This window comes from Corylus avellana, chromosome 4, assembly GCF_965113065.1.
Source record: "Corylus avellana chromosome 4, dhCorAvel1.hap1.2, whole genome shotgun sequence".
NCBI classification, from domain to species: domain Eukaryota; kingdom Viridiplantae; phylum Streptophyta; class Magnoliopsida; order Fagales; family Betulaceae; genus Corylus; species Corylus avellana.
Window position 1 is genome coordinate 20,014,426 of NC_142493.1, and position 72,089 is coordinate 20,086,514.

Below are 72,089 nucleotides of genomic sequence, written 5' to 3' on the forward strand. Positions count from 1 at the left end.
TATGCATGTTATAATTTTAACAATAAAATAATCTCATACAATCAATGGAATAGCATAATCCATCTTCGGTTGGCACGGACCGTCTACCTAAATTACACTAAACTAAGGTGTAGTACGATCCGTCTTCCCTAGGTATGGTCTATCTAACCCTATTGATTGCATGCCAATTAAATACCATTGTATAACCATCATTCTTATGATCATAGAAAATAAGAATGATTTGAGTTCAATAATAGTAAAATAATTTCTAAGACAAGATAAGAATTTTACTAATATTGATTTGGAATTTAAAGAACAACTGCATTTAATATGAAGAACAGAAATCAACTGTAGCAATCCTCAGGGTTATACAAACAACATGCATAAATTGAAAGACTAGAAATGAAATACAATCAAACCATTGTGCTTGGAAAGGGCTACATCAATACCCCACAATTTGGGTTTAGCTGCTCATGATATCCTAAGCTCCACAGACTATTTTACTGAATTTTGCTCTAAAAGCGGTGTGTCAGTTTACAATGTTTAGAGCCCTATTTATAGGGATTAGAAGAACCCTAAAGACCCTAAAATCCCTGAGAAAACCGGAGAGCAGTCTCCCAGTCCAATTGGGAGACAAAAATCCAAGTCCACGCTGGAGAGGAGTTCTTGCCGTGCACTGTACGCTCGAGTGCGCTCGATCCAAGACTTGGTGTGCTTGAGTGCAGTGCGCTCGAGCTTAGCTGGTATGTGCGCGAGCGCAGGTATGCGCTCGACCCTTGATCGCAGACGCTCGAGCGCAGTGCGCTCGATCCCATGAATGCTGCGCTCGATCCTAGTTCCAGAATGCTCAACTTTTGGATCTTTTAACCCCAATTTCCAATGGTTTGTCAAATAAGACCTGAAACATAAAAACAAAACAAAATCAAACAAATAACAATGCTAAGGAATTAACAAATGTAAATTAAGGGGCTTGAATGTGCAACATTCGGCGCTTATCAGCAGCTTCCTGCGACTCGCTGTCGGTGAGGCCATGGGGCGATCTCGACCCAGAAGAAGCACCCCTCCTTCCTCTTGACTTCCCCCAAGTACTCATATCAACCTGCGAAATACAGCACACACCCAATTAGTTATGTGTATAGTGTAAGAAATATTCACCGCGTATATGACGAAAAATTGACAATCAATGCACAAATAACTAACAACAAAACCAATAAATGTAAAATATTTCATTCATATGGAATGACATATGCCTTGATTAGTGCGAAGCCGAGTCGGACATATTCGATGTCATCATGCGGATCGTACAGCTGATTATTGTTTAAAGTGAGTGGCTCACTCTCGTGATAGTTGGCATGATCATCATCAGGCGTTTGACCCTGACCAACGTCATATACATTTCTAGGTTTCGTCCTCACCGCGCAAGCTCAATCTGAGTTCCTTTCATCTTTGATGTAAAAAACTTGTTCCACTTGGAAAACGAGTACATACGGCTCATCATTAATCAGCTCCCCCTTATGGACAAGGTTTTTGAAGTTGACAAGCGTTATGCCATACTTGTCCACCTTGTATCCCTTGTCCCTTGTGGTGTCCGCCCAATTACACTTGAACATAACATACTTTGTCTTGTCGTAATACTCCACCTCAAGTATTTGAGTTACCTTCCCGTAGTATGTTTCGCCATCAACAGTCGGCACGCACACACCACTATTCTGAGATCTCTTTCCCACATCATGTGCGACAGCTCCAAAGAACTTGTCGTTTACCACATATTTGTTATATTGGACTGCTGAGACCATCGGCCCTCTATAATGTATTACTAGTTTGGCACCCATATCCTCCCTGCGTCGATCGTCCGAACAATCGACCTACGAGCCATACATAATGACGAAGTTTTGTTAGTGCAATGAGAAAACATTATGAAATTTACAAGGCGTGACATTAGTCTTACGTAGTCACGGTACCAATCGCAGAATTGCTCAAAATGTTGGGGTTCCAAATGATCGTCCGTGATCGTTCACCCCCTGTTTGCAGTTTGTCTAATCGAATCCTTGTGCAGCATACATTTTGAAATAAAATCAATTCAATTTAATTCACAACTAACGATGTTGCAGGATATGAGCATGCATATCTTCATTACACAATACTCACGTCCGCAATTGGAGGAAGTCATCTGAGTTAAACAGAATGTAACGGTGAATCTGTGTCAACGTGAGTCGGTCAAGGATGACTCAGGTTCCAACCCCTTTAGGCCCATCCGGGTTTTGTTGCGGCCTATTGTGGAATGTCGGTGCGTTCTCTAAATAGATCGAACAGAACGTCACCAACTCGGTTGCTATGTAGCCCTCAGCAATGCAGCCCTCAGGAGCCGCTTTATTACGCACACTTCATTTGAACCCCTCGAGGCTCCTACATATCAAAACTAGTCAATGATTACATCTAATAATTGTTTTTAAATAAATAAATGGCAACAAAATTTTAGTTTTAATTTTTTACAGGAAATGTTACCTCTTTGCCGAATACATCCACCTATACTGTACCGGTCCACCGAGTCGGCATTTACGAACAAGATGTACCACAACATGCACCATGCTGGTGAAAAAGCTGGGGGAAAATATCTGTTCCATCTCGCACAAAGTGATATAGATGCCAGCCTCAAGTCGGGCCATATCCTCTTGGGTCAACGTCATTGAACATATGCCTCAAAAGAATGCAGACATCTCAACTAGTGGTCTAACCACGTTATCGGGCAGTGATCCACGCAATGCAATCGGGAGAAGCTGTTGCATCAATACGTGACTATCATGACTCTTCAAACCCGATATCGTCCGGTCCTTAAGTTTTACACATCGGGAAATGTTCGAGGCATATCTGTCTGGCACTCGTATATTTCGAAGCACTTTTAGGAAACTAATTTTATTCTCTTTCGACATCGTGTGGCAAGCATGAGGCAAATAGATTCTCCCGTCATCACCTGTGAAAGGATGAAGTGCTAGTCTCAAACCCATTTCTTGCAAGTCTTTACGGGCTGGAAGGTTGTCCTTCGTTTTTCCCTTAATGTCGAGTATTGTGCCAATTATATTGTCCATCACATTTTTCCCGTAATGAATTATCCTTCCAGTACAATAACCGAAAGAAAATACTTTTCTTCTTCCACAATACATTATCAGTCTTCTTCCTCTTTGCATGTGAATTATCAATGTTAATTGACTTACCAGCACTCTCATCCCCGAATACCATCCCTTCTAACTGTTTTAGGATTTCATCTCCATCTGGCACATTGGGGGCACATTCTAGTTCTTGGTTACCATCAAATGTACTTTTATTCCGCCTCCACGCATGATCCATGGGCAAGTATCGCCTATGCCCCATAAAGCAAAACTTACTTCTGTGTTTTAACCGTCTAGATCTTGTTGCATGCATACAGCGAGGGCATGCCTTTCCACCCCTTGTAGGCCACCCAAACAAGTCCGCGTATACCGAAAAGTCATTAATTGTCCACATTAACTGCGCTCGGAGCATGAAATTCCTTTTTAGGGAGACATCAAATGTTCGTACCCCCACATTCCATAGTTGCTGCAATTCCTCAATTAATGGTTGCATGTAGACATCTATATCCATTCCAGGTGAACTTGAGCCTGGAATAATCAAGGATAATATGAAAGACATTTGTTTCATGCACATCCAATGAGGCAAGTTGTACGGTACAAGCATTACAGGCCAAGTACTGTGAGATGTGCTCATGTTCCCAAAAGGATTAAATCCATCCGAGATTAGGCCAAGTCTTAAATTACTACTGTCCGCTGAAAATTCTGGATATAAATTGTCGAATGACTTCCATGCTTCGCCGTTGGTTGGATGCCTCAATACGCCGTCCTTAGTGCGGCCTTCTGCATGCCACCTCATATAATATGCAGTATGCTCTAACATAAAAAGCCTCTATAACCGTGGTATGATGAGAAACCACCGCAAAACCTTGACCGGACGTCTCTTACTCGACGATATGGGGTGCCCATCATCGTCCAAATGAATTTCATCATTCCACTTAGATTTTCCATATTTAACACATGAATCTAAGTCCTTATTGCCCTTCCAAAACAACATACAATAATTGCGACAAGCCGGAATCTTCTCATACCCGAGTCCCATGCCCCTTAGAAACTGTTTGGCCTCATACATATTAACTGGCAGAGCTCCATCATTTGCAGGCAACAACTGATTGATTAGCTCGAGAAAACACGAGAATATCGTGTTACTAACTCCACCCACACACTTCAAATTGTATAGATGTACAGTAGCACTTAGCTTGCTATATTTGGTCTTATCATGTAGTGGTTTGTCTGCCATTTTAAGCAATTCCTCGTACTTTCGTACGTCACCTCCATCAACTTCATCATGCACAATGTCTTCTTCCTCTCCATGCACCTCAACCTGAGGCTCACTATTGTCATCTTTAACTTCATGGATGTAGAATGCATCACGCAACATGGCGTGCATATTTTCACCCTGTTCAGTGCTTGCACCCGCAGCTGTGGCCAGACGTGATGAATTTTAGCCTTCAACGGGAGCTTTAACAGGCCTCTCGCCATGATAAATCCAGTATGTGTATTGGAGCTACATTCCTTTCCCCCTGTTAAGTGGTCATATATCAAACCTGGGGGGTGTCTTCTATTACAGCGACACGTCTTACAGAGTCACACAATAAGTTTGTCTGGAGTGTCATAGTTCCTAACTGCGAAGTCCACAAACGCTATACATCTGTCTCTGTATTCATTTGTACCCCTAGACTTCTTCATCCAACTCTTGTCCATAGTGTTACTACGTACATCAGAAACATAAATATATAAGAATTACGCTAAACTTAAACATAAATGCATTATTATGGCCCATTGAGAGCCTTTTATTTTAATTTTCTGCTTAAAATTTACATGAAGTAAATTGGCAAGTAACCCAAACAGAAAATTGAAGCCCAAAACTTAAATGCATTTGTTATGTATATATTTGGACCCTAAATAAAATAAATATAGGTTTGTTATTTGTTTTCCTATTTTATATCGCCTTTGTTAGAGGGATCCTAAATAAAATATTTCTAGGTTAATTGTATTTTTTTTTTAAGACATTTTTTTATTATCTTTATCTATTTTATGTAATTTACGAAATCTAAATTTCCAAACCTTAAACCACATTATAGTAAAAAATTAAAACCATTTTTCTTAAAGTACGGTACAAACCGTACTTTAAAAATATATATATACGTTCGTTATTTTATTAATAACATGTTCTCGATCTAATATAAATTTGCAAAACCTAAACCAAATTACATTAAACAAATTGAAAAGCATAATTTGTTAGGGGGACCTAAATAAAATAAAGTTAAGTTATGTTTTTGTCACAATTTTTTTTAAAAAAATAAAGTTATATAATTTAAACTTCATATGGGGACCCTAAATAAAATTCATCTTATTAACCACCTATGTAGGTTTTTTTCATTTTAATTTTTTTTTTTTTAGCATTCTGTATTTTTAATTATTGTTTTTGTAATCATTTATATAACTGATTACAAATATAAATCTATTTTCTATTTTTTTTTTTTACTATATAAATGATCATTTATATAATAGAGGTTTGTAAAACCTACACAAAATAAAAACATTTACCTAATTTCAAACTACTTACTTAAAAATGTAGATAGAAATATTTTGCATGCATGCACATATTGAACAATCCTACATTCCTACGTACGTACCTATCATACAAATATGCATGGACCCTAAAAATATTATATTTCAACCAAACTAATCTGTTAATTAGCTAACAAAAAAATTACATCATATATATATACAATGTAAAGAAAAAACTATAAATATATTCTATATATATATAGGTGATGACAAGGAGATGGCCGGAAAATGAGTGAGTGGTGCGTTGCCAGTGAGTTGCCAGCCAGAGATGACGTCGCCAGAGGAGAGAGCAGACGGTGGTGTGGCTGGCAAGCCACAAAATCCGAGTGGAAAATACTAATGCGGTGGGGGCTTTATGAGAAGAAGAGGAAAATACTAAAGTTGCAGATTCAAGCTAGCAGAAAGAGTGCTGCGCACGAGGGAGAAGAAGAAAAGAGGGGGAAAAAAAAAAGAAAAGGAGAGGAAGAAGAAGCTGTGTGCGCAGGGCCTACTGGGTGCGAGTTCCCAAGACTTGTAGTAACATGCCACATAGGTATGTTACTACAAGAGTAACGTGCCCCACGTGGCGCGTTACTCTTGTTGTAACGTGCCACCATGTGGCACGTTACCTTTTTGTAACATGGCACGTTACTCTTGTTGTAACGTGCCATGTGGCACGTTACCTGGTTGTAACGTGCCATGCATGGCATGTTAGTTTTAATATATATATATATATATATATATATATATATATATATATATATATATATATATATTATTAATATTAATTAATTAATTGTTATTAATATATATACTTATAATTATACTTATAAGTATATTTTTTTTTTTTTTTTTTTTAGATAAATTGGTGAACTTTATTGATAAAAAGTGTACGTGGAGGATAAAAACTCCAACAAACAATTATCGAGATAGAGCCAATTGCTCCATCAAAATAATATCACTAATACAATTAGGAGTGGTATCCCTCCAAATTCTATCACTAATATCAGTTGTAGCCGCTTTCGCCAACCTGTGAGCCGCCTCATTTGATTCACGAGGAACGAAGACACAATTCCATCTTGATGGAGTGAGTAGTATCCGTCTTGTGTCTTCTATTAGATGCCCATATCGACTCTATGTGCCTGTTTCATGTTGGATAGCCTCTACAATTTGCTTGGCATCTCCCTCCAGAATTAATATATGTATACATATACTTAATATATATATATACACTTAATATATATATTTAATACAAAGCTTAAGCTTTAAAGCTTTAAAGCTTTGTATTAATATATATATACTTGCAAATTATTAAGCTTAATAGTACTTGATATATTTTAAATATGTATACTTGCAATTATTTTGCTTTATATATCTTAAGCTTAGTAATTGATTGATAAGTTGATATATATATATATATATATATATATATATATATATAATACAATTAAAGCTTAAGCTTTATATTAATTGATATAAAGCTATATATATATATATATATATAATACAATTAAAGCTTAAGCTTTATAATTGATATAAAGCTTTATATCAATTAATATAAAGCTTAAGCTTTAATAATTTATTAGGACTAATACACTTAGATATTCGGTCCAAAAAAGTCTCCACTAGGGTTTCTCTAAGGAACAGCTAGGTCTGGAGGGTTCGTCTTCTACCGGTTATCCGGGAGAGAAGGTTAGGGTTGGACAGAGTCGTAGCAGAGGAGATATCACACAGGAGCACGATTTTACGATGTCCGGGGAAATAGAAAGGCTTTGTGGGAAGATGACATTGACAGAGGGTGAGAAGGCTGGCTTGCTAATCTGCGAAGGGGACATTGCGGAGGGCCGGGTTAAAAGGGAAAGGTGCTTGGTGGGAAAGGTTGGTGGGGATCGCAGAGTCAATAAGGAGGCTTTTAAAACCGTATTATCCAGAATATGGCGGTTGTCAGGCCAAGTGGTATTCAAGGAGATTCAAGACACTGTATGGCGGTTTGAGTTTGAAGAAATCACAGATAAGCAACGGGTCTTAGATGGCAGACCCTGGTCATTTGATCGGCAGATTCTAGTCCTTCAAGAATTTGATGGGAGTGTTCCTCCCTCCCAAATGGATTTTTCTCATTCACCGTTTTGGGTTCAGGCTCATGAGATGCCTTTACTGTGCATGAATAAGACGGTGGGTACCAAAATTGGTGAGTCAATTGGTGAAGTAGAAGACGTGGACGTTGCTGGAGATGGAGTGGGTTGGGGTAGGTGTCTACGTATCTGAGTCAACATTAATCTTCATGCACCTTTGGAGAGAGGAAGGGCGCTGCAATTGGGGGGAAAATCACACTGGGTGATTATCAAATACGAGAAACTCCCCATGCTCTGTTTTGACTGTGGTAGGATTTTACATGACAAAAAAGGATGCCCGGTTCAGAAGTCCTCAAGAAGGATCACAGACAGCAGTATCAAGGAATGGGGGGTTTGGCTGCGGGCTGATGATTCCTGGCGGACAAGTGGTGGCGATAGGGGCGGTGGTTTTGGGTTCACAGGGACAAAGGAGAAAGGCGGCAGTTCTATGTTCACGGGGTGCGAAAATAAGGAAAGCTCATCGAAATATGGAAACCCTAGCAGGTCCAATGGCGGTGACGAGGAGGTGAGTAGTTACGGGTTCGAAGCTTGCCAAAAAGGGGCTGCAAAATCTGGGGGGGGGAAATGTATCAGCAGATACGCAGGGGACCGTGAATCACTCTGTTTTTCCTTCTTTGGGGGAACAAGGCAGCTCACGACATATGGGTTCCCATGCAAAATTAGGAGCTGACGTGGAGGGGGTCCTAGCAAAAAAGGCTGATGTAGCAGAATTGGGGGAAAAGCCCATTGGGGAAGAGCATACTGATGGGCCTTTTTTGATGGGCAGTATGAAGGGTGGGACTAGGCGGGGTGAAACTGAACACTTTGGGACTCAAGAAAATTTGGAAGGGGTTAGGAACGAGCTCTCGGACTGGGGTGCTCATGAAGACCATATAGCGATGGAGATTTTACCTCACCCAAATCCAGTGATGGAGGAAAAGGAAAAAGGAAATTTGAGACACTGGAAGAGAAGAGCAAGAGAAGCACAAGAGGGTAGGGTGAGTGCTCCCTCCTCTTTAAGGACTGGCCAAAAACGAAAGGCTCTCAATAAAGAGGTTGGGACAGCACAAGAGGGAATAGAAAAGAAAAAACATAGAGGTGTCTTGGTGGAGGTCAGCAAAGGAAAGGAATTGGCGGAGGCTGCTTTGCAGTCCCGCCAGTCCCAATGAGTCTCATAAGTTGGAACTGCCGAGGGTTTGGGAACCCTCAGACAGTTCGAGACCTTAATCACATGGTTAAGGAAAAGAAACCCAATTTTTTGTTTCAAATGGAAATCACTAGTAACAAAAAGCGGATGGAGCAGTTAAGAGTGAAACTTGGGTATGAAGGATTATTTGTGGTGGAGCGGGTGGGGAGGAGTGGGGGCTGGCTTTATTATGGCGGGAGGCGAATGAACTAGAAATCCAAAATTATTCACGGCGCCACATTAATCCAATTGTGAGGTTAGGGGACGAAGAGTTTCAGTGGAAGCTTACCGGGTTTTACGGGCATCCTGATCCCACAAAACGGGGTGAATCATGGTCTCTTCTCTCACACTTAAGAGGTTTTTCCTTGGTCCCATGGTTCTGTGTAGGAGACTTCAATGAAATAACCCACCAATCCGAGAAATTGGGGGCCAGCAGGCGCAGGAAGAGTCAAATGGAGGCATTCCGGATAGTCCTTGAGGAGTGTTACTTGGGGGATTTGGGATTCTCAGGTCTGAAATACACTTGGTCAAACAAGCGTCAAGATGACACTTTTACTCAAGAAAGATTGGACCGAGCCGTGGGAAATAGCAGCTGGTGTGCTAAATACAAATCGGTTGAGGTCCATGTCATGGCAGCCAGGGCATCGGACCACAATCCGGTATTTGTCTCTTTTCATAATCAGCAACTCAGGGGTAGGAAGGGGAGAAGGAATTTCAAATTTGAGGCTAGTTGGCTCCCGGATGAAGAATGTGATGCCATTATAAAAAATGCTTGGGAGGGTGATAATGATGGAGGGGGAGCCATGGCGAAAGTACAGAGTAGTTTGGAACGGTGCCAATCTCGGTTGAAATGGTGGAGTAAGGAGAAATTCTGACAAAATGAAAATTCAATAAAAGAGAAGACCGAACTATTGACTAAGATGGAAAGCTTGGAGGGCCCTGACCAACATACAGCTACCCTATGCCTTCAAAAGGAGATAGATACTTTGCTGGATTTTGAAGACACAAGGTGGAAACAACGGGCAAAACAAAGTTGGTACCGTGACGGGGATCGAAATACGCCCTTCTTCCATGCTTTGGCAAGTCATAGAAGAAGAATCAACACGATCAAGCGGGTTGTTGACGTAGAGGGAAGGTAATGGTCCAAGCTGGAGGACATTAGTCATGCCTTCGTGTCTTATTACCAGAATTTATTTACATCAGAAGGGACTGAGGGTAAGGAGTCGTTTCTAGAAGGCTTGCAAGCCACGGTAATGAACGGTATGAATAGCAGGTTGCTTAATAAATTTGAGGCAACTGAGGTGGACCAAGCTTTGGCGCAGATGCACCCGCTTAAATCGCCGGGCCCGGACGGTTTTTCAGCCTATTTTTATCAGCATTCTTGGAGTACGGTACGTAATGATGTCTGTAATGCTGTTCTTGAATTTTTGAATGATGGGAAATTTGTTGAAACTATTAATGTGACCCATATAGCCCTTATTCCCAAAATCAAAAACCCCTCTAAAATTACTGAATTTCGCTCAATAAGTCTTTGTAATGTTGTGTATAAGTTGATTGCAAAGGTGCTGGCAAACCGACTGAAGTGGGTTTTGGGGGAGATTATTTCCCCAAACCAAAGTGCTTTTATCCCTGGGCAACTCATAACGGATAATATCCTCATAGCTTTTGAAGCCCTACATACAATGGATACCCATTTGACCGGAAGGGAAGGATATATGGCTTTGAAGTTAGATATGAGCAAGGCAAGGCGTATGATCGGGTTGAATGAGATTTCTTAGAGCTTGTCATGTACAGGATGGGGTTTGCTGCTCGCTGGATTCACTTGGTAATGACATGTGTCCGCACAGTCAAATATTCGGTCCTTATAAATGGGCAAGCCTATGGGGAAATAATTCCAACCCGGGGGCTTAGGCAAGGTGACCCACTCTCGCCTTATTTTTTCATTTTGTGTGCGGAGGGGCTTAGTTCCACTCTGCAGAAAAGGGAGGGAGATGGGGGATTCACAGGTTTGCCTATCACTCGTGGGGGCACACGGCTACATCATCTCTTTTTTTGCGGATGATAGCTTATTATTCTGTAAAGCAACGGACTCGGAATTGAGGTGCTTGCAGCAAATTCTTGGGGAGTATGAGAAAGCCTCTGGCCAGAAGCTAAACAAAGAGAAGACCTCCATTTATTTCAGTCGCAATACTTGGGCAGACATTAAAGGACAGTTATCACAAACAGTTGGTGTGCCTGTGACTCAGAGATATGAATCATACTTGGGTTTGCCAGCACTAGTCGAAAGATCTCGCACCAGCTCCTTCGAAGGGATAAAAGGGCGAATTTGGGACAAAATGCATGGCTGGAAGGAGAAGTTTTTGTCACAAGCTGGAAAGGAGGTACTTCTTAAAGCGGTGATTCAGGCAATCCCAACTTATACCATGAGTGTCTTTCAATTACCGAAGACCTTATGTCGCGATATTAATTCGATGATGTCCAAGTTTTGGTGGGGGCATAAGGAGAATAAGAATAAAATCGCTTGGATGAGTTGGCAGAAATTGGGGAGATCCAAAGAATCGGGGGGTTTGGGCTATCGTGACTTGGAGTGTTTTAATATGGCTTTATTAGCCAAGCAAGGCTGGTGGTTGATCCAAAACCCGGACTCATTGTCGGCAAAAATTTTTAAGAAGTATTTCCCCAATAATACGTTTCTAGACACTCCGATGGGGAGGAAACCCTCATATGCCTGGCAAAGTATATGGGATGCAAAGGCGTTACTCCGGGAGGGATTGGTGTGGCGGGTGGGGGATGGGCATTCTATTTCCATATGGGGCGATCGTTGGCTACCTACTAGAACCACACATGTGGTTCAATCACCCATCCGACACCTCGATGGGAATGCTAAGGTCAAGGAACTTATTGATCATAATACATGTTGGTGGAATATTCCATTGGTGGAATCAATCTTCCTTCCGGAGGAGGCTAGTATTATATGCGGCATCCCAATCAGCCCAAGGTCTCACCCAGACCAAATGATATGGGGGCCAAACAAGAATGGACAATTCACTGTTCGAAGTGCCTATCATGTGGCAATGGAGGTGGGGGCTCGGAATTTGGGAGGTTGTTCATTGAACAGGAGGTACAGTATTTTTTGGAAATGGCTATGGCATACAGGGGGCCCGAGAGTAGTGAAGATGTTCATGTGGCAAGCTTGCAACAATGTCCTGTCGACGAATGCAAATCTACACAAACGGAAGGTTCTGAACGACCCTGCATGCCCTATTTGTGGACGCGAGCCAGAGACGGTTGAACATGTGCTGTGGAGGTGTCCTGCGATGCAAGATGTTTGGCATGCAAGCTCGAGGAAAATCCAAAAAAGTGCCACTGCTGAAGGGAGTTTTATGGAAATCGTTGAAGGCTTACTGAAACGCCTTGAACCTTTGAAGTTTGATTTATTTGCCTGCACGGCAAGACAAGTCTGGTTAAGGAGAAACAAATGGGTATTCGAAGGGGGATTTTCTTCTCCAGCGCAGCTGTCACAGTGGGCCATGGACTAGGTGGAAGCAGCAAAGATGGCGAACCGTGATATGTACCAAGGAGATCCACAGGCTCGACAACAATCCACTGCAAAATGGAGCAGGCCGGAAGGGAACTTTCTGAAATGTAATTGGGACGCAGCTATTGACTTGGCTGGGAAGAGAATGGGCTTGGGCGTCATGCTACGACTCTGTCGGTGAGGTGGTGGCGGCTAAGTGTTTAACAAAGCAGTACATTACCGACCCCTTGTATGCTGAAATGGTTGTGGCTTGGTCAGCAGCTCAGCTTATCCGGCAGCTTAACATTGAACAGATTATCCTTGAAGGAGATTCCCTCGGGGTGGTCAGGTGTCTAACAGATGAAGGCAATACTGGGGGTCTCATGGGTCCATTGGTAGACGATATTAAAACATATCTTAGTTAGTGCCGAGAGTGGCAAATTCGCCATGTTCGCAGGGGGGCCAACTCGGCAGCAAACAGATTAGCCAAGCATGCCTTGCAACTGAAGGAAGAACACTAGTGGCGATACTCTACTCCTTTATGTATTCACGATATTGTATTGACTGAGAAACTCCTTTTAGATGAATGAAATGATCGAATTCCACTTCAAAAAAATAAAAATAAATAAAGCTTATTAAGCTTAATAGTTGATATATTTTAAATATGTATACTTGCAATTAATTAGCTTTATATATATATTAATTAAGGTTAGTAATTGATAAGTTGATATATATATATATATATATATATATATATATATATATATATATATATATATATATATATATATCATACTAACATGGCAACGTGTTAGTGGGACATGTTACCATAAGATGACGTGTTTATTTAACACGTCATCTTATGGTAACGTGACACTTTTCACACGTCACCAAATGGTGACCTGTGAAAAGTGCAACATTAGAAATAAATATGGTAACGTGTCGTATTTTCACACGTTATCATATAGTGACGTGGCAACAAATGATGAACAATTGCCACGTCACTAAACCTATATTTTTTTGTAGTGTAATGACCAAATTTCTTGTAATGAAATGACTATAAGGGAGGGTCCTTATCATTCTTGATCAGGATGGAAGAGAAAATGAGAGAACCTATGGGAATGCTACCTAACACAAGGTGAGTAGCGGCCCATTTAGCTAATACATGTGCACAAAAATTAGCACATCTTGACACTTTCAAATCATTCGAATGGGAGAGAGATCAACACTAATGTCAGAAATTAAAGGAGCAAAATGCCAAGGAGCAAAAAGAGATAAGATGGCTGGCATGGTTAGACAGAATAATATAAACAAGCAAACAGCAGGAAGGTTAGTTAAGGTGGGGCATGATAAGATGGCATAGAACATTAAAACTATCACAAACAATATCCCCATCAAAAAATCTAAGTCACCACACATGGAAATTAAGATCATATTGCATGTGAATCCAACCACACCCAGTTTCATCTTTGAAGCTGACTAAATGGCACTACAAGAAACTCAGGTGTTAGGGACGCCTAGTATGGGGTCATTTTAACAAACTAACCTCATTGGCTAGACGTTATTTTAATAGTAAAATGACCTATATCAGATGATTTGTTTTACTATTAAAACGTGTCATCCAATTGAACGACTTTGTTTCAATAATAAACACACGTCACTCAAAAAATCATGTGTCACTATTTTGCCTAATTTTTGTAGCGTGGGATAGCTGGTTGCATATGTATGGTCTAAAGCATGCACCCACCCTTGACGATCCATGTTATCAAAACGTGTCGCTGAGACACGAATTGATGTCACAATTAAATGCGCCTGAAAACTTGCAGTTTGCGATCGGACAAACCAAAAAACAAAAAATAAAAATGTAGACAGACTCAATTATTGAGCATAATAATGGAGTTAATTTACGTGTGGCTGGCTGGGACATGAATTGATGCCACAAATGCAGTATCCTTTGTGGGATTTAACAAATCAGAGATTTGACAAAACGATTATTTTTTTTTGCTTTTTTGACATGTTCTAACAAGGGAAACGAGAAGGAGAGATTTAAACTAATGACAAAATGATTATATCAAAAGGTGTAGTCCACAACCAATTGAACTACCCCTTTAAACTCAAAACCATTAATTTATGAGATATCTACATTTCTAATGGTGCACACACCAATGCACCATTAGAAATGTAAATATCTCATACTTATTAATATATAATTAAAGATAGTAGCTACAACTATTCAAGTGCACCATATTCTATATTATTATAATAATAATAATAATAAAAGTAGCCATTATTGGAACTATTATTATCAATAATGTTTCAGGATCGATATTGTAAGTAAACCAGACAAGTAATTTCGGTATAAAATATTTTTTAGGGTTAAATGTAATTTTGGTATCTGTAGTTAGGCTCAAAATCAAATAGACCTATCGGTTTCAAAAAGTGTCCCAAGTGACACCTGTGAATATTGAAAAGACACACTTAGTACTTCTGTCCATTATATGTCTAAATATTTAACAAATCTCTACGTCAGCACTTGTAAGATGGTGACACGTGTCCCTAATGCCACATATTGGTGTCAAATCAAAAGAATAGATGATGTGGCATTATATCATAGGCGGTACATATGCTTTTGATGCCACATATATTGACAATTTACTATAACAAAAAAAGAAAACAATAATAATAACCCCAATTAACAAACTTTTAAAAAAATAATAATAATCTAGAGGGTTGGGGTGGCTAGCCACCCGATTTTGGCCATAGGCGATGGCTGGCCACTCCCATTTTTCCTAGCCACCCTCAATGGCCAGCCAGGGAGTGGCCGAACCAACCCCATGGCCTATGGGGTTGGTTTGGCCACCCCCAACTTGCAAAATGGGGGTGGCCGAACCACCCCCAATAGCCTTGAGCCACCCCCGTTTGGCCCCGGCCACCCCATGACCCTTGTTATAAGCATATGTGATAAAAATAATGAAAAAATAATCCCAATTTTTTCCATTATTATTATTATTATTTAAGCATATGTGGTATCCAAAGCATAGGTACCACCTATGATATAATGCCATGTTAGCCAATCTGTTGATTTGGCTTTAATATGTGGCATCCGGGACAGGTGTCACCATTTTAAGTGTGTTGAGGTGTAGTTCTATTAAATTTTTGGACGGATCATGGACGGAAGTACTAAGAGTCTGTTTGGGATTACGTTTGAGAGGCTTAACTGTGCTTTTAATACTCAAAAAGTCAATTTGAAGAAAAAAATACTCGTTTGGTAAAAAAATTAAAAGCGCTTTTAAAGATCCAAAAAGCCTAAAAATTGTCAAAACGCACTTTTGTTAAAAGCTTAAAAATGAAGTTTTTGCCCAAAAACTTTTTTTGACTTAAAAGCTCTATTTTTCAAATGCAATCTCAAACAGGCTCTAAGTGTATCTTTTCAATATTCACAGATACCACTTGAAACACTTTTGAAATCAAGAGGTTTGTTTGATTTTGGGCCTAATTAACCACATGTACTAAAATTGCATTTAACCCTATTTTTTAATACAATATCTTTTGAGCCGAAAAGTTTTATAGTGAAAACTATTTGATTTTCCAGTGTTTAGTTATTGATCATAATTTAACCGTTTGTGGGGTTCGGTGCCAGCGGGAGAGCCTGTGAGGAAATAGTGTGCGCCTTATGGGGATGTACTGTGACTTGGGTGTTCGCCAAGTGGGGGTATTTAAACCATTTTTCAAAATATGATGATGACACCTTGATGTAACATATATATATATATATATATATATATATATATATATTTTGAGAGACTATCTTAAACTAAAAGTTAAAATTTATAGATTTAGATTCAACAATGTTATATATATTCATCGTCAAATATTGTTGTTATTACTTGAAATAAATTACATATCTAACGTGATCATTCTTGTAATAATCAACCAAGTACATGTGCTTTATAGAAACTAATAATTAACAATCTAAAGAGATTGAAAAAAGAAATGAAAGACAACTATGACATATGGACTTGGCTTACCTGCCGTAGCTTGGTCTACGGCCTGGATTTCTTCTAGGCTAACGTAAATTAAAACAAAAAAAAAAAAAAAAACCAGTAAAACTAATGCAGAAAATTTAGGGAAATTGAAAACGGGCTGTTGTGATGGGTTGGCGCTATGAAGCTTACTAGAACCTCTAGCTATGATTCTATGAAGACTCTCACTAGGTTTCGAGAGGCAGGGTTGCTCTGTTCTTTTTCTTGTAGGAGGCCCAGCGGAAGTGACATGCATTTGTCGAAGGAGGAAGAGGAAAAGCTGGAGGCAAATCGGCAGATATGAGGAAGAGGCAAAGCTGGAGGCAAAGATAACAGAGTAGTACTTCGATCAAATTGCTCCCACGCGATACACGAAGTTGGCGGAGGAAGAGGGAATTTTTTGACGGTTTTCTTTTCTTTTTTTTTTTTTTTTCATTCACATTAACTTTCTAAGGGTTAAAAAACCGTAGTTTGGCCTATCGCAGGTAAACCCAGTCCATGACATATACCCTTTTTTTTTTTTGGTCATTCACGTTAACCTTCTAAGGGCTAAAAAACCGTAGTTTGGCCAACTGTAGGTAAACCCAGTCCATGACATATACCCACAAGTAAAAATTTTATAGGTTACATCTTTCTTTATATTTTATTTCAATATAAGTCTTTCAAATACAAATATATTCCTTAAATTATATAGGGTTAACAAATATAATCTAAATCTCTTAATTTAAAAAATACAAATCAACATTTATTACAAATCTTTTATATCCTTAACATCCTTCCATAGCTGCAACAACTATCCTCTTTTTCTCATCTACTTCTCTTAATAAATCTCAGCTACCCTTCAGTTGTTTTAGAAGAAAATAGGTTATTCTTATATACATGTGATGTATATGATCTATGAAACAAAAAATAGCAGCAAAATTAAGATAGAAAAGAGATCGAAGAAGATAAAATAAAAATTATTCCAAATAAAGATCAAGAACTTTCTTCATAGAGTTTTCCACACCATAGAAACAGATTACAAATACTAATTTGAAGACATAATGAGCAATAAAACCACATGCTCTTCACTTATTTAATACAGACACGTACGATAAGAACTCCAGTAGAGAGATCTGCTCCCAAAACATTAATACACAAGCAAAAATACACAGAGCTTGCTTTTTATGATTACATAATTAATAGGAGTAGATCAGGACACATCCCTTTTATCATGCCTTCACAAGATGTGCATCAACATCCTTAGCGATATTAAGCATCATGGTGAAGTACTTGTTTGGCGGAGGAACATCAGCTCTCAGTTTCTCATATTCAATACTCAATGTCGCCAAGCTGCCACCACCCTTGGGAGTAACCTTAAAGATGGGCTTAAAGGTCTTGTAACTCTTCATAACATCTCCTTCAACACCAACAAGAGTTACTGTCTTGCTTGCATCATCAAACTCAACCTTCTCTTTGAAAACCTCGGCATTCCCCTCTATGGTTTTCACAAGGAAACAATTAATGTATATGAGCATTAAATTCAGTTTCACAAGAATATACATAAATATATATATATATATATATATATATATATATGAACATCTAATAATAGGTACGAAATTAATATGCTTTTAGTTTTCTTTAAGAGTAATGTTATTTTGTAGACCCTTATACGACTCATACTACTTAAATGACGCGATAGTGAAAATCAACTTCCTGATCAACAAGGACTTGTAGCTGACTTTCATTGTCACGTCATCTAAATCGTTAACCCTACCCTTGTGCCTTAGTTTAGTGTTGAAACCATTTAATATACTCTAACAAAATTTAAAGAAAAAGAACTGGGAATATTGCAGTGAAGACCAAGTTAGTAGGGTGGTGTGATTGGCTTACCAACAGTGTATTTCCAGAGCTTGATGGAGCCATGTGTCTCCCAATCACCTTCATGCACCTCAACTGCCTGTATATGGTCAGGAGTGGCGTTGGGAACTTGGTGGGCTTGTTTCTTAAAGATTTCGTAGAACTTCTGAGGATCTGCCTTAATCTCTATTTCAGTCTCCAACTTACCCTTTAGAGAGGCCATATTTTCCTAGCTAGTGAAAGTTATACCCAGAAACGAAGTAGCTTATAATCAACTGAAAGCTTTGCACAGATTGATGAAGATGATTTGGCTTCCCCTACCTAGCTAGTCTATATATATAGATGTGTATAGTGATGCCAAGGATTTGAGTATGGGATATCACTCAACAACCGACAGGTCAAATAGAGAATATGCTTGACAAATCCAGTAGAGGGGTAATGCGCTTAACAAATACAACGCTTAAGTAGGGGCAATATACTTAACAAGCGACTTGGATTAATCATATGCAAAGATATAGTTATTATTAGCAACGACTATTGCGGTTGCCAATGTTATATTCTTATAGCTAATACCTTCCCGCTACACACCGCGGACAGGGAAAAATTCCCACCATGTTATTAGCAACAACATATCAGCTACGACATACGTGTGGTCGCTAATAAAAAAAATTTTCTGAAATAGCAACGACTTTCAGCGGCGACAAAATTGTTGTCGCTAAAATTACTTACAAGCAACGGCTCTCAAAAGTCATTGCTAATGAGTAGTTGCTAAAAATGTGGTTGCTAAGGACAAAATTTCATGTAATGAAGTGACTATAAAGGAGGGTCCTTATCACTCTTGATCAGGATGGAAGAGAGAATGAGAGAACCTTAGGGAATGCTACCTAACACAAGGTGAGTAGCAGCCATTTAGCAAATAAATGTGCACGAAAATTAGCACATCTTGACACTTTCGAAGCATTCGAATGGGAGAGAGATCAACACTAATGTCAAAAATTAAAGAAGAAAAATGCTAAGAAGCAAAAAGAGATAAAATGATCGGGATGGTTAGACAGAATAATATAAACAAGCAAACAGCATGAAGGTTAGTTAAGGCTGGGCATGATGAGATGGCATAAAACATTAAAACTGTCACAAACAATATCCTCATTAGAAAATCCAAGTCACCGCACATGAAAATTAATATCATATTGCATGTGAATCCAACCACACCCAGTTTCATCTTTGAAGTTACTAAATGGCACTACAAGAAACTTGGGACGCTTGGCATGGGGTCATTTTAACGAATCAACCTCATTAGGCATTATTTTAATAGTAAAATGCCCTCTCATAGATGATTTGTTTTACTATTGATACGATGTTTTCAACAACGTCGTTTCAATAATAAACGCAAGTCACTCAAAAAACCACGTGTCACTATTTTGCCTAATTTTTGTAGTGTGGGCTAGCTGGCTACATATGTGTGGGTTAAAGCATGCATCCATGCACCCACCCAAGACGATCCATGTTATCAAAACGTGTCGCTGAGACATGAATTGATGTCACAATTAAATGCACCGGAAAACTAGCAGTGTGGGATCGGACAAACCAAAAAACAAAAAAAAAACAAAAAAATGTAGACAGACTCCATTATTGATGCCACAAATGCAGTATCTTTTGTGGGATTTAACAAATCAGAGATATTTCAAAAAAAAAAAAAAAAAATCAGAGATATGTCAAAACGATTAATTTATAAAAGGAAAGAAGGCATCTTATATGCGATGCACGCACCAACGCACCATTAGAAATGTAGATATCTCATACGTATTAATATCTAAAGATAACAGCTACAGCTATTCGAGTGCACCATTTTCTATATAAAAATGAATAATAATAACAACAATAATAATAATAATAGCCATTATTGGAACTGTTTTTTTTATTACTTTTTGAAATCGTTTCGCTTCTCCTTTATTAAACAGAAAGCTGATCAGCCAATACATATGGTTGAATACACGGGTGATAATCTTCCACCCACAAATGCTCTCCCTGTAAGGATAAGCCTAGCTTGGCAAGTCTGTGCGCCACCTCGTTTGCATTTTGGGAAATATGCTCCACCTTCCAGTCCAAAAAACCATCTAGATGTTAGATGTTGGAGGCAATATGCCTCACCGTAGGATCCCACCAGCTCCCCTCATTTCTCAAATGTTGGATGACTTCAAGCGCATCTCCTTCTAGTATTATTTTTGGCCACCCCATCTTAATACCCAATTCCACTGCTTGCCACATACCTAGTGCCTCCGCTGAAGCAGGGTCTCGTATATAAGGTGTGTTTGCACAGAAAGTGGCCATCACCCTCCCATCGTGGTTCCTTGCTACCAGCCCCATGCTACTCCCCTTTGAGTCAAGAGATGCGTCCCAATTTATCTTCACATAACCATCAGGGGGTCTCTTCCAGTGTTTGGTGTTCGTAAACGAGCGGGATGCTCTGCTTTCTTGCCTCTGTACAGATAACACGTTCTCTTGCTCAAATAAGTGCTCCTTCGCCTTCTAAATTACTGCTGTGGGTGATGTCAACTTGCCCCTAAACACAAATGTATTCCGACGAAACCATATATGCCGTGCTACAGACACAAAAAACTGCATCTCCTCCTCATCTAATTTCCCCAAGAGTTCCCTAAAAAGATGAAGAAAATCAACCTTAGTGCTTGAGAATTTCTATAGCTTTCGATTGCACTCTAGCCAGACATCTTGAGCTGAGGGGCAACTCCAAAGAGCGTGCCCTGGGGTCTCCTCCATCCTTTCGCATAAGGGACATAGAGGGTCAAGAGTTATATGTTTGTGGTAGAGATTTCCTTTTGTGGGTAATAGATTTTGGCATACTTTCCAAATGAACATCTGGACGACCCGAGGCCCTTTCACTGCCCATATCTTGTTCCAGATCTCTCCACATGGACCCCTCGCCGAACTCGTACCCTTTTCCTATTCCCCCAAAAATTGTGCTAGGTGGTATGCACTACGGACCGAGAAAATCCCGTTCTTGGTTCCCGCTCAAACCATCCTATCTTGTTGTCAACTTGGTTTGATAACCAAGCTACATATAGCCTCTGCCTCCTCCTTCATGAATAATTCTTCAATTAGTGGAATATTCCACCCTTGATTCTCTTCATCCATCAGCTGCTGGACTTTGGCATCGATCACCCCATACATGAATGGACTAACCACTTCCAACCCTCCATAATAAACTTGCTTGTAATAATTTCTTCACATTCCATATACTCCACCATGTAAAGGAGGACTTGTTTTCTAGAGTTGATTCCAAAAAAGTGCCATTGGGAAAATACTTCTCCCGCAAAACTTCTGCAACAAGGGAGTTTGGATGTTGAACTAACCTCCAACCTTGTTTTGCGAGGAGTGCTTAATTAAAATTCTCTAAATCTTGATAACCCAAACCTCCTTGGGCCTTACTCATCCCCATTTTGTTCCAACTCATCCAAGCCACCCTAGACAGGTTATCTTTGTGCCCCCACCAAAATCTTAACATCATCGAATTGATTCGCTTACATAACAATTTTGGAAGTTTGAAAACACTCATCGTATATGTAGGTATCGCTTGGATGACAGACTTCAACAACACTTCTTTCCCGGCATGAGTGAGGAATTTCTCCTCCCATCCATTTAGTCGGTCCCATATATGCCCTTGTATTTTTTGAAAAGAACGTAAATGAGACTTACCAATAAGGGCTGGGAGACCCAAGTAATTTTCATATCTTTGAGTCGAAATTACTCCTACTAAAGACTTTATATGTGCCCGAACTTCCGTCTTGGTATTTTTACTAAAAAATAGAGAGGTTATCTCCCTATTTAATCTCTGTCCAGAGCTCTTTTCATACATCTCTAGAATCTCCTGCATTTTATTCCATTCATCCAGGTTGGCTCTGCAAAATAGTAAGCTGTCATCTGCAAAAAAAAAAGGTGATTAAGCCTTACACCTCCTCTTGAGATAGGCAATCCTGTAATATGTTTTTCCATTTCAGCCCTACAAAGCATATGGCTTAGCCCCTCGGCACATAAAATAAAAAATATGGGGAAAGAGGACCCCCTTGGCACAGCCCCCTAGAAGGAATAATGCGGCCATGAGCTTGACCATTTATCAACACTGAATACGACACCGTACGTACACAAGTCATGACTTTCTGAATCCATCCTGAGTCATACCCCATTTTAAGCATGACCCTCTCCAAGAAATCCCACTCCACTCTATCATACGCCTTGTTCATATTAAGCTTGAGTGCCATATATCCCTTTCGCCCCCTCATTCTTCCATTCATCGTGTGCAATGCTTCAAAAGCCACCAAAATGTTGTCGGTGATAAGCCTTCCTGGCACAAAAGCACTTTGATAGGGAGAAATAACATCAAGGAGCACTTTTTTCAACCTATTAGCTATGACCTTTGCAATTATTTTATAAATTACATTACATAAACTAATAGATGGTTTCTTTTAGATAGATGGTTTCTTTTTTTGGGGGATCAGGGCTATGTAGGCTTGATTTATAACAGGATCAAAATTACAACCATTAAAAAAACCAAGCACAGCAAGACAAACCTCATGATTTACTATTTTTCAAGATTTTTGGAAAAGACATGCCTCATATCTGTCCGACCCCGGCGATTTCAGTGGAGCCATCCCCATCAAAGCTGTCTCCACTTCCTCCATTTTATATTCGCCCAACAGTAAGTTGTTCATAGTTTCCGTTACTCTAGGCCCCATTCCCTCCAGACATGCATCAGTCCCAAACGTCCCACCTATAGAGAATAATGTTTGGAAATAATGGAGGAAGGCCTCGCTGACTTCATGCTTTGTCTTCCAAACACCCCCTGCCTCATCCTTGATTTGAGTAATTCTATTTGCTTTTCTTCTCTAATTGGCCCATTCATGGAAGTATGATGTGTTTCGGTCCCCATTTTGAAACCAAGCCTATTTTTCCCTTTGTTTCTACTTTGGATCCTCCTGTTCTAGCATTAGAGCTATCTCTTTTTGGAACATTTTGATCTCAGACTGATTCTGGGGTCTCTCAGATTGTTGAAGCTTTTCTAACTGGGCCGTCTTTTTCTTCAAATTCCTCTCTGTAGAACCAAACTTCTTGCTCCATTGTAGTAATGCATTCCTACAATTTAATAAGTTGTTTGTTACAACGGCCATCCCATTCCCCTAATGGCTTCCCTTATTCCAAGCTCCCTATATAACCCCATGAAAGTCCTCATCCACCATCCATTTTGGCTCAAACCTGAACCCATTTGACCAGTGGTACCTCTCCTCTCTATATCCCCCAAATCTAATCAATAGCGATTTATGATCTGAAGAACGCGCCACCAACACTTGCACTTCCCTTTCTTGGAAAATTGAGCACCACTCGTTATTAGCTAGAGCCTGATCTAGGTGCTCCTTTATGAAACCACCATCCCCCCATGCATTGGTCCAAGAGAATTTTGACCCCTTATACCCCAAATCACTTTAAAAACATTCCTCCAAGGTGGTGCGGAATTGCTCCAATTTCCTCTCCCTTCATTCAACTCCTCCCCATTTCTCTCTCATATCCACTATTTCTTTAAAGTCACCTACACTAAGCCATGGCCCCTGTGCCAGATTCTTGAGATGTTTTAACAAATTCCATGACTCATGTCGTCTTTCTACCTCCGGATTCCCATAGAAACCCATGAATGTCCACTCCACTTCTTCCTCCGGTGACTTAACTATAGCATTAATATGGCGCCTTGAGAAATTTTGGATAGTCACATCACAATCATCCTTCCATAATAGAGCTAGTCCTCCACTTCTACCGATAGAGTCCACTCCAAATAAACTTTCATATCCAAGCTTTATTCGAGTCCGTTCTATTTCCGTATGAGTCCATCTTGTTTCAATGAGAAACAAAACATTGGGCTTCTTCTCCTTAACCAAAAGGCATAGGTCTCGAACTGCCGTCGGGTTCCCAAGTCCCCGGCAATTATAACTAATTAGAATCATGGTTGTTGGCGGGGCTATAACAACCTCCGCCAATCCCATGACTTTTGGGTCATGCCTCCCTTCCCCTTCTCTCTCCTACATGTCCCCTTCTTGCGGATTCAGGGAACATAGTAAATTTGCCACTCCTGGACTCTCGCTTTTTTCTTCCACACTCGTAGGCTATTTCCCATTGGTGTTCCTTCCAAGGGCATTATACATTGTCCCATGTTCTCCAAGTCAGGAGAATTCTCCCTCTTTGATTTGGACCCATATGCCTCCTCTTGCTCTTTTGTCCGCGGCCCACAAGATACCTTTTTTTAAGGACCCAAATCAGCCATCTTACCCTTCTTTCCTCCTGGGCCCCTCTCAAAACCCACAACGTGAGAATTAGAAGATCCCTTGGAAGGGAATTCTGCCACCTTTATTATATTCCCTTTTAGTTGACCCATTTGCAAATCTGGAGCTCTAGTGACTTCTCCCATCTGCCCTCTCCCTTTTTCAAAAATGCTAGCTGTAGTGTTGCGCCGTGACCCCCATTTGGTATCTTCTCCATAAATTCTGCGTCCATTATGCCCCTCATGATGGGGATTCTTCTCAATCAGGAAAGAAGTAAAGACAGATCCACATCTTGCCATATTTGGAGGACTGAGACTTTTTCTTTCCTTTTTCGCTTGGTTCTGGTTACCATCCGGTAACTGAACCGCCGCTTTCGAGTGTTCCCCAGCCATCATCTCTGGTTTAATATATCCGCCTCCTCCTTTCCTTCTCATTTCTTCCGCTCTGAGCCGCACTCCCCATCCTTTCTCTCCGTCCGCCACATTCGTCCTCCTGTTTAAATTTTCAAGACATCCCCTAGCCCCATGGAGAATTTGGCCACACTGGAAACAAAACTGTGAGAGTTGTTCATACTTGAAAATGACCCACACAAATTTTCCTCCCAATGTCAAAGTACGTACGTGTTCGAGGGGTTTTGTAAGATCAATCAGGACCCGGAGCCTTAGGCTTTTTCCCCAACCTACACTGTCTCCTGCCACATCCACGTCCTCCAAAACTCCATGTGTTTGGCCTATTTTGGTGCCCACAGCTCTTGACATACAAAGAAGTGGCATGTCGTGAAAAGGGCGAATGCGTGAAATCCATTCGGGAGGGAGGGACAAGGCCATTAAACTTATTGAGAATCAGTATCTACCGATCAAAAGACCAGGGTCGTCCCACCATCACTTTCCTTGATCTCCACATTTGTGAATTCAAAAATCCACATGTTCTCTTGAAGCTCCTTGAAAGTGACACACCCCTCTGCACGCCAGATCCGCGATAGAACTGTTTTGAAAGCTTCTTTATTAATCTTCTTTTCCGCCCATATTCTGCCTATCAGACAATTCTCCCCTCTACGTACCTTTACTACATCCTCTTCTGAGATATCAATTCCCACCGATTCCCCTTCAGTTTTCAAAAAACCTTCTGCCATGTTCCTTCCCTTTTCGCCTTCAGATTACCTCTACCAGAATTTCCGAACTCTATCACTCCACTCCCACTGAACAGTTGGAGACCAAACCTCTCCACTAGCAATTAAATCAAAGAGTTTTGTTAAGAAACCCTAATTGATTCCTAGCAAGAAGATTCATAGTTCCGTTCTTCAAGATATTATTTATCTGGTCGTATCGTAACGAGAATCATTTTTGCTAAGGGGTGGCATGAGCCACCTCGAAATGGCTAGCCAGTAGGTGGCCGAACCACCCCTAAGAGCCTTGGGGGTGGCTCAACATACCCCATTTGGCCCCAGCCACCTCATGGCCTTTGTTTTAAGCATATGTGGTAAAAATAACGAAAAAATAACCCCAATTTTTGCCATTATTATTTTCACTAGTTCGAATTCCCCCTCCTCCCTCTTGTGTGGACATGTCAAAAAAAAAAAAAAAAATAGACAGGTTAGTTGACTTATTTGCTTGTTGGTGACTTGTGGTAGTAGTTAGACTGTGAAGATGGTGCCTTCTTGTCTTTTGCGGTGCCTTCGGAAGGAAATGCATTATAGAAGTTTCGAGGACTGCAAGAGGATGTTTATGGAACTTAAGTCATTTTTCTTTAATACTCTTTGTATTTGAACAGCTGCGTTTCTAACTCCTTTGATTCTTAGTTTTCATGAATTTTTTGTTCTTTTTTGTCCTTTTAACTAAGTGTTTCTCTTGTATACTTCCTGTATACCTGGGTATTGCTTTTCACTTTTAATGGCATTTCGATTACTTATAAAAAAAGAAAGGTTGGGGGTGGGGGTGTGGGGGGAGTTTTTTTAAGAAATATACACTAGTACGACGATATGGTTGATAGATGATGTAGTTAGAGGAAAGCACTGCAATAAGATGCAAGGAGAATAAAGAGATACAATGACAGTGCAAATCGATAAACAAATGATTAAGGGTTGCAAAGGAAAAGCGTCACTTCTCCAATGAATTTCCCCTATCCTACACATTCAATTGTGTCTTTCTATTTCTTTATTCTTCAGAACCCGTTAACATTGAGAAAAAATTTGATTCCTGTTTCTTTTCTAAACATAGAGCCAGACTTTGGGGATCCATAGAAAATGGTGTAAAAAGAGAGGTAGATAATTAAAATTTATCCTAAACTATATCCAGCTTTAAGAGTAAGCGGATCTAAGGAGGCCAGAGTCTCGTTAAGAGTGGTATTATATGAGTCGTCAATGCATACTAAAGTTTGAGGTCACAGTTTCGGATTTGTGGTTTACAGCTTCGCACTTTTTTATGGATCAGATGCCATTCTCGTTTTAGTGCGTTTGGCAATCAAGAACAATCTTCTTCTGTCAATCAGTGATGTTCTGTTTCTCTTTGTTTTTTTGGATGAACACTTATCTTTCTTTATTTGTTTTTACCAAACTAATTTTTCCTTCTTTTGTGCTTTCATCATTCATTGTTGCTATTGACTAGACCATAATGTTGATTCCATTTGGTTTACTTCTACTTTTTCCATGAACATTTTATTTTTAAAACTTATATGTTTCATTTCCAACTTTTTATGATTGAAAATTATTTAGTGTTTGATCCAACTCTTGTGTTTTAATTTTCAGTCAACAAAGAGTGTTGGCACTGCAAGTGTTTGAGTTGCATACACTGATTAAGGTAAGCTGGTCATTGCCTGTTTAAATTGCTAAGCCATTTCTTCTTCGATTATATGCGGTCGTATTTTTCCGGTTTTTCAATTCACTCTGTGTAAAAGGAGTTATATTACTCCTTCCAAATGAAACAGGTACAAAGAAGGATGGCTGGGTCACCGCAACTATTACTTGAAGATAACCTTTATTTGGGCAAGCGTTCAACAAAAGTATCTCCTCCAGTTAACAAGTTGGTGTCTGAGTATGTTGCAGAACCCAGATTGTTAAAGCCAATGATGATTCTATGAAGTCAAACCCTAAAGATGATGAATATACAGATGAAAGTGCAGTTGGAAAGTTTCCTCTTCCTTTTGTCAATAATGATAACAGCAAGGGACTTGCTACCCACCAATCAAATGGGCTTCATTTAGCAAATCCAGCTTTAACTCCTTTGACCACCAGCACCAAACCAGCCCCATGGTGTTTCCACCCACCACCAGGAAACCAGTGGTTAGTCCCTGCAATGTCTCCATCTGAAGGACTTATTTACAAGCCCTACACGGGGCCATGTCTTCCAACTTCAGCTTTCATGTTAAACACTGTTTACGGTGTTCCGGCTCCCATTCTTCCGGGCACGCCTCCTTTAGGCCAGACATACTTTTCACTGTATGGTCTCCCAGTCATGAATCAATCTGTATCCAGTTCAGGTGTCGAGGAAACAAGCCCGTTTGCCGGAGCTCAATCGAATAGACCAGACAATCAGTTGATGATTGGGGACATCAACTTTACCATACCCCAGCAAAATTCATGTAACATGTCCAGCGAGGTAACTCGAGTAATCTCATGTCGTGCTGGCAAGTTCCCAGCATCAAAAGAGAGTGAGTTACAGGGAAGTGCAGCAAGTAGCCCCTCTTACAGGGCTAAAGGAGGTGATGCACTTCCTGTTTTTCCTACAACACCCACAGCTCACGCATTAATGGATCAAAATGTGCAAACTAGTGAGAATCGGACACAAGTTATTAAGGTTGTACCTCATAATCCAAGATCAGCAACTGAATCAGCATTCCGGATTTTTCGGTCAATAAAGGAAGAGAGGAAACAATTATGATTAGTAGTTGGCGGGAATCAACTATTTTGTCATACTCCTTTAAGAATTTTGTATCTGTAAATCATCTTGTTTATGATCACACATGGTAATGTTGTAAATATATTCTTGAAAGGTTGAAAAAAAATCATTTTTGCCTTGTTATTCCATTTATGTATTCAGAAGAAATTCAGTCGGAGAAATTCTTTTGACTGGCAATATTGAACTCTTCTGTTATCATATGTTCCTTATGCAGGCAACCCTTTTCCAACTTGATCAAAAATAAAATAAAAATTGCAGGTAGACCACGGACCAGCGAATATTTGCTGATTTTATTTGAGACAATTAAGGCAAACCTGCATCACAATTAATTTCTTAAGAAATCAGGGCAAAAATATTGCAGTGTTCAACTTTTATCAAATCACTCGTTAGGGTTTAAAACTTAAGACTAATAGCATACTTAAATATGATGTGAAAGGAAAGCACCATGTATCAATGTTCGTATGCAGAATTTAGGATTTAATACAATGCCCTAAAGATCTAGGTGGAGCAACTCAACATCTTTGTCTGTGTGACTTAACTATGATACCCTAGAAATTAGTCACACATTGGGGTGAGTAGATCATGAAGGTGGTCCATGAGTACTAATCTCATATTGGTTCCCTATTAGGTGGGATTGAGATTTATAGATGATTTCAAGAAACTTTAATCTAACTTTAACTAGTCCTTTTAGAGTAATTGTGTAGATGTGGTAAGTCTTTTTCTTCAGTGGCGGAGAGAAAGGGGGGCGACCCAGGGGCGGGCACCCCCGGTAAAAAAAAAAAAAAAAGTAATTTTAAGTCGATAGTTGAAGGACGCCCCTGGTAAAAAATTTCAAAATCCTTACTGCCCTGCAAAATATTTTTACCACCTTAAAAAAAAAAAAAAAAAAAAAAAAAAATTCTCAAGTCTCAACTCTTCAGCACCAGCAAGGCAATACACTAAACAAAAGAAAAAGAAAAAAAAAAATTAATCTTACCCTAAATCCCTAACCCCTCTTCCCGACTCCAACCTATCTTGCGGCTCAAGAGTGTTTCGTTTTCAGACTTGCCGACTATCGAAACAAATCACCAACTTGAGAAATCCAATTCCGTTGAACTGTGGGGATTATTATTCCAAATCAAACACAAAACCTCTGCTCTTGCACTGTAATAGGCTAATAGCCGTGGACTGTGCAGCACTCACTCACTTGCTCACCGATTAGCGACAAATAACCAGTCCTACTCCCGGCTGTGGCTGTCCAGATCGGAGAGTCTGAGATCGAGAGTGGGAGAGTGACGACTATGTAGTCTCTGTGAGTATTCTCCTCTTAACAGTTGCTAGCTTGCTTTATGCCTTTATTGTTTGTAAATATATGTGGTTCCTAGGGGATATAAATATATTTGGTTGGTAGTGCTTAGAAAAGTGAAAAAGAATGAAGAAAGTGGAAGAAAAGAATACTTTTTAGTTTGTTTGTTGCTTGCTACAGAGGCTGTGCACAGCAGCACAAGAGTCCAAGACCCACGGTCCCCACAGCCTTCATTGTCTTCATTGTGTTTGTTCTTTGTACATGGTCATTGGTCAAATTTGTCATAACTCATAACTAAGAATTAAAGAATGACTCACAAAAAAAATAAAAAAAATAAAAAGAATTAAAGAATGGTAAAGATTCAAAATACTGCTTGTTTTTTTCTTTCCCCAATTCAAAAACTTCATTATTTATTTATTCATTTTGTAGATTGTGGTGGGGTGCTCCCATTGTAGATGCGTATTTCTTTTTTAATTGGGCAATTTGCAAACTCTAATATGATTGACCGAAATTTATGGAGCATTTTAATTGTGATATATCTCTTATTTTCATCATTTTCTTTATCTTATGCTAATAAAAACAATATTGTTATTTTTTTTGTAAGTTGTGTTTTATATATTTTGGGATTTTGTCAAGCATCAATGAGTTTCAGAAGATTATTGCTAATCTCAGGTTTGCTCTTTTCATTAATTCATGTTAGGCTAATAGCTATCGGAATATGCTAATAATTTTATTATAATATCATTAGAGACTTAGAGTATGTTTCATTAGACATGAATTGTTTAGTATGTGAATTAAAACTAATAGATAAATAATTTTCCAGGTTTTTGAAAATTCTTAGATTACATTATGGGCAAGCCAAAAACAATTGATGCATTTTTTAAGAAAAAGGATGCTCATTCAAATTCTAAAATGTCTTCCTCGACATCAAATCCTCAAACTTTAGCTCCTGAGCAACGCCATTCTAAGATGCCAAGAATTGAATCTCAAGTAGTTGAGTCATTTGACATTTCTACTCTACAACATGATCCAGGATTACGTCCTCAAATATGGGAATATCCTGTTAATCAACGGGATGAAATTAGATGTGCTTATCTTAAAGTTGGTCCGCATAGGTTCATTCCTTCTAGTAGTTCTGGATATCCGTTTTCAGGAACTGAAAAAAACCGCCGAAGATTTCAATTATCTTGATATAAGATGTTTGATTGGTTAGAATATTCTGAGGCCAAAGATGCTGCTTATTGTTTACCCTACTTTCTTTTTGCTAAAAGGCCTACGGGGCGGTTTGGAGGTAGTGCATTTACAATTGAAGGATTTCGTAATTGGAAGAAAGTAAATGATGGTACACATTGCTCTTTTTTGGCCCACATGGGAAATGTGCCATGTTCACCTCATAATAATGCTGTTAAGTGTTGTGACAATTTGAAAAATCAATCTCAACATATTGATAAGGTGATAGATAAACAAACTTCGGAAGAAAAAGTGAACAATCGATTGAGATTGAAGACTTCAATTGATTCTATTCGGTATTTGGCATATCAAGGATGTCCTTATAGAGGTCACGATAAAGGTTCCGATTCTAAAAATCGTGGCAATTTTCTTGAGTTGATAAAACTTGTGTCCAATTACAACGAGGATGTTGCCAAGGTTGTTTTAGAAAATGCTCCACAAAATGCAAAATATACTTCACATCATGTCCAAAAAAATATTTTACACGTCTGGACAAAAAGGGTGCGAGATGCAATTCGTGAAGAAATTGGTGATTCAAAATTTTGCATTATTGTTGATGAGGCACGAGATGAGTCTAAGAGAGAACAAATGGCTATTGTTTTGAGATTTGTTAACAAAGATGGTTTTGTACAAGAACGCTTCTTTGACATTGTCCAAGTTAAAGATACATCAGCATTGACTTTAAAGGATAAAATATCTGACGTTCTTTCTCAAAATTGTCTTGATATTCAAAGTATTCGTGGGCAAGGGTATGATGGTGCTAGCAATATGCGTGGTGAATGGAAAAGATTGCAGGCATTATTTCTCAATGAATGTTCTTGTGCATACTGTGTTCATTGTTTTGCACATCGATTACAATTAGCATTAGTTGCTGCATCTCGAGAGGTAATTGTTGTTCATGATTTCTTCTCAAATTTGAATTTCATTATCAATGTGGTTAGTGCTTCATGTAAACGTCATCATGATTTGCAAGATGCTCAAGAAGAAGATATCGCACATTTGATAGCTATTGATGAACTTGAAACTGGAAAAGGGGCTAACCAAATTGGCACTTTGAAACGAGCTGGTGCGTTGGGGTTCTCATTTTTATTCTATTTGTAGCCTACTAAGGCTGTTTAATCCCGCTTGTTCAGTGCTTGAAAAGATTATAAATGAAGGATCTACTTACTCTCAACGTGAGGATGCTGGTGCTGCTTATAAAATGATTACATCATTCAAATTCATATTCATTTTACATTTGATGAGGGAAATTATGGGTACTACTGATTGTCTTTGTCAACATTTGCAACAAAAATCTCAAGACATCTTGAATGCTATGCAATTAGTTTCTAGTAGAAAAGCACTCCTCCAAAAATTGAGAAATGAAGATTAGAATAATTTTCTTGAGAAAGTAGTCTCTTTCTCCAAGAAATTTGAAATAGACATTCCGGATTTGGGTGCTCGTTATGGTAAAAGCCGAGGTCGTCTTCAACGGGATAACATTACGGTGGAACATTATTATCATTTTGATGTATTCAATGCTACTATAGACTTTCAATTGCAAGAGCTTGATTGTAGATTTGGTGAAAGTGCAATGGAACTCTTGACACTTAGTTCAGCTTTGGATCCAAATGATGCTTATAAATCATTTAATATTGATGATATATGTAGTCTGGCAGATAAGTACTATTCTCTGAATTTTTCTGAGCAGGAAAAAATTATTTTGAGATTTCAATTGAAGCATTTTGAAGTTGATATGCTTAATCATCCGAAACTACAAAAATTGTCTTCCATTGCGGAATTATGTCGAGGATTGATAGAGGCCGGAAAATCAGATACATATTATCTTATTGATACATTGATTCGTCTTGTTTTGACTATTCCGGTGTCGACAGCAACTACCGAACGAGCATTTTCAGCAATGAAAATTGTCAAAACAAGACTTCGTAACAAAATGGAAGATGAGTTTCTTGGAGATAGTTTACTTGTCTACATTGAAAGGGAAATTGCTAAAAGCTTTGATTCAGATTTGATACTTGATGATTTTGTTGCTCTAAAGCCGTGTAGAATGCAATTTTAGGCCATTTGTATTTTGTATTTTCCCTTTACTTTTGTACTAGTGCTTACATGGTAACTGATATATCAATTTAGCATATATTTATGAAGTCGAATAAATATGCTTTTTGTGATACATATATTGTGATATAATTTATTCTTCTTCTTTTTTTAATTGTATTTACCATAATCCAATAAAAATATAATATATAAAGAAAAAAAAAATTATTTTATTATTATATTTTATTGACACTCCCGGTAGAATGAATTTCTGGATCCGCCACTGTTTTTCTTGGATTGTGACAAATGGTATTAGAGAAACCTAGTAACATCATGATGTAAACCGTGATGATGACATCAAAGATATGAGCACAGGAGATTGTGATACCCCAAATTTTGGTTCCACATTAGGTAGGTGGATTACGAAGATGTTGCATGGGTGCCAAGTCATGCAATGATTCCTTAATATGTGAGATTGAGCTTTCTAAGTGATTTCAAAGAGTTTCAATTTTAACTTCAACACAAATGTTGTTAGCATTTTTCTCGGATCGTGACATTAAGTTTTCGGGGTTTCACAAGAGCCATACTTTCCCGCATCAGTTGGCATTAGAGCCACACCTCCTTGTATCAAATTTAAAGAGTTTCGTTTGATGGGTGTTCGAACTTGTAGTGTGCCACATTTAAAGTAGTGTTTGTACGAGAATCTTCCCTTGTTAAAGTGTGAAATAAAATCAATCGTAACAAAAATGAAGTTAACAATCACAATTTGAAAATAATAATAATAATAAATTAATGGACACATATCGATAATATGCAAATTTTAATATCCATGCTTGTTGAAAAATTTGTCCAACTATATCTTTCTAAGTCTAGCATTATTTGCCATAAATGATCTTTCAGCCTTCTCATCGCACATCAAGTGGTCAAATGCAAATGCAAGTATAACTTTGTCATATTCTTCCATCTTCATTATGAATAGGAGTCATGGAGGAAAAGCGTGTGTCAAAACATAAAGAATTTGGCGGTGGGATTGAGATGATTAAGGGCAATTGCATACTCATATTGTTTGCAATTTGGGCCAGAAATTGTGAGAGAAATGGTTTACTCAAATGAGAAACGTAAACCATTTTACGGCTCATGAATGTTATTTTTTTAGTCAACTGAAATCATTTTCAGATTGACCAATATTTTAGGGCGCACCAAACAATAAAAAATAATAACCTTTTACAAAAAATATTTTATGCCAAAACAAATGAAGCCTTAGGTGTAAGCACAAAAACATATGCAATGACCAAATTTCAACTTCTCATATATAAAATTCGAATCACTCTCAGAAGTGTCTTAATATTGCAATATGTGGCATGAACCCTTTTTATTTTAATGTTAAACCAATTTTTTAAGGCATAATTTGTGAGCCGATTTTTTAAGAGTGAACCGATTTTTACTTAAAAAATCGGTCATTAAATTAGTGTAATTAATGGGGTTTGATTATATTTCAATAGTTTTCCATATATAAATTATTCAATAAATTAAGTATTATTAATGTCAAAATCAAATAAGGAAACAAATAATACAAATCAAATTATTATGTATTATTATGTTTAATCATTTTAATATGTATATAAAATAATATTATATGTTATTGTTGAATTAGACGAACTAAATGATAGGATGTAGAAACAAAATAGAAAAAAATTTCATTGCATTATCAATCAAAAATAATAAAAAATGGGTTCAAAAAAACGTAAGTTGCATGGGTTTAGTCATTTAATAAAAAATAATAAAAAACCGGTTTTTTAAGAGGCATAAAGTTTATTAATAAAAAATTTCATTGCATTATTTTTGGTTTTTTTAAATATATAATTGTATATTAATTATTAATTGTATAGATTGTATATTAATTATTAATTGTATACATGATTAGCATCGATCTTACGAGCAATTATATATTCAATGTCCAAACCAAAGTGTAAAATCACAACGGTCATCTTGGAGCTTATTTTTGCTTAGTGTCCATTAGTTTATAAAATCGTTAATTGCTCGATATAACATGCTTCTTATTTGATATTTGCCCAAGATCTATTCGCCTATGAGATTTTTTGTTTATTTGTATAATTTACCCGGATTTTCATTTTTTTTTTTTAAGTACTTTTTATGCTTTAGAAAGCAAAAGAAGGCAAAATTTTATTTGATTATTATACAAAAAATGAACTTTGAAATACCTAAAAGATAATTAAGATTAAATATAATGTGGGATGATTATTTTATTGCATTGTTGACCGAAAGATTTTTCATTATTTTGCTATGTACTTTTTTTAAGGCTCATAATTATATGGGTTTTATAATTTGTATGAAAAATAATAGGTATAACACCAATAATATTAATGATTCTTACTAACTTTTTATTAATACGTTGATAATCACAAGCCAAGTTTTCTTTTCGTTATTTTTTTTCTTTATATTTTTCATTTTAAACTATACATATGGGAACAAAGATTTTAACGTGTTTTAATTTATATGGATTAAACTAATTAAAGTTAAATGCCTTATGATGGTAAAATTTTATGCTAGCTACTTATATAGTTATGCAATGTTCTATATATGATTGTGTGTTATTATGTTGAGTAAAATATTGGTGTATAACCTTTAGTATGTCTTTATATTTAAAAAGGCGTAATGGTTGTTTTTTTTTTTTTTTTGCAACCTATAATGAAAAGTTCGATAAAGATATGTTTAAATTTTGAAATTAAACTACAACAAAAAATCTCGCGCATACTTTTTTCTACAACCAATGTACTTTTTCAAATGTTCATAATTTTGAGTTTTATTTGTGTTGAAACCTAATAAGTATTATACTAACAATATTAGAGATTCTTTCTAATTTTATATTAATGTTTTGATTAAGCAAAATTCAAGTTTTCCTCTTACAACTATGAAAAGTAAATTTCATAATACTTATGAAAAGTACAATTATAATAGTATTGAAAATACAATACAAGTTGTGGTAACATTCTTTTGAGGACATTTAGATCCCTCTAATCTGTGATTTATTACTATAAGTTTTTCTTCTTCCCTTTTTAAGACGAACATATTGGTGAATACCCAGGACCCCCAAAATAGAAATTGGTTCCATAGACTCCATTCTTATTATTGGAAACACTTATACTATAGCATGAAGGTTTTGTTGCATATGCTACCAGTCCTTGATCAGGGTCATTGAATTTTCCTGTGTAATCCATATATTGAATATTGCGAAAATAACTTGCTTTTCCAAAGCCTTCACTTGGAAAATGTCCACTTCCCATTTGAGTTGATGTATGATGTCCCCCTTCGCCTTTGTTGTAAATCTCTCCACCCCAGCTAATTCCGGTAGCACTACTAGCCAAGTATGTGTAAATTAAGTGAGGCCAGTATCCAAGTACTTGATCTTGCACCCGTAGCCACCAATGTCCCTTATTCTGAATCATATAAGTTGGGGAATTTAGTGAGCAATATGTAGAGAATTTACAACAAAAATGTCAGAAATCCCAATCCTTGCATATTACCTTGTATATGGTTATCCCTATCTCATATTGCTTTGAGTTGTAGCTTGAGATAGGCTTGATGGGAGAACCAATTGCAAATCTACGGTTTACTTGCACGAAACCAGGACAATCAAGATTGTAGCACCCAGTTCTTTGGTACCCATCACGCTTAAAACCACATATATAGCTTGATTAGTGGTTTGACAAACATACATGCAATATGTAATAGTGTTTTGATGGGGATTCCTACTGCAAATTTAAGTGTTTTTTTTTTTTTTAAAAAAAAAAGGGTGACAATGCTACCCAAAAAGTGGCTGGGAATGAGTAAAATAAGTGATCAGATCCAAAGGGGTAACTGAGGCTGCCGTAAAAGGCTGTAAGTGTAAGTAGGGTTTCGTAAACAGAACAAACTTCCAAATAGCAGGTATAAGATGGGGCATGACTGTCTTGCAATCCTTAAACCCTACCCGGATCCTCAATGTAAGGGACACAAATAGGGATATGACATTCAAAATACCTTTCAACTATGCCCAAACCCCTAAGTGGCAACAAACATGACTAGTCCAATATATGCAAATTTAAGTTATATCATGGAAGGAATTGAAATTATCCAACTTACAGTCCAGTATATGAAGAACCTGGTTTGCTTGTCACGTGAATTAACCTGAAGCCATGAAATTATTGATCAGAAACTATCCTCCAAATGCTTGATTTATATGTTACATTTTTGCTTTGAATTTCATTATGATATCAATTAACTCCCCCACTTTTGAAATCCAAAAGTTTCTAATTGCTTGAACATTCAGATTTACACGCAAAATCAGAAGCAATTGCTAATCTTAATGATGTTTTTATCAATCAAACTTACCAGCCATCCAGCTTCAATGGTGTTTAGTAGGTTCTTAGGACCGGATGCAAGCCATATTTGAGCAATGCTAATTTCCCCAGTATATGTTGCAGGGTTCCATACGTTAATTGATGCATGTGCTCCATAGTAATTGCCACCACGTAGATCAACTACAGCGTACTAAGTTGAAAAATAATTCATATGAATAAGCTACACATCAATATGGTAAGCCTCTCTTGGTAAAAAATTTAGTACGCTTTGCATTTTTCTAATTCTTATGTAAAAAGGAGAAAAAAAAAATATATGATATACCTCGTGACCACGATTATAATCATAATCAAGGCTGATATTAAACTTTTTCCGATGTGCAACTGGGGGTATAGCACGATGTACATCATATTCATCTGCTCGAGCTTGTCTAATTGGGATTGTTCCTTCAGGGCATTCTCCATTCTCAAGCCAACCTTGAGACAACTCGACATTGTTGAATGCTCTGTTTGTTACATTTGGAATGGAACTGGGTTCCATCTTATTAACCACAAACAAATTACTATAATTAGTCTTAGTCTTCAATTGACCAAATAAAAGGCCAAAGCCACAATTTCTTTCACGTATCATATTAAATCGATTTTGATCTTGGAAATGATGCATTTAAAAGGATAGGAAAATTATTAACTTGTTTAAATATTTAGCTTCCCATCACAACATCATCAAGATCTGTCTTTCTTTTAGTTTATATAAGCAACAAGTAATCTTATAAACTAAATTTTTATATCTCATAATAACATGTGGTAGTGTGAACCAACCCATATTTTCCTATTTATTATTATTATTTTTTTAACATGGATTGATTCAAAAGTTGGTTACGATTACCATGTCAATATTGTGAGATAGTTGTGGGATAAAATGTGGTTTATTGCATTACCTTTTAGCAAGATTCAAGCATATATAGGTCTCTTGTGCAATGACAAAAAAAGCTAGTTATTGAGTTAACTAACATCCATGGGCAATAAAGCTCTTTGTTTCCTATTTTGGTTTGTTTGTTTTATTTTTGTTTTAACACCCTCATCCCGAAAGAAGAAAAACTGTAAAAAATAGAAACTTTTTGGGTATAAATTTTGACTATGTTTTCAATTATATAAATTGTTTAAGCAAGAGAACGACCGAGACAATAATAAAGCAACTACATAGCACTGTAAAACATCAACCAGAGTTAGGAGAAACAATAAGAAACCTGTATAGTATGATTCTTGAGTAATGGATGGTTGAATGCAGGTTGTTGATAGATATCAACACAGTCTATTATGTCACCATCCTTACCCTGCAAAGATTTTAATAGTTACTAGACCATGAATAAGCAAGCCTGAATATATAGAGGAAGAGATTTTCTAGAATCAAATTAAAAATTAAAAATTAAAAAAGATGTAATATATTCATTATAACCTCAATAGTTTTGACAGTTCCGTTATGCTTAACTAACTCTTTGCTTTCCTTGGTCTCAATCCTTCTTCCACCAACAAATCTATCACTCAGCACAAAAGATAGGGCTAGGAAGAAAAATATGCATCTTCTAATTACTTTTGTATTTGCCATTGAAAAACAAAGTTGCAAACTTCTCTTATATTTTTTGAATACTTCTATTTTGTCAAGGATATGTTTGCAACATCATCTCATGCTAGCAAAACAAAAGAGGATTCAAATGAAGAAAAGCACACTACTCAACAAGCCAAAGATGAGTTTAATGTATAGTTTAATCATTAAATGTAAAGAGCTTTCACAAAAACATATATTTATACACTCTATACATCAATGTCCTTTGTAACTGAATATTCTATAAATACAAAGCCTTTACCTAAGTTAAGGTAAGGCAGCTGTCTCAAACCATTATGAGTTCAACACTTTAAATAAACCAATGAAATGCAAACTACAATTACAGCTTAACTCATACTTAACAACAACATAGCAAAAAAACTTTTTGTTAATTTTTGTTATATTTTATTTTTTATTTTTTATTTTTGATTTTAGAACAAACAGACAGAGTGTCTTTTCATATCCCCAAACTTGAATTACACATTGTCGTCAATGTGTAGTATAGAAATACATTACCCGAAGTAAGGAAACATACAACTGAGTGTGAAAAAGGCCAGGGCATCCCCCAAACTTAAACACCAAAACACCTGTCAATAAAACTAACAGCAACATTTTTTCACAAAAACAAACATCAAACAATTAATTGTTGTTAGAAACACAAATAAAATGAAAAAGGAAAAAAGAAATAAAAAATGAAGGGTGGAAAAAAAAATTTAAAAAAAAATTACCGTACTTTCCCCGATCGCTCGGATGTCCAACCAATCCATTCCATCCTTTCTTCTTCAAAATTTGATAGCACTCTAGAAGGATGTTTCATCATCTTCGGTAGCCAATTTGCTTACTTCAAAGGATTTTCTTAGGAAGATGATTCCCAAATTTGCACGCTTACGTGTATAAGTCCTTGAAGATCTTAACATAATATGGCTCGTTGAGACATTGAAGCGCCGAAACTTTGGGTTCATGATGCGTCTCAAGAGGGCATATGAAGAAGGAAGGAGCTTCAATACTCACTTTCTTGTCTTTGGACAGAGTAGTATCTGCTGGGGACTCAATTTGCTCTAGGTGCTCAACTTGCTCCTCTTTTTCTTCCTCCTCATGGTTATCTGCAATTTCTTCACTCCCAAGTATGGTGGAAAAATAAGCTTTGACATGCTCATGATAAGAATTACTAGCATCATCCTCATCAATCATGTAGTATCTAATGAATGTACACTTTCTTGCATAGTGATAAGGATTAAAACAAAATGAAGATGACTTATGTGGTGCATAAGTATGAGGAAACTGGGCATGGGCAAACCTAGATGCCATGAGTTGGTTTGCTCTCCCAGCTACGTCATCGATGTGAGCAGTTGGAAAATGTTCCCCACCATATACACTACAAGAAATTAGCTCTTTAGGGGCGACTTTAAGTCGCCCCTAAAGACCCTAAAGTGGACGCTGTTGGCAACAGCGTCCACTTTTCGACCCTAAAAGTGTCGACCCTAATAGTCCGACCCTAATGATCAAATGTCTGATCATCAGGGTCCACTTAAAAGTCGACCCTAATGATCACTTTTAGCGTCCACTTTATCGCCCCTAAAAGTCGCAATGTTTGGACCCTAAAGATGATGTAAACGGAAGCGAAAGTCGACCCTAATAGTCAAGCAATAGCGTCCACTTTTAGTTAACCATTAGCGTCGACTTTATGGACCCTAATATCCCTTTTTAAAAAATAATAATAATAACTATTAGCGTCCAAATAAAAGTGGACGCTGATGGTTAAACCATTAGCGTCCACTTTTGTGGACGCTAATGGTCCTAAAAAATTAAAAAAAAAACTAACTATCAGCGTCCACTTAGAGTCGACCCTAATGATGACTTTTAGCGTCCACTTTATCGACCCTAAAAGATACATATGTTTGACTCTAAAGATCGATGATGTACACAAAAGAATTAGTCGACGCTAATAGTTGACCATTAGCGTCCACAACTGTTGACGCTAATGGTCCAAAAATATTAAAAAAAAAATTGACTATCAGCGTCCACTTTGAAGTGGACGCTGATTAGTTGACCATTAGGGTCGACAATTGTCGACCCTAATGGTCCTTAAAAAAAAAAAAAAAAAAAAACTGCGATCGATCGCACACAAGTGTGCGATCGATCGCATCATCAGTAGGTTTTCAAAATTTGGAGATTGATCGCACTTGGAGTGAGATCGATCGCAATTTTCCGAAAACTTACTGATGCTGCGATCGATCGCACTCCAAGTGCGATCGATCGCAGCATCAGTAGGTTTTCAAAATTTGAAGATCGATCGCACTTGGAGTGAGATCGATCGCAATTTTCCGAAAACCTACTGATGCTGCGATCGATCGCAGCATCAGTAGGTTTTCGAAATTTTGGGATCGATCGCACCCGGGAGTGCGATCGATCGCAGCATCAGTACGTTTTCTAATGATTTCCAGTTCAAGTGATTCTCAATTCACACAAAGAACATCAAAAAAGCAACTGACTAGTCTTAGCAAAAAGAGTCACTAATAAAGTAAGATCTTGATGGCTTAAAATATATCATATTTGTAACTCTGACAAATGACAACTAAAACGCCAAAGTGCAGTCCATTCTTATCCATGCAACACATATCAATGATGTTAAAAATTAGACTTTTAGTCAGCTCATTATTTATCAACCCACTTAACCTGTCTCAAGAGTCATGGAGAGATGAAGACCACATGAAATTAGTCAAAATACAACCACCAACCTCTTGTTGAATGTCGACACCAAAATCTCCAAATACAATGTTCCCAGACGCATCTTTAGCATTAGTTTTCTGAATAAAATTCTGCATCAAAAAACAATAACATACTGAATTTTACTCTTCATCTTGGGGAAAAATATAATGAAGAAGTTATAAGATCTATGCAATGCAATTAAATGAACACAGGCAGTTTTTCGCAGTATTTCATGAAGCCAAAAAAGAACTGCACAATTTAAATCTCCTGATCAATTAATAGTATTCAACCCAAAAGCGAAAATATGAATTCCTTACGTAACTCACCTGCCGTGCTCCCTCTGCGACACAAATAACAGCCGAACCCTTTGTCTCAATCAGGTATTTCAGATGACTCAAAACACCATGAGGCCCGTGCAAATTAAAAGATACCTTAGATGTGCATATCAGTAGAATCAGTAACAGCTCACAAAGATAACTATCCAATTAATAACTAGTAATAAGTACCTCATGAATCAAACATATGTCAATTTGTCCACTAGCTAGGGATGCATGCATAGCTATATATCTACTGCTACGGCCCATCAATTTGACAATGCCAACACCATGATAAGCATTGTGCGCCTAACAGGATTGAGGCCAAAAAAAAAAGTTCACTATGAAGAAACCAACACTAAAAGAATTCAGCAGGAAAACTTATCCGGAGAAACATAACTCCATGCATGGGCAAATAAAATGCACGTAGAGTACCTCTATAAGAAACATTGCATTTATGTTTAAGTACACAACAACATTCTTTGATGAATCAATTAATATATGAAATAATCAAACTAATCTAAATGCCCACAAGAAACATAACTCAAAATGACTAACCTCATCAAAATCATAAAAAATATGTGAGAACTGCCCCATTAACCAAACCTGCCAAGGGAGAAAACTATTAAATATATGTTTTACAATTCATGGGCAGCAAAATTCCAAAACCCAAAATAAAGTACTTATCTGCATTCTCTTCCTTGCCAATTCATCCTCATAAGCAATTTGAGTAATCTACCACAATGAACCAATATATAATATCAAAGACAATGAAAATGAAACCCAAAATGATAGAGAAAGAGATACTAAAAATGTGTTTCTTCATGAAATATATTAAAGCGAGAACCTGCTTGGGCGGTTTAACTTTCTTGTACTCTTGTCATCCTGCATACACTTAAAAATAAAATTTAGAAAGATATTATTACTCCCTTGCATTGTTTACTCAAAGTTCTTTAACCTTGATAACCATGTCAAGGGAGATTTACTAACTCAAAAGTTGTTGAACCAAAAATTTTGCGAATATCTTAATATAATATAAACCAAATAAAAAGTACCAACAGATATACATTACCAAACAGATCACGATCAACAAATAGTCAAATACACATTAGCAAATAGAAAGTACCAACAACTATCCAAATACATAGTATCAAAAAATATATCACAAATAGATGCTATCAAAGAGTACATCCTAAATAAAGTTATTCCAAAGCTCCCTTAATTGTTGGCTTCACTTGATGCACCTCCAAGCAAGCTCCCTCCAGACCTAATAGAATAAAATTTCATATAATGATCAATAAGCTTTTTAACGATTACTTAGTATGTGTGTTTTTGTAAAATTAATGCATAGGTAAAGTTTCACTAACCCTCCAATACGTGACATTAAGAACTCAACAGTGGCTTTTAATTTGTTCGTTTCCTCAACGTTGGCTTGCAAATTCTCTCTGTACTGGTGAAGTTCAATTCTAGTCTGTTGAAGCTCGCTTTGAGTATCTTCTTGTCTTTTCCTACACTCATCGTGGTTGTCGAAGTGGGTGAACGCTTGAGATGAAGTTCTTAAAGGGGTAGGAATAAGACCGCATCCCATTCCTCTAACGTGCCCAGTTCGTCGGCCCCCTAGTACTTGTGTGACTATTTCTTGCATTCGGTCCTCCACACTTGTTCCCTCCACATCGCCTTCCTCTAAGGCCTCACTGGTTGTTAATTCTTGCATTTGAAGCTGCACAAGTCATAGTTGGCCTTAGTTTAACATATACTTCATGCAAGTTTACTATTCATGTTCTTCACTAATCAACTTAATGATCGGAGCGTAAACAATTACTTACATATAGACTTTTGCATTTGTCGTTCACAAACTGCTTATCCTTTTTTCTTGTATGGGTAACCTCATACAGTTCAACAGGATTAGGCTTCACTTTTGTTTCTTGTTCCTACACATAATACATATAATCAAAGTTTACACTAAATAACGTTACTTTCATTAAATTATGGTACGAGATACTTACCTTTTTGTAAATGACATTGACAAATGAACAAGTCCCAGCTGTGTGATTTGTTTCCAATTTGCTTCTGTTTAGGGTATTTCGTTCAGACTTTTTCTATGAAATTTGGAAAGAAAAAAAAACACAATTATTCATAAAATGTCTTCAAGTGCATGCAAATTATATCAATTTGAATATTCTAATCAGTATAATAATATATATTTACCTTCCATTTACCGTCATCAAATGAGTCACATATTAGGTTCCACTGTTGAGGACCATACCCTGCTGGCACGTTTTCCCTCCCAATAGCCTTAGCCTTGGCAATCCCCTCATCATCGTCTTTATCAATGCCGTCAAAATATTTCTTGTAATGATCCCTATACAAGTTCGAACGAAGCCTAGCATATGCACGACCCAATTTATTTTCAACAGCTTTGATGTGCTCGTATCGTTCCATATTCAGTGCGAAGTTTGACTGATACATAATAGATAAGAAAACAATGGTAAAAAATGTGTCACATTAATTTTCCATACGAAACATATTATTAAACATTACATTGATATTCATACCTGAACATGAAACAACAACTTGCTCTTTTCTTCAGCTGGGACCTTTTTCCATTCACTGTGATGGAGTTCGCACATGTTACGAATAATCTCCCCAATCTTGCTTGCAAACCATGATGCATTCTCGCCTACAGGTGCCCGGTGTCTATTTGGGATGTTTAGCACTACGGGACCATGCTTAAGTACGTGGTCACTCAACTTCTTACACTTGGCCTTACCCCTTACACTTCTGACAGACGTGGTAGCTGTTATGCAAAACATGGTAACGTAGTAAGTTATATTTGGAAAAGTATATTGTCAAATGTCTATAACAAACCAAAATAATACAAAAATAACAGTTCATAAATATAAAATTCATGAACTTACAAGATGCAGTAGGGGCGGCTCCCTGTGAATCCAATCCTGCCACTGAGTGAGTAGGATTATTAGACTCATGCGAAGGATGCCCATCCACTGACTCGAGGAGGAGGGGGGGCGAGGGCGACACATGCATATCTGTATCACCAAACCCAGAATTGAGAGTCGGACTCTCATGCTCGTCAATAAGGCCCCGGCCTTGACCTTGGCCTCGGCCTCGGCCTCGTGCTGCTGGAACACGTTTGCGTCCTGTTGTTGTCATTGTTATGATCAATCTGCTAACAAGTCAAAAACCACAAAATTATATTAGTCAATTTATAACCATATAGCATGTTCAATATTTTTGACAAACATACAATAATCATGCTAGTAAAAAATAAAAATAAAAACACCACAATATATATATATATATATATATAGAGAGAGAGAGAGAGCATCAATTTCATTAAATATGCTAATACACTTTGTACTTACACCAAATTTGAGCTTATGTGTTCAACACATTTCATCATCAGATTCATATTCAGAATCTGTAGCACTGTTACTTGAAGATGATTGTTCGTGTTCAGAGTCTATATCGTTATCGCTACATAACTCCTCTTCCTCATCAAAGTTTGTATAATGGTCCTCGTCTGGCAAGTTATCGTTGGCAAACATGCTTGCATCAAGTTGAATATATAATTCGTCAATTGCTATTGTCGCATCATCTCTACGTAATTGAGTGGAGGCTTCAACATTCGCTTCATCAACAAAGACCATATTACCCCCAACACATTCACCTTCCTGGTATACGTCATCACTGAGTCTTTGGTCATCTTCTGTATTATCTCCCTTTTGTACTGTTGGAATATCATAGATGTCTCTATTGATCCACTTCTGCACCACTTTCCAATTACCACCCAATTTGGGATCATCCAAGTAAAACACTTGCGAAGCTTGACATGCTAAGATGAACGGGTCGGATTCACACCATTTACGAGAAGTATTCACAATCGTGAAGCCTTGGTCCATTCGTACTCCTGTTGCACTCCCAATGTCCCACCAATCACACTCAAACAAGTACACGAGATTTTGGCCAGGGTAACGTAACTCTAGAATATTTTTTAACTCACCATAATACTCCGTTATTGAGGTTTCGTCCTCACCTGAAACAGAAACACCACTGTTCTGAGTAGTACGAGTTTCTGCACATTCTTTTGTGTGATACCTAACCCCATTCACGATGCAACCTCTATACGAATGAACATGACGATCAGGCCCACATGCAAGATCATATAAGTGTTTTGAGTCATTGGCTGCAGTACGCCCACTATTGTATAAACGTTTATGGAACCAACGTTCAAAGTTAGCTTCATGCTTTTTATCAATGTCACGGCCGCCTTCTCTTTTGATCATATTATAATGTTCACTGCATGAAAAATAAACGTATTGGTAAATGATCATCAACCCAACAATTATAACATGTCGTAACAAGTAAAACACAAAGGCCATTACTAAACTTACTCCAAATATGAGGCCGTTTCGTTACAATTGGTAAGCACATACCATCGTGCCCTAGCAAAATCATTAGCATCCAGTGTTACTAATTTAGCTGCTCCTAACGGCCGAACTCGTTGGGAGAACACATCCAAGCGCTGGCTCAATTCTACAACATCAACGTCAACATTTCTCCGTTCACGGTTCCATCTTGTCTCAATCCCCCGAAGGTACCTGGAACAGAAGGTCAAGCTCTCCTCAGCTAAGTAACACTCGACAATAGACCCCTCTGGACGCGCTTTGTTACGCGTCCACTTCTTATATCTTCCAAGTTCTCTTTCGAACGGATACATCCAACGGTTTTGTACGGGACCAGCAAGCTCGGCCTCCCGAGGTAAATGAAGTGCTACATGGATCATAACATCAAAAAAAGCTGGCGGAAATATTTTTTCCATTTTGCATAAAATTGTTACAATGTCGACTTTCATTTGTTTTAGGATATCAACTTTCAACGTCCGTGCACATAACTGCGTAAAAAATGTACTGAACTCGGTCAATGTTGTTCGTATTTCCGACGTAGAGAAATTTCGAATTGCAACAGGAAGCAAGCGCTGTAAGAAGACATGACAATCGTGGCTTTTCATACCCGAAATTTTACCAGGAAGCTTGTTCATACATCGACCAATGTTAGATGCATACCCGTCAGGAAATTTAACACCTTTCAACCACTCACATAAACTCTTCTTCTCATCTCTTGTCAAGGTGTACTTCGCAAGTGGCATCCTATAAGTTTCACCATTTGGCTGCACATGCAATTCTTTACGTATACCCATCAACTGTAAATCTCTTCGTGCCTTGACTGTGTCCTTGATCTTCCCATCGATATTCATCAACGTACCTAAGATACTTTCACATATGTTCTTCTCAATATGCATTACATCTAAATTATGACGTAGTTTCAAGCTTGACCAGTAAGGCAACTCAAAGAAAATACTTCTCTTCTTCCAATTCAACACAACATCTGTGTTCTTTCTCTTTCTCCCGCTTGTTTTTTGAAATTGCAAACCCTCAGCATCTCTTAGCTGTTTCAACAATTGACTTTCAGACAATTCTTCAGGTTGCAATCTATGCTCCTCTGTACCATCGAACAAATCTCCTCTTTTGCGCCATGGATGCTCTTGAGGAAGCCACCGACGATGACACATGAAGCACACCTTATGCCCATACTTCAAATACCTGAACGATGTATCCTTATTACATACTGGACATGCAAGCTTTCCAATTGTAGACCACCCAGATAATTTTCCATATGCAGGAAAATCATTTATAGTCCATAGTAATGTCGCATGCAATTGAAATGTCTCTTTCTTTGATGCATCGTACACGCGTATGCCTTCATTCCATAAATCTTTCAAGTCATCAACCAATGGCCGCAAATATACATCAATATTCTTTCCAGGATCTGAAGGCCCTGGGATAATAAGGGGCAACATCAAATTTGGACTCTTCATACACATCCACGGAGGGAGATTGTACACCGTTAACATTACTGCCCATATGCTATATGTTGTACTCATATTACCATATGGGTTGAAACCATCACTTGCTAAGCCAAGCCGCACGTTGCGGGAATCACTTGCAAACCACTCATGTCTTTTATCAAACTCTTTCCATACAATAGAATCGGCGGGGTGTCTGAGAGTATTGCCATCATCTTCTCGACCTTCTTTGTGCCACCGCATTTCCTTGGCCATTTCTTTTGTCATAAACAACCGTTGTAACCTCGATTTTATTGGGAAATACCGTAAGACCTTTTGAGGAATATTACTTTTTCTGCCTTTGCCATCAATCCATCTTGAATTGTTGCACTTTGGACATACCACTTTGTCTGCATGTTCTTTCCAAAAAAGCACACAACCATTCTTGCATGGGTGTATCTTATCGTAACCGAATCCCAAGTGTCGCCTAAACTGTATTGCTTCTCTATACGAGCGTGGCAATGTCTCTCCATCTGGGAGGGCCGTCTTTATCAAGTCAATCATCATATCAAACGCCTTGTTACTCATGTTGCAGAACGCCTTTATATGAAGCATCTTCAGTATAAAAGCAATTCGTGTAAATTTCTTGCAGCCTGGATAAAGTTCTCGTAAACCATCTTCCCAAAATTGGTAGAAGGAGCTTGTTTGTTCGTGATTATCAGTTGTGGGGCCCTGTGAAGTAGAGGATTCTCCGATGTTAGCATCAACAAATGTCCCCATACATACATCGTCTAACAATTCTTCAACTGCATCAACCTCCTCCATCATTTCACTTGTATGTGTGTGCATGTTTGTAGAAGTGTTTTCCCTAAAATGATCTTCCCCGTGAAATATCCATCTAGTGTATGTCGGAGTAAATCCATTCATATACAAGTGACCCTTCACCTCGCTAATATGAGAATAATATCGATTTGCACAATCACGGCATGGACACTTTGTCATATCACGTGAATCAACTGATTTAACTGCCATTCCCATGAATTCTTTCACACCTTTTTGAAATCGCTCTGAACATCGCGTACTTTCCCGCATCCAACTCCTATCCATATTGATGTCCCTATTAAAGGTTATTCGTTACGTACATGTACGCACACAAGGGAATTAGAAGATCAGATTCTTAAGAATTGAATTAATAGAATTAAATGGGTTGTCTGTTCTCAAATATTAAGAGAGAGAAAGTTTAAAAGGAGCATGAGTAATGAGAGAATTCTAGAAGTGGGTTACTAGTTTAGAACAAATATATACGAAATGATGCTAGCTCAATGCGATGTTACCTAACAAAATATTCTAGAAGTGGGTTACTAGTTTAGAACAAATATATACGAAATGATGCTAGCTCAATGCGATGTTACCTAACAAAATATTCTAGAAGTGGGTTACTAGTTTAGAACAAATTTCTATTTGTAATTTATTTACTAGTTTAGCTCAATGACAGTTTTACATTTTTTAGAGAAATGTTAGCGGTCAATAAGTTTTTGATATTTGGCTTATATTCTCTTACACACTCAAGAGATCAACTATTAGACTTATGTAGTCCACCATTGATTTATGTGGAGTCAACATAAGTCCACAAATATAATATTTGATTTGTAAGATTAAATTGACTAAATATGGGAAGAATGGCAATGCTAGGGCAACGAGGATGGGTTAGGTGTGAAAGAAACCCATCCATGTGGAGCTAGGGACAAGATGAAAAATTGATTTGGAAGTATTTGATTATTGTCGGGAAATGATTATGCGGAGATAGTACACATAACACAACGTGATTTGACCAATTGATTTTTTTGACACGTGACAAATGGCCCACTAACGAAAATACATAGAAAGATTGATTTTAAAGTGTCAAAAAATACAAGGACTAATTTTACCATTTTTAAAAACTCAAAAACACATGGGCCACTTTCGTATTTAACCCTAATTTTAAAGCCTAATATTAGCAATTACATGAGCAAAGTTCCAATAAACTTTACTTTACTTTAATCCATTAATCCATTAAACTTTACTTTAATCCATTAAACTTAACTAATCGGAATCAGAGCAAACTGCGATCGATCGCAGGATCGATCGCAGTACCAGACACCCACTGTGAGGAACCTACTGATGCTGCGATCGATCGCAGGATCGATCGCAGTACCAGACACCCAATGTGAGGAACCTACTGATGCTGCGATCGATCGCAGGATCGATCGCAGGATCAGAAGCTGAAACTGAGAAACAGAGTACCCTGCGATCGATCGCAGGCCTGATGCGATCGATCGCAGATAGGCGTTTGCAGAACATCTTCCTGCTTCTGTGGACACAAATAGAGGACCTTATACACCAGACATAGAGGACCTTATACACAAATAGAGGACCTTATTTTTGAATTTTAATCGTATTGATTAGGGAAGAAAACAAGAAGAAGAAGAAGTTGTAATGCATATTAGGGCCATGATTTCTAAATGAAAGGTCATCTAACATATATGCAATAACCTTTATTTATACAAAAGATTAATTTCATAAAATTAATCAAAATCCAGTTCAATTATTTGATGTGTTTGAGAAGAGAAAAATAAATATATAATCAAAGGTCATCTAACAGATGTGTTTGAGAAGAGAAAAATTGCAAAGATTAATTTCATCCAATTCCATTTCCTCCGGTTTAGTTAACACTTTAGAAAAAAAAAAAAAAAACATACTCATACGAAAAAGAAATCATGAGACTTAATCCAACATCAGCTAAGGACATAGAGTATGGTGTGCTCTTAAGAATTGTTGAGTCCTCTTCAAGCAAACAATTGCCTAAAATATAATGCTTTCGTAGATCCCGCTTTTGAGCCTCTCTCTCCTATGCAATTCCGATAGTATCGTTTCTCCAAGAGCTACCACAAAGCTCTTGGACTCCTCATCTAAACCAGAATCATTGGCCATAATTCTATCCATTAACTTGCACCACCAACACTAAAACCTCTACCAGCAGCATAATCCACAAAGCTGTAAAGAGGTACCACACTCTCACCATACTTCTCAAAGCCATCCAATTCCTGCTTGGCCTTGGCCCTAAGCTCCTCTGCTACCTCCATTGCCTTTCATTTATTGGGTATTAGGGGCCTCTCACAATAGCTATGGACTGCAATCTGGATAGGAGATTGTAGCCACTAGCTACATCCCAAAACTCAATCGAACGCTTGTCATGATTCTTCTTAATTTCCCCAATATATAAAAGGGTGGAAAGTAATATCTTAAACTCAAATCTTTCAAAATAGGAAAAGCAAACCCTTTTTGTAATTTGCTCAGGTAACAGGAGGGGTGACCAAGATCCCTAGTGATAGCTTCACATGCACACCATGGTGGCTCCCTGTTTGGCTTGTGATTCAAACCCTAGAGAGAGAGAGAGAGAGATAGAATCTTTCTATTGGGGAAAGATAAGAAAAAGATGATGTTGGGGCATGTCTAGTGTATAAGGATCAAAGCCACATAAAGACTGTTTGTGTAATGAGAAAAGGGGGGAATTGGACTCTCTCATGGTACATAAAGATTAAAGGGTCCTCTAATACCCAAGTAGTAACTTTGCTTTTTTCCTTTTGTGATTCTTTTGACTGCCTTCAAAATTCTCGTAGGGATATACAACTCTTTTAAGTTTCTTATTATTTTCGTCCATGAATATAAGTTTGTTAAGACGAATAATGTAAATCTTAGTATGTTTTATGAACTTATTTTATTCTTTATTTTCTACTTGTGATATGAAACATCAATTTGTCACAACATTCTATAAGTTGAGATAAACGAACCCACCTAATTTCTAAAAGGCAATGGAGGTAGCAGAGGAGCTTATACAAAAAAAAAAAGCTTCATTTAAGTGATTTTTTTTTTTAATTTTCTAAATGAAAGGTCATCTAACATATATGCCCAATAAATGAAAGGTCATCTAACATCCAATTTTTAAATGAAAGGTCATCTAACATTGATATAAGTTGGCCGCTTTAAAGTTTCTGCTTCATCTTTGTGAGTTGTAAAAGTTTATTAATATTATTTACTTAAGAAATACTAAAACTACACTCTCATCCCACCAAGTTGATATGACATTTCCATCGATCCTTAATTTTCGTTTCTTTGTTACCAAGGATTTATTGGTTGATGAACACTACCAAGTTAGCCTAAATGAAATGAAAATTGTATTTCTTAAGTAAATTATCAATAATTTTTTACATCAATGAATATCAATAATTTCAAATTTTAAGCACGAAATAACATCCAAGATCTCACAACATTTGTGCAAATTATCACAATCAACCAACCAACCACTATAAGTCCAATAGTCCACTATCTATCTTCCAATTAAATGTATATAGAGGTTCATGAGAAATGAAGCAATATAAGATGGTGTAAAAAGCAACAAGTGGACAATCAAACGTACCATCTAGAACCTCTATTAGAGTTTGAATTTACAAGCAATTTCATGAGAAATGAAGCAATATTGTGAAACTAATTCATTATTTACCCATTCTGGAGCTATTAGAGTTTGCATTTACAAGCAATTTCATGATAAATGAAGCAATATTGTGAAACTAATTCATTTGAGAATGGGTAAAGAAATATTGTGAAACTAATTCATTATTAACCCATTCTTGAGCTATTAGAGTGTGAATTTATAAGAATTGTGATAACTTTCTTTACCCATTCTTGCTCCTTTTCTTTACCCATTTCTTCAAATCACAATTCATGGATATTATTGAGTGATTGAGAGGCATTTAAGGTTTGCAAGGGTTTAGGAGAAACTCATACCTGAGAGAGCTACAAGAGAGTTGATGAACACTGGAGTGAGAGCTGGCAGTGAGAGAGGTGCGCCGGAAACAGCTGCCGGAGAGAGAGAAACTTGCGTGGAGTGAGTGAGAGAGAGAGAGAGCTCGAGAGAGAGGGAGGGAGAGAGTGAGAGTGAGCTCGAGAGAGTGAGAGAGTGAGATTGAGAGACAGCGTGAGAGTGAGAGTGAGAGTGAGAGACAGCTAGCGTGAGAGTGGGGAACTAAAAGTGGCGGGAGGTCTTCAGATTGGTGAAAATAAACAGTGCCCAAAATTTTAGAACCCCCGCCACTTTTAGTTCTGAAATTCTGCCTTCACAATTAGACAGATACCACTTTTAGTTCTGCAAAATTTAGTTCACAAAAAAGCTATTGGTAAACTTTTTTTGTGCAACTAAATATTTGGGGTATTTTATTTACAAAAAAAAAAAAGAGAAAAATATAAATAACTACAGTAGCCTGTCAAACTATCAAATTGTATCAAAAAGTCTACTTATTTTGTTATATTTTTATAATACCCCTATTCTTTTAACAAAGTAAAATCAAATGTACGGTTCTTTAGATATTTTAAAAAAATAAACAGTTTATTCCCTGGAGTCAAATTTTGTACCTTGAATTTTACTTTAATACGATATGAAGAAATTTGTAATTTAGGTAAACTACAATGATTAATTATTTATTATTTCTTCCAAAAAACATTTAATAAAAATAACACACGGATATCCTACGTGAATCAATTCTATTGCAATTTACAAGATGATGCAAAAGCAATCCCGAATAAAAAAAAAAAAAAAAAAGATTAAAAAATAATATTTAATAAAATAAAGAATATGGAGTTGGTATTAAAAAATTAGTAGCTAAAATATAGAATTGTGCTTTGACTAGGTAGAATACATCTTACTGCTGAAGATGCTATTGAAAGTTCATTGTAGCAGTAGTAGGAAAATCTTCTATTTTACAGTGTCTATTGGAGCAAGAAAAGTTAACAAAATAGCTAAATTTAACTAAAAAGCTAGTTTAAAAATACTACTGGAGATGCTCTAAATTTTAATATTTTTTAAAATGTGTGTGTGTGTGTTTTATTTTTTTGCTTTGGTTGTAATATAATATAAAATTAAGGTTTTAGTATTTTATATATTGAGATATTTTGTTATTGTTTTTAAATTTTTGTTAAAAAATAAATAAAAAAATGGCCTGATACGTGGACAGTTGAATATTAGATTAGTGTTGGAGACAGATGCCCTGATTTGTCAATAAAGGGAAATTCAAAAAGAAAAGAAAAAATTGCACTAGAATTATAGAATGAGAGAAGTGAAAAATAATAAAAAATGAAGTAAATAAATATGACACTAATTTGTATGTTTATTAGGATCGATCGGATCGGATGTTTGATAGATCAAAAATGAAGTAAATAAATTATAACACTAATAGGATATCCGTGCGATCAATCGAACTAATTCATTAGGATCGACCGGATGTTTGATCGATCATTTAATCATATCGCGATCAATCGAACTAATTCATTAGGATCGACCGGATGTTTGATCGATCATTTAATCATATCGCGATCAATCGAACTAATTCATTAGGATCGACCGGATGTTTGATCGATCATTTAATCATATCGCGATCAATCGAACTAATTCATTAGGATCGACCGGATGTTTGATCGATCATTTAATCATATCGCGATCAATCGAACTAATTCATTAGGATCGACCGGATGTTTGATCGATCATTTAATCATGTCAAGTTTTATTGATTGTATCCCGATCAATTTAAGTAATGCACTAATATAATAGAAAATGCTTAGAGTTCAATTCAATGTTCGATCGAACATTTAATTTGTTTGAATTTTGTTCGATTATTTGATGTTATCACGATCGATCTTACGAATGCACTAGGTTGGACCAATTGGATGTCTAATCAAACATTCAATTTCAATTGTTTCAAGTTTGATCTCACATTTGATCATATCATAATCGAAGTTGTTGTACATTATGCAATAAAAATTAAAAAAAATAATAATTGCATAAAATATAAATATATATATATATATATATATATATATATATATATATATATATGGTGATTCTGTGATTGCGATCGATCGCACATTGGGTGCGATCGATCGCAATCACAGAATCAACACGCGGATCCTTGGCCGAGTGCGATCGATCGCACTATGTGTGCGATCGATCGCACTCGGACAGCACACCACGTGACCTATTTTAGGTCACTTTCCCCCCACCCCCACAAAAATTTCCTTCTCCCCACTGCGCCGTACACCTCTCCAACGCTTGGTCCACGCACCTCCGGCACAACTGATTCGTCCACCATTGCCAATCACTTCTACCACACAACCACCACACGGTTGTCTTCTCCGGCAACCATACCAGGTACGTTTTCACCACCTCTAGTACTTTACACCCCATTCCCCATTCCCATCAACACCCCAACCACGAGCACCTTCACGAGTTTTTTTTTTTTCTCATATTTCTGCAATTGTGGGTGTTCATCCACCCACATTGCTTTGTTGTGGTTGGGTTTGGATGTTTTTGCAAGGGGTTTTGAGCGAAGTTGTGTTGTTTTGCAATTTTGCCTATCTCTAGTGCACGCCAGGTGTTCGACAAAAGTCCCCAATCACGCTCATCATGCCAAGAACTCGAGCTTCGTCCTCCCGAGGGTCTGATACCCGAGCCACTTCTCCCCCGCCCACTTTTGAGGAACGGGAGCTGCTATTTGAGACCACTTTCGCCATTCGCGAAGACTTTGAAAATCTTGAGGGGACTCAATGGGCGGTCGCCGAGTTCAAGCGACGGGGGCTAAAGAAGCTTTTCAAGCCGGTCACCCCCACTGCTTACAGAAAATTGGTGATCGAGTTTTATGTCCACCTATATCATGACTGCAGGAACATAGCTGCCCTCTCTTCGAAAGTGCAAGGCAAAGCTATTGACATAACACGGGCCGACATTGCTGCTGCCCTTCAATGCAATGATGAGCAACCTCCAGAAGCCGCACAACTTGCTGACCAACCGGACAGCTTCTACGTGGCGGAAATTATTGACGACATGTGCGAAGGGATGTATGCCGATGCCCACCATAATGCCGCCAGCCGATCAAAGCTACCTTAACGGCTTTGGTTTGTGGACTCCGTATTACACCGTAATGCGTTTCCCTTGGGGCACAAAAGTCAGAGGCGGGATCAATTTCTTCAAGCACTCTACGCCTTCCATAAAGGTGCTTGGTACTCCATTCCCGACATAATTTGGAGGCAAATTTACAAATTTTGGAATGGGGTGCACGTTGGAGGAGCGGGGTCCACACATTCATGGGGGTTGCCTTTCCCATACTTAATCTCCTACATCCTCCGGAAGAAAGGCGTCAAGGGTACCGCAGCTGATGAACCAGTCACTACTACTCCCATATTTGGCATTCGCCAATGGAACAAGAGCCTCTCCCACATGCCCCAGGTAGCTCCAGCACCAGCAGCTGCTGCGGAAGAGTATGAGGCCGAGCCAATGGCCGAAGATGAGCCAATGGCCGAAGATGAACCAATAGTTGATTCAGAGGCAGCTGAGGAGGAGGCCCCGAGAATTTTTCGTGAAGCACGAAACCGCTCAGTTAGTGAAGAAATAGCGGGCCTTCGGAGAGAGTTGGCTGGCCAAAGAAAGGAGGCTCGGAAAAATTACGAATCAATGGACAAACGCCTAGGCGCCTTAGAAGAATTGATGCAGTCCATTGTCAACCGGTTGCCACCACCATCTGCAGGAGCATCATCTTCTAGACAACAGTAAGCAGGGACTATCGTCTGGCTGAAGACATTAAACTTAGCGCTCATGGGAGGCACCCCATAGTTTACCCTTTTTATTTTGTTTAGTATGTTTTAAGTTAATCTTTTTATTTGTCTTTAGTTTTGTTTCTTTTGACTTGCTTTTGTGTTTTCTTATGGGAATGACCCCGTATTTGCACATCATAGATGGTTTTTGAATTGCAAGGTATCAATATATTTTCACTTAAAACTGAGATGAATTATTTTACGGTTTAGATTTTATTTTGTTATATTTAACAGTGTAAAATCTTTCCATAAGGTATCAATATATTCATCATATAATATATATACACTATTAGATCTGTAAAATTTAATATGAATTATGAAATGAGAATTAACTCTTCAAATTAGTCCATATGTAACAACTAACCAAATGGCAAATATATACAATTTAAAATCTTTCTTTAGGAGGATGGAATCGACGGTGCATATTGTGTCACTTTATTTCAAAATTTTAAATAATGCAGTGATATATATATACACAATTTTAGTAGATGTTATTGGGCAGCAATAAAATATATATATATATATTTGAGATTTTCTGCATGGGTGCGGTCGATTGAAATAACAGAAAGTTGGAATCAAACTTTCTGTTACTGCGATCGATCGCACCTTGTGTGCGACCGATCGCAATAACAGAAAGTTTGATTCCAACTTTCTGTTACTGCGATCGATCGCACACAATGTGCGATCGATCGCAGTAACAGAAAGTTTGATTCCAACTTTCTGTTGTTGCGATCGGTCGCACCATGGTTACGATCGATCGCAGTAATCGAATATTGGATTTCAACATTCTGTTACTGCGATCGATCGCACATTGTGTGCGATCGATCGCAATAACAGATGGATTATTTTTTTTTATTTTACTACGGACTCTTTAGGGTCGACTTTTGTCGACCCTAATACATAAGCATTAGGGTCGACTATTAAAGTCGACACTAATGAGGTATCTTCAGCGTCCACTTGGAGTGGACGGTATTAGTCATCTATTTTAATTTTATTTTTTATTTTTTATTTACTACCGACTCTTTAGGGTCGACAAAAGTCGACCCTAATACATAAGCATTAGGGTCGACTTTTAGAGTCGACCCTAATGATGTATCTTCAGCGTCCACTTAGAGTGGACGCTATTAGTCATCTATTTTAATTTTTTTAATTTTTTTTTATTTTACTACGGACTCTTTAGGGTCGACTTTTGTCGACCCTAATACATAAGCATTAGGGTCGACTTTTAGAGTCGACCCTAATGATGTATCTTCAGCGTCCACTTAGAGTGGACGCTATTAGTCATCTATTTTAATTTTTTTAATTTTTTTTTATTTTACTACGGACTCTTTAGGGTCGACTTTTGTCGACCCTAATACATAAGCATTAGGGTCGACTTTTAGAGTCGACCCTAATGATGTATCTTCAGCGTCCACTTAGAGTGGACGCTATTAGTCATCTATTTTAATTTTTTTAACTTTTTTTTATTTTACTACGGACTCTTTAGGGTCGACTTTTGTCGACCCTAATACATAAGCATTAGGGTCGACTTTTAGAGTCGACCCTAATGATGTATCTTCAGCGTCCACTTAGAGTGGACGCTATTAGTCATCTATTTTAATTTTTTTAATTTTTTTTTATTTTACTACGGACTCTTTAGGGTCGACTTTTGTCGACCCTAATACATAAGCATTAGGGTCGACTTTTAGAGTCGACCCTAATGATGTATCTTCAGCGTCCACTTAGAGTGGACGCTATTAGTCATCTATTTTAATTTTTTTAACTTTTTTTTATTTTACTACGGACTCTTTAGGGTCGACTTTTGTCGACCCTAATACATAAGCATTAGGGTCGACTTTTAGAGTCGACCCTAATGATGTATCTTCAGCGTCCACTTAGAGTGGACGCTATTAGTCATCTATTTTAATTGTTTTAACTTTTTTTTATTTTACTACGGACTCTTTAGGGTCGACTTTTGTCGACCCTAATACATAAGCATTAGGGTCGACTTTTAGAGTCGACCCTAATGATGTATCTTCAGCGTCCACTTAGAGTGGACGCTATTAGTCATCTATTTTAATTGTTTTAACTTTTTTTTATTTTACTACGGACTCTTTAGGGTCGACTTTTGTCGACCCTAATACATAAGCATTAGGGTCGACTTTTAGAGTCGACCCTAATGATGTATCTTCAGCGTCCACTTAGAGTGGACGCTATTAGTCATCTATTTTAATTGTTTTAACTTTTTTTTATTTTACTACGGACTCTTTAGGGTCGACTTTTGTCGACCCTAATACATAAGCATTAGGGTCGACTTTTAGAGTCGACCCTATTGAACTTTTTTGTGATTTTTTTTTTGTTTTTTTTTTTTTTCCCAGCTTATAGCGTCCACTTAAGTGGACGCTATTTGTTAATTATTAGGGTCGACTATTATGGACCCTAAAAGTTTTTTTTTTGCCGCTTAAATTTTTCCCGCCCCTCGGATAATTCCCGCGCGTGTATTAGGGTCGACTTATTAGCGTCCACTATAAAGTGGACGCTAATAGTGCAATTTTCGACCCATTATTAGCGTCGTCTATTAGGTGGACGCTAATACTGAACTATTAGGGACGACTTTCAAAGTCGCCCCTAATAGTTGAGTATTAGGGGCGACTTTTTAGTCGCCCCTAATAAGTCGCCCCTAATGAACAACTTTCTTGTAGTGATAAGTGGAATCATGTTGCACCCAATCAACATAATGGTTGCTTCAGTCCGGGTTGTAAAAACAATTGCTAATATGATGATAAGAATTTGAGTAGCGTGAACATGGTATATGTGGGTAAAACTTGTGAGGGTAGTTGGTAGGAGCTAGTTTCCTACAACTAGGAGAAGCATGTTGTACAGAAAAATCATTAAAATTATTAAACAGAAAATTCATGCTTCACTCTCACTCTTTAGCATGCACATATCCCACATGAAATACTAACCATTTTTTTAAAAAAATAAAATAAACAAAAACAAAAATTATGAAATCAAAAATTACTACTAACAAAGAAGCATAAAACTAAACAAAAATACCAAAACCTAAAATTGAAAAACTCACAAAAGGGTCCAAAATAAATTTTGGCAAAATTCAGCTACTGCCTTTCTATTGGGGCTGCCCACAGCGTTGGTGCACTCGAGCGCAAGCTAGATGGGATCGACCGCCGGCGCGCTGATCCATTAGTGGTGCTGCCTTGGTGCGCTCAAGACAACCTTTCTCGGACAAATTATTTTAGGGTAAAGTCTACATACTCCCCTCAAACTACCACACAATTGACAATGTCCCCCCCAAACTTTCAATTATAATAAAGTCCTCTCCAAACTACCAAAACATTGTCAATGTCCCCCCAAGACTAGCAATAAGGCAAAAATGCCCATATTGATTTTCTTTAAAAACGAAAAATTTTAATTTAAAAATAATATTTAAAAAAACAATTTTTTTTAAACAAAAATTTTTATTTTATTTTTTTAAAATAGAAATTTTTATTTAAAAAAAAAAACTATTTTTTTTATTTAGTTTTAAAAAACAAAAAATTTCATTTTTTAAACGAATTTTTTTTTTTTTTAAACGTAAATTTTTATTTAAATAAAATTATAAAACAAAAATAAAAATAAAAATAAAAAAATAAAATTTTCAATTTTTATAAAAAAAAGAATCGAAATTTTTTAAATTTTTTTCTTATAAAATTGATTTAAAAAAAAAAAATGGCCAACGTTTGGATTTTTTTTTTTTTTTTGTTAGTTTTAGGTTTTTTCTATAAGTTTTAATTTTTTTTTTTAAAAAAAAAAAAATTTACTAAGGGTAATTTCGTCATTGGGGGGAACATTGACAATTTTTGGTAGTTTGAGGGAGTTATGTGGACTTTTCCCATCATTTTAATTGCAGACGCACCACTGAAAAAACCACATGTCACTATTTTGTCTAATTTTTGTAGTGGGATAGTTGGCCGGATATGTATGGGTTAAAGCATGCATCCATATATGCACCAACCCTTGACGATCCATGTTATCAAAACGTATAATAAAAATTAAAAATAATAATAAAAATAAATAAATAAAAAAACGTGTCGCTGGGACATGAATTGGTGTCACAATTAAATGTGCCTGAAAAACAAAAAACAAAATACAAAAAAAAAAAAAAAAAAAAAAAAAAAAATTGTAGACAGACTCAATTATTGAGCATAATAATGGAGTTAATTAACGTGTGGCTAGCTGGGACATGAATTGACGCCACAAATGCTGTATCCTTTGCGGGATTTAACATATCAGAGATTTGATAAAACGATTATTTTATTTTGTTTTTTTAACAAGTCCAAACAAAGAAAACGGGAAGAAGGAATTCGGACTAGTGACCTATATTATGAAGATTAAACTACCCCTTTCGACTCAAAACCATTAATTTATAAAAGGAAAGAAGGCATCTCATATGTGATGCACGCACCAATGCACCATTAGAAATGTAGATATCTCATACTTATTAATATCTAATTAAAGATAGCAGCTACAGCTATTCGAGTGCACCATCTTCTATATAAAAATGAATAATAATAATAATAAAAATAAAAGTAGCCGTTATTGGAACTATTATTATCAATAATGTTTCAAGATCGATATTGTAGGTAAACCAAACAAATATTTTCGATATAAAATATTTTTTAGGGTTAAATGCAATTTTGGTACCTGTGGTTAGGCCCAAAATCAAATAGACCTATCGATTTCAAAAAGTGTCCCAAGTGACACCTGTGAATATTGAAAAGGCACACTTGGTACTTTCGTCCATGATATGTCTAAATATTTAACGAATCTCCATGTCAGCACCTATAAGATGATGACATGTGTCCCCAATGCCACATATTAGTGTCAAATCAAAAGACTAGATGATGTGGCATTATATCATAGGTGGTACATATGCTTTTGATACCACATATACTGACAATATAATATAAAAAAATATAAAAGAATAATAATAAGGGTTAAATACCTCATACCCCCCTGGAGTTTGCCAACTTTATTTTTTCTCCTTTGGGGTTTCACTTTTATCACAGGAAGTCCCTGTAGTTTTGATAATAGACCAAGTTAGTCCTCCGTCAGTTGACCGTTAGTTGACTTCTCGGAATTTCACGTGGACCAATCAAATGTTGACACGTGGCACTTACTTAATTTTTTTTTTAAATTAAAAAAAAATTGTATTTTCGAAAAAAAAAAAACACAAAACAAAACAAAAAAGAAAAGAAAAACAATTGGCCACCCCCAAATGGGAAATTGAAAACGGGCTGTTGTGATGGGTTGGCGCTATGAATCTTACTAGCACCTCTAGCTATGATTCTATGAAGACTCTCACTAGGATTCGAGAGGCAGAGTTGCTCTGTTCTTTTTCTTGTAGGAGGCCCAGCGGAAGTGACATGCATTTGTCGAAGGAGGAAGAGGAAAAGCTGGAGGCAAATCGGCGGATATGAGGAAGAGGCAAAGCTGGAGGCAAAGACAATAGAGTAGTACTTCGATCAAACTACTCCCACGCGGAACAAGATGTCGGCGGAGGAAGAGACGGAATTTTTTGACGGTTTTTTTTTCATTCACGTTAACCTTCTAAGGGTTAAAAAACCATAGTTTGGCCTACTGCAGGGAAGCCAAGTCCATAGTTTGGCCCACAAGTTAAAATTTTATAGGCTACATCTTTCATTATATTTTATTTCAATATAAGACTCTTTACGTGATTTAAATAATTTCAAATACAAATATATTTCTTAAATTATCCATAGCTACAACAACTATCCACTTTTTCTCATCTACTTCTCTTAATAAATCTCACCTACCCTTCAGTTGTTTTAGAAGAAAATAGGTTATTCTTATATACATGGGATGTATATGATCTATGAAACAAAAAATAGCATCAAAATTAAGATAAAAAAGAGATCGAAGAAGATAAAATAAAAATTATTCTAAATAAAGATCAAGAACTTTCTTCATAGAGTTTTGCACACCATAAAAACAGATTACAAATACTAGTTTGAAGACATAATGAGCAATAAAACCACATGCTCTTCACTTATTCAATACAGACACGTACGATAAGAACTCCAGTAGAGAGATCTGCTCCCAAAACATCAATACACAAGCAAAAATACACAGTGCTTGCTTTTTATGATTATATAATTAATAGGAGTAGATCAGGACACATCCCTTTTATCATGCCTTCACAAGATGTGCATCAACATCCTTAGCGATATTAAGCATCATGGTGAAGTACTTGTTTGGCGCAGGAACATCAGCTCTCAGTTTCTCATATTCAATACTCAATGTCGCCAAGCTGCCACCACCCTTGGGAGTAACCTTAAAGATGGGCTTAAAGGTCTTGTAACTCTTCATAACATCTCCTTCAACACCAACAAGAGTTACTGTCTTGCTTGCATCATCAAACTCAACCTTCTCTTTGAAAACCTCGGCATTCCCCTCTATGGTTTTCACAAGGAAACAATTAATGTATATGGGCATTAAATTCAGTTTCACAAGAATAAATAAATAAATATATATATATATATATATATATATATATATATATATATATATATATGAACTTCTAATAATAAGTACGAAATTAATATGCTTTTAGTTTTCTTTAAGAGTAATGTTATTTTGTAGACCCTTATACGACCCATACTACTTAAATGACGCGGTAGTGAAAATCAACCTCCTGATCAACAAGGATTTGTAGCTGATTTTCACTGTCACGTCATCTCAATCGTTAACCCTACCCTTGTGCCATAGTTTAGTGTTGAAACCATTTAATGTACTCTAACAAAATTTAAAGAAAAAGAACTGGGAATATTGCAGTGAAGACCAAGTTAGTAGGGTGGTGTGATTGGCTTACCAACAGTGTATTTCCAGAGCTTGATGGAGCCATGTGTCTCCCAATCACCTTCATGCACCTCAACTGCCTGTATATGGTCAGGAGTGGCGTTGGGAACTTGGTGGGCTTGTTTCTTAAAGATTTCGTAGAACTTCTGAGGATCTGCCTTAATCTCTATTTCAGTCTCCAACTTACCCTTTAGAGAGGCCATATTTTCCTAGCTAGTGAAAGTTATACCCAGAAACGAAGTAGCTTATAATCAACTGAAAGCTTAGCACAGATTGATAAAGATGATTTGGCTTCCCCTACCTAGCTAGTCTATATATATAGATGTGTATAGTAAAATACCCTCTCTTAGATGATTCGTTTTACTATTGATACGATGTTGTCCAATTGAACGACGTCAATAATAAACGCACGTCACTCAAAAAACCATGTGTCACTATTTTGCCTAATTTTTGTAGCGTGGGCTAGCTGGCTACGTATGTATGGGTTAAAGCGTGCATCCATGCACCCACCCATGACGATCCATGTTGTCAAAACGTGTGGCTGAGACATGAATTGATGTCACAATTAAATGCACCTGAAAACTAGCAGTGTGGGATCGGACAAACCAAAAAACAAAACAAAAAAATGTAGACAGACTCCATTATTGATGCCACAAATGCAGTATCTTTTGTGGGATTTAACAAATCAGAGATATTTCAAAAAAAAAAAAATCAGAGATATGTCCAAACGATTAATTTATAAAAGGAAAGAAGACATCTTATATGCGATACACGCACCAACGCACCTTTAGAAATGTAGATATCTCATACGTATTAATATCTAAAGATAGCAGCTACAGCTATTCGAGTGCACCATCTTCTATATAAAAATGAATAATAATAATAAGAATAATAAAAGTAGCCATTATTGGAACTTTTTTTTTTTTTTTTTTTTTTGAAATCGTTTCGCTTCTCCTTTATTAAACAGAAAGCTGATCAACCAATACATATGGTTGAATACACGGGTGATAATCTTCCACCCACAAATGCTCTCCCTGTAAGGATAAGCCTAGCTTGGCAAGTCTGTGCGCCACCTCGTTTGCATTTCGGGAAATATGCTCCACCTTCCAGTCTAAAAAACCATCTAGATTCAGCTTCGCATCGTCCACTACTGAAACGTAGGATCCCACCAGCTCCCCTTATTTCTCAAATGTTGGATGACTTCAAGCGCATCTCCTTCCAGTATTATTTTTAGCCACCCCATCTTAATACCCAATTCCACTGCTTGCCACATACCTAGTGCCTCCGCTGAAGCAGGGTCTCGTATATAAGGTGTGTTTGCACAGAAAGTGGCCATCACCCTCCCATCGTGGTTCCTTGCTACCAGCCCCATGCCACTCCCCTTTGAGTCAAGAGATGCGGCCCAATTTATTTTCACGTAACCATCAGGGGGTCTCTTCATGTGTTTGGCGTCCGTAGACGAGCATGATGCTCTGCTTTCTTGCCTCTGTACAGATAACACGTTCTCTTGCTCAAATAAGTGCTCCTTCGCCTTCTAAATTACTGCTGTGGGTGATCTCAACTTCCCACCAAACACAATTGTATTCCTACAAAACCATATCTACCGTGGTACAGACACAAAAAACAGCATCTCCTCCTCAGCTAATTTCCCCAAGAGTTCCTCAAAAAGATGAAGAAAATCAACCTTAGTGCTTGAGAATTACTGTAGCTTTCGATTGCACTTCAGCCAGACATCTTGAGCTGAGGGGCAACTCCAAAGAGCATGCCCTGAGGTCTCCTCCATCCTTTCGCATAAGGGACATAGAGGGTCAAGAGTTATATTGCTGTGGTAGAGATTTCCTTTTGTGGGTAATAGATTTTGGCATGCTTTCCAGATGAACATCTAGACAACCCGAGGCCCTTTCACTGCCCATATCTTGTTCCAGATCTCTCCACATGGACCCCTCGCCGAACTCGTACCCTTTTCCTATTCCCCCAGAGATTGTGCTAGGTGGTATGCACTGCGGACCGAGAAAGTCCCGTTCTTGGTTCCCGCCCAAACCATCCTATCTTGTTGTCTACTTGGTTTGATAACCAAGCTACATATAGCCTCTGCCTCCTCCTTCATGAATAATTCTTCAATCAGTGGAATATTCTACTCTTGATTCTCTTCATCCATCAGCTGCTGGACTTTGGCATCCTGGGTTAAGATTCGAATAGGGGTCTGCACCATGTGTGTTGTTGGTGTTGGAAGCCATCGATCCCCCATACATGAATGGACTGACCATTTCCAACCCTCCATAATAAACTTGCCTGACCATTTCCAACCCTCCATAATAAACTTGCTTGTAATAATTTCTTCGCATTCCATATACTCCTCCATGTAAAGGAGGGCTTGTTTCCTAGAGTTGATTCCAAAAAAGTGCCATTGGGAAAATACTTCTCCTGCAAAACTTCTGCAACAAGGGAGTTTGGATGTTGAACTAACCTCCAACTTTGTTTTGCGAGGAGTGCTTGATTAAAATTCTCTAAATCTCGATAACCTAAACCTCCTTGGGCCTTACTCATCCCCATTTTGTTCCAACTCATCCAAGCCACCCTAGACAGGTTATCTTTGTGCCCCCACCAAAATCTTAACATCATCAAATTGATTTGCTTACATAACAATTTTGGAAGTTTGAAAACACTTATCGTATACATAGGTATCGCTTGGATGACAGACTTCAACAACACTTCTTTCCCGGCATGAGTGAGGAATTTCTCCTTCCATCCATTTAGCCAGTCCCATATACGCCCTTATATTTTCTTAAAAGAACGTAAACGAGACTTACCAGTAAGGGCTGGGAGACCCATGTAATTTTCATATCTTTGAGTCGAAATTACTTCTGCTAAAGACTATATGCGCCCGAACTTCCATCTCGGTATTTTTGCTAAAAAATAGAGAGATTTTCTCCATATTTAATCTCTGTCCATAGTTCTTTTCATACATCTCTAGAATCTCCTGCATTTTATTCCATTCATCCAGGTTGGCTCTGCAAAATAGTAAGCTGTCATCTGCAAAAAAAAAAAAAAAAAAAAGGTGATTAAGCCTCACACCTGCTCTTGAGATAGGCAACCCTGTAATATGTTTTTCCATTTCAGCTCGACAAAGCATATGGCTTAGCCCCTCAGCACATAAAATAAAAAAATATGAGGAAACAGGGCCCCCTTGGCGCAGTCCCCTAGAAGGAATAATGCGGCCATGAGCTTGGCCATTTATCAACACTAAATACAACACCGTATGTACACAAGTCTTGACTTTCTGAATCCATCCTGAGTCAAGCCCCATTTTAAGCATGATCCCCTCCAAGAAATCCCACTCCACTCTATCCTTGCTTATCATAAGCTTGAGTGCCATATATCCCTTTCGCCCCCTCATTCTTCCATTCATTGTGTGCAATGCTTCAAAAGCCACCAAAATATTATCGGTGATAAGCCTTCCTGGCACAAAAGCACTTTGGTAGGGAGAAATAATATCAGGCAGCACTTTTTTCAACCTATTAGCTATGACCTTCGCAATTATTTTATAAATTACATTACATAAACTAATGGGTCTGAATTCAGTTACAATAGATGGTTTCTTTTTTGGGGGGATCAGGGCTATGTAGGTTTGATTTATAACAAGATCAAAATTACCACCATTCAAAAAACCAAGCATAGCAAGACAAACCTCATGATTTACTATTTTCCAAGATTTTTGGAAAAAACATGCCGCATATCTGTCCGACCCCGGCAATTTCAGTGGAGCCCCATCAAAGCTGTCCCCACTTCCTCCATTTTATATTCGCCCAACAGTAAGTTGTTCATAGTTTCCGTTACTCTAGGCCCCATTTCCTCCAGACATGCATCAGTCCCAAACATCCCGCCTGTGGAGAATAACATTTGGAAATAATGGACGAAGGCCTCGCTGACTTCATGCTTTGTCTTCCAAACACCCTTTGCCTCATCCTTGATTTGAGTAATTCTATTTGCTTTTCTTCTCTGATTGGCCCATTCATGGAAGTATGATGTGTTTCGGTCCCCATTTTGAAACCAAGCCTGTTTTGCCCATTGTTTCTACTTTAGATCCTCCTGTTCTAGCATTAGAGCTATCTCTTTTTTGAGCATTTCGATCTTAGACTGATTCTGGGGTCTCTCATATTGTTGGAGCTTTTCTATCTAGGCCGTCTTTTTCTTCAAATTCCTCTCTGTAGAACCAAACTTGTTGCTCCATTGTAGTAATGCATTCCTACAATTTAATAAGTTGTTTGTTACAACGGCCATCCCATTCCCCTAATGGCTCCCCTTATTCCAAGCTCCCTATATAACCCCATGAAAGTCCTCTTCCAACATCCATTTTACTCTCAAACCTGAACCCTTTTGACCAGTGGTACCTCTCCTCTCTATATCCCCCAAATCTAATCAATAGCGATTTGTGATTTGAAGAACACGCCACCAACACTTGCACTTCCCTTTCTTGGAAAATTGAGCACCACTCGTTATTAGCAAGAGCCTGATCTAGGTGCTCCTTTATGAAACCACCATCCTCCCTTGCGTTGGTCCAAGTGAATTTTGACCCCTTATACCCCAAATCGCTCAAAAACCATTCCTCCAAGGTGGTGCGGAATTGCTCCAATTTCCTCTCCCTTCATTCAACTCCTCCCCATTTCTCTCTCATATACACTATTTCTTTAAAGTCACCTACACTAAGCCATGGCCCCTGGGCCAGATTCTTGAGATGTTTTAACAAATTCCATGACTCATGTCGTCTTTCTACCTCCGGATTCCCATAGAAACCCGTGAATGTCCAGTCCACTTCTTCCTCCGGTGACTTAACTATAGCATTAATATGGCGCCTTGAGAAATTTTGGATAGTCACATCACAATCATCCTTCCATATAATAGAGCTAGTCCTCCACTTCTACCGATAGAGTCCACTGCAAATAAACTTTCATATCCAAGCTTTATTCGAGTCCGTTCTATTTCCTTATGAGTCCGTCATGTTTCGATGAGAAACAAAACATTGGGCTTCTTCTCCTCAGCCAAAAGGCATAGGTCTCGAACTGCCGTTGAGTTCCCAAGCCCCTGGCAATTCCAACTAATTAGAATCATGGCTGTTGGCAGGGCTGTTTCACAGCCTCCGCCAATCCCATAATTTTTGGGTTATTCCTCCCTTCCCCTTCTCTCTCTTACATGTCCCCTTCTTGCGGATTCACGGAACGTAGTAAATTTGCCGCTCCAGGACTCTCCCATGCTTTCTTCTTCCACACTCGTAGGCTATTTCCCGTTGGTGTTCCTTCCAAGGCCATTATACATTGTCCCATGTTCTCCAAGTCAGGAGAATTCTCCCTCTTTCTTTTGGACCCATATGCCTCATTTTGCTCTTTTGTCCGCGGCCCACAAGATAACTTCTTTTAAGGACCCAAATCAGCCATCTTACCCTTCTTTCCTCCTGGGCCCCTCTCAAAACCCACAACGTGAGAATTAGAAGATCCCTTGGAAGGGAATTCTGACACCTTTATTATATTCCCTTTTAGTTGACCCTTTTGCAAATCTGGAGCTCCAGTGACTTCTCCCATCTGCCCTCTCCCTTTTTCAAAAATGCTAGGTGTAGTGTTGCGCCGTGATCCCCGCTTGGTATCTTCCCCATAAATTTTGCGCCCATTATACCCCTCATGATGGGGATTCTTCTCAATTGGGAAAAAAGTAAAGACAGATCCACTTCTTGCCATATTTGGAGGACTGAGACTTTTTCTTTCCTTTTCCTCTTGGTTCTGGTTACCATCCGGTGACTGAATCGCCGCTTTCGAGTGTTCCCTAGCCATCATCTCTGGTTTAATATATCTGCCTCCTTTCCTTCTCGTTTCTTCTGCCCTGAGCCGCACTCCTCATCCTTTCTCTCCGTCCGCCACATTCGTCCTCCTGTTTAAATTTTCAGGACATCCCCTAGGCCCATGGAGAATTCGGCCACACTGGAAACAAAACTGCGAGAGTTGTTCATACTTCAAAATGACCCACACAGATTTTCCTCCCAATGTCAAAGTACGTCCGCATTCGAGGGGTTTTGTTAGATCAATCAGGACCCGGAGCCTTAGGCTTTTTCCCCAACCCACACCGTCTCCTGACACATCCACGTCCTCCAAAACTCCAAGCGTTTGGCCTATTTTGGTGCCCACTCTTGACATACAAAGAAGTGGCATGTCATGAAAAGGGCAAATGCATGAAATCCATTCAGGAGGGAGGGACAAGGCCATTAAACTTATTGAGAATCAGTATCTGCCGATCAAAAGACCAGGGTCGTCCCACCATCACTTTCTTTGATCTCCACATTTGTGAATTAAAAAATCCACATATTCTCTTGAAGCTCCTTGAAAGTGACACACCCCTCTGCACGCCAGATCCGCAATAGAACTGTTTTGAAAGCTTCTTTATTAATCTTCTTTTCAGCCCATATTCTGCCTATCAGACAATTCTCCCCTCTAGCACATACCTCTATTACATCCTCTTCTGTGATATCAATTCCCACCTATTCCCCTTCAGTATTCAAAAAACCTTCTGCCATGTTCCTTCCCTTTTCGCCTTCAGATTACCTCTACCAGAATTTCCAAACGCTATCACTCCACTCCCGCTGAACGGTTGGAGACCAAACCTCTCCACTAGCAATTAAATCAAAGAGTTCCGTTAAGAAACCCTAATTGATTCCTAGCAAGAAGACTCATAGTTTCGTTCTTCAAGATATTATTTATCTGGTTGTATCGTAACGAGAATCATGATTCATCATGAATTGCCATTATTGGAACTATTATTATCAATAATGTTTCAGGATTGATATTGTAGGTAAGCCGAACAAAGAATTCTGATATAAAATATTTTTTAGGGTTAAATGCAATTTTGGTATATGTGGTTAGGCCCAAAATCAAACAAACTCATCGGTTTCAAAAAGTGTCCCAAGTGATACCTTTGAATATTGAATCAAAAAGTGTCCCAAGTGATACCTTTGAATATTGAAAAGACACACTTAGTACTTCTGTCCATGATATGTCTAAATATTTTAGGAATCTCTTTGTCAGCACTTGTAAGACGGTGACATGTGTCCCTAATGCCACCTATTGGTGTCAAATCAAAATATTACATGATGTGGCATTATATCATAGGTGGTACATATGCTTTTGATGCCACATATGCTGACAATATAATAAAAAAAAATAGAAAAGAATAATAATAACCCTAATTAACAAACTTTTTAAAAAATAATAATAATCTAGAGGGTTGAGGTGGCTAGCCATCCGATTTTGGCCATAGGGGGTGGCCAACCACCCCCATTTTTGCTAAGGGGTGGCTCATGCCACCTCGAAATGGCCAGCTAGGGCGTGGCCGAACCACCCTCGAGAGCCTTGGGGGTGGCTCAGCAACCCCCGTTTGGCCCCAGCCACCCCATATATGGCCCTTGCTTTAAGCATATGTGGTAAAAATAATGAAAAAATAACCCCAATTTTTTCTATTATGATTTTTACTAGTTCGAATTCCCCCTCCCCCCCTTTGTGTGGACATGTCCAAAAAAAAAAAAAATAGACAAGTTAGTTGACTTATTTGCTTGTTGGTGACTGGTGATAGTAGTTAGACTGTGAAGATGGTGCCTTCGGAAGGAAATGCATTATAGAAGTTTCGAGGACCGCCAGAGGATATTGATGGAACTTAAGTCATTTTTCTTTAATACTCTTTGTATTTGAATAGCTGCGTTTCTAACTCCTTTGATGCTTAGTTTTCATGATTTTTTTGTTCTTTTTTCTCCTTTTAACTAAGTGTTTCTCTTGTATACTTCTTGTGTACCTAGGTATTGCTTTTTACCTTTAATAGCATTTCAATTACTTATAGAAAAGCAAGGTTGGAGGTGGGGGGTGGGGGGAGTTTTTTAAGAAATATACACCAGTACGACGATATGGTTGATAGATGATGTAGCTAGAGGAATGCACTGCAATAAGATGCAAGGAGAATAAAGAGATACAATGACACTGCAAATCGATAACCAAATGATTAACGGTTGCAAAGGAAAAGCATCACTTCTCCAATGAATTTCCCCTATCCAACACTTTCAATTGTGTCTTTCTATTTCTTTATTCTTCAGAACCCGTTAAGATTGAGAAAAAATTTGATTCCTGTTTCTTTTCTAAACAAAGAGCCAGACTTTGGGGATCCAAAGACAATGGTGTAAAAAGAGAGGTAGATAATTAAAATTTATCCTAAACTATATCCAGCTTTAAGAGTAAGCGGATCTAAGGAGGCCAGAGTCTCGTTAAGAGTGGTATTATATGAGTCGTCAATGCATACTAAAGTTTGAGGTCACAGTTTGGGATTTGTGGTTTACAGCTTCTCACTTTTTTATGGATCAGATGCCATTCTCGTTTTAGGGCGTTTGGCAATCAAGAACAATCTTCTTCTGTCAATCAGTGATGTTCTGTTTCTCTTTGTTTTTTTGGATGAACACTTATCTTTCTTTATTTGTTTTTACCAAACTGATTTCTCCTTCTTTTGTGCTTTCATCATTCATTGTTGCTCTTGACTAGACCATAAAGTTGATTCCATTTGGTTTACTTCTACTTTTTCCATGAACATTTTCTTTTTTAAAACTTATATG

General features: G+C 37.7%; 5 protein-coding genes and 1 pseudogene across 5 annotated transcripts; 3 read left to right on the top strand and 3 right to left on the bottom strand.

The window, feature by feature from the left end:
* Positions 1-17,665: 17,665 nt before the first annotated feature.
* LOC132179754 (MLP-like protein 43) lies at positions 17,666-18,618 on the bottom strand. Its single transcript, XM_059592523.2, has 2 exons — positions 18,348-18,618; positions 17,666-17,949 (listed from the first exon to the last, which is right to left on the bottom strand). Exons 1-2 carry the CDS (start codon positions 18,535-18,537, stop codon positions 17,684-17,686), a joined length of 456 nt encoding a protein of 151 aa, XP_059448506.2. The 5' UTR covers positions 18,538-18,618; the 3' UTR covers positions 17,666-17,683.
* Positions 18,619-26,010: 7,392 nt separating this feature from the next.
* On the top strand, positions 26,011-28,586 carry LOC132178186 (protein HEADING DATE 3B-like). Its single transcript, XM_088515626.1, has 4 exons — positions 26,011-26,021; positions 27,381-27,432; positions 27,560-27,687; positions 27,795-28,586. Exons 1-4 carry the CDS (start codon positions 26,011-26,013, stop codon positions 28,510-28,512), a joined length of 909 nt encoding a protein of 302 aa, XP_088371752.1. The 3' UTR covers positions 28,513-28,586.
* A 2,141-nt stretch (positions 28,587-30,727) lies between these two features.
* LOC132178187 (uncharacterized) lies at positions 30,728-32,146 on the top strand. Its single transcript, XM_088515627.1, has 3 exons — positions 30,728-30,920; positions 31,029-31,462; positions 31,607-32,146. The coding sequence occupies exons 1-3, from the start codon at positions 30,728-30,730 to the stop codon at positions 32,144-32,146; spliced, it is 1,167 nt and encodes a 388-aa protein (XP_088371753.1).
* Positions 32,147-36,156: 4,010 nt separating this feature from the next.
* LOC132178188 (protein neprosin-like) lies at positions 36,157-39,043 on the bottom strand. The gene is made up of 7 exons (XM_059590639.2): positions 38,894-39,043; positions 38,685-38,771; positions 37,763-37,978; positions 37,472-37,630; positions 37,223-37,267; positions 36,625-36,771; positions 36,157-36,537 (listed from the first exon to the last, which is right to left on the bottom strand). Exons 1-7 carry the CDS (start codon positions 39,041-39,043, stop codon positions 36,157-36,159), a joined length of 1,185 nt encoding a protein of 394 aa, XP_059446622.2.
* A 23,541-nt stretch (positions 39,044-62,584) lies between these two features.
* On the bottom strand, positions 62,585-63,782 carry LOC132179802 (MLP-like protein 43). Its single transcript, XM_059592579.2, has 2 exons — positions 63,471-63,782; positions 62,585-63,054 (listed from the first exon to the last, which is right to left on the bottom strand). The coding sequence occupies exons 1-2, from the start codon at positions 63,658-63,660 to the stop codon at positions 62,789-62,791; spliced, it is 456 nt and encodes a 151-aa protein (XP_059448562.2). The 5' UTR covers positions 63,661-63,782; the 3' UTR covers positions 62,585-62,788.
* A 5,888-nt stretch (positions 63,783-69,670) lies between these two features.
* LOC132178191 (protein HEADING DATE 3B-like) overlaps positions 69,671-72,089 on the top strand; it is a 3,630-nt pseudogene continuing 1,211 nt past the window's right edge.

Bases quoted from the DNA above. Each gene is read 5' to 3' on its own strand.
- LOC132178186 (XM_088515626.1), top strand. The intron at 27,433-27,559 runs GTAAGCTGGTCA...CAAATGAAACAG, and splicing joins AGTTGCATACACTGATTAAG to GTACAAAGAAGGATGGCTGG. The intron at 27,688-27,794 runs GTTAAAGCCAAT...TAATGATAACAG, and splicing joins TATGTTGCAGAACCCAGATT to CAAGGGACTTGCTACCCACC.
- LOC132178187 (XM_088515627.1), top strand. From the start codon at position 30,728: ATGTCTTCCTCGACATCAAATCCTCAAACTTTAGCTCCTGAGCAACGC. The intron at 30,921-31,028 runs GTCCGCATAGGT...TTGATTGGTTAG, and splicing joins ATGTGCTTATCTTAAAGTTG to AATATTCTGAGGCCAAAGAT. The intron at 31,463-31,606 runs GTTGTTTTAGAA...ATTGTTGATGAG, and splicing joins ACAACGAGGATGTTGCCAAG to GCACGAGATGAGTCTAAGAG.
- LOC132179754 (XM_059592523.2), bottom strand. From the start codon at position 18,537: ATGGCCTCTCTAAAGGGTAAGTTGGAGACTGAAATAGAGATTAAGGCA. The intron at 17,950-18,347 runs GTAAGCCAATCA...TGAAAACCATAG, and splicing joins GCTCTGGAAATACACTGTTG to AGGGGAATGCCGAGGTTTTC.
- LOC132178188 (XM_059590639.2), bottom strand. From the start codon at position 39,043: ATGGCAAATACAAAAGTAATTAGAAGATGCATATTTTTCTTCCTAGCC. The intron at 38,772-38,893 runs GTTATAATGAAT...AAATCTTTGCAG, and splicing joins GAACTGTCAAAACTATTGAG to GGTAAGGATGGTGACATAAT. The intron at 36,772-37,222 runs GTAAGTTGGATA...TGTGGTTTTAAG, and splicing joins GGTTCTTCATATACTGGACT to CGTGATGGGTACCAAAGAAC.
- LOC132179802 (XM_059592579.2), bottom strand. From the start codon at position 63,660: ATGGCCTCTCTAAAGGGTAAGTTGGAGACTGAAATAGAGATTAAGGCA. The intron at 63,055-63,470 runs GTAAGCCAATCA...TGAAAACCATAG, and splicing joins GCTCTGGAAATACACTGTTG to AGGGGAATGCCGAGGTTTTC.